Source organism: Heterodontus francisci, chromosome 37, assembly GCF_036365525.1.
Source record: "Heterodontus francisci isolate sHetFra1 chromosome 37, sHetFra1.hap1, whole genome shotgun sequence".
Taxonomy (NCBI): Eukaryota; Metazoa; Chordata; class Chondrichthyes; order Heterodontiformes; family Heterodontidae; genus Heterodontus; species Heterodontus francisci.
Genome location: NC_090407.1, coordinates 7,545,375 through 7,617,463, shown reverse-complemented (window position 1 = coordinate 7,617,463; position 72,089 = coordinate 7,545,375).

Here is a 72,089-nt window from a genome sequence, read left to right as displayed (position 1 = left end):
TTCCCCGATGATGTTTATTTTCACCAGATTCAGCATGAATTACTTTAAATCAATTTTACCATCTTCGCTGACTTGACCGCTGAGGTGGGCTTTTATCAACTTCATGGGAAAGCTATTGGAAGCAAAATCAAAACAGAAGCATAATGTTAACTTCTGGTTTTAAACTATGTCCTTAAAGCCAGTAAAAAAACATAAGACTAAAAGGCACCATGCGTAGATTTATCAAAAATGCCTTGATTGAAGTGTTTGTACACCAATATCTCACACAGTAATTTTCAGTTTGTAATTCTCTGTCAAAATGCACTGCAGTGAGTTTTTTCACTTGACAAGAATATACTTGCTCATATTTTAACAAGTATGTTCGATGAATTAGGATTATTCCTTTCATCTGTTACTGGCACTTTTAAGTTGGGCTGCAATGATTAATCATAATAGTCAGTTAAATGTCAGCAGACAGGGTTAAGGTTGTATGTGAGTAATGATTCATGCAGACAATATTTTCCAAGGGAAATTACTAAACTTAATATTTTTGCCCCACATTTTTCTATTCTATCATAATGTTGGATATTGTACTTGATGATTCTCCATCATTGCCAATGTGTTCCTCTGTGATGCACAAACGAATGCCCCTCATAATGAAAAGACAGTGCGGCATGCAGCACATCGCAAAGAGTTCACAGACTTAGGCCAAAGTTTGACGCATCTAAATCTCTGGGCTGGAATGAAACTGTCCTATTATGGACTGAGGGGACTTTCCTGCTAATCCTAATGAGCAGCTGGCATTTAAGGGTAGATTAACATAATTAAAATATAGATTCTGGCAGGTGAAGATTGCTGTGAATATTTAATGTGCTCATGTTACATTCCTGTGTATGCTCCATTTATGCAAGTTTTCTATTGTGAGTTAATTGTGTGTAAAAATGCCCTACACTGGAAAGTAATATAAGTGCATTAAAAATTTTGACGCCAGCTTCGCCAATTGGAATTCCTCCCTCCTAGTTTCAAGCTGTAAACATGACTCACAAAAACGTAACTTTGTAATTGGTTGAGGAACACCTTGTCTTGTTCAGGTTAAATTAAATTGTGCGTTGATTTTGACTACTTGTCTTTATATAGCGCCTTTAACATAATAAAACATCCCAAGCCACTTCAGAGGAGCATAATAAAGCAAAATTTGACACCTAGCCACATATTAGGGCAGGCGACCAAAAGCTTGGTTAAAGAGGTAGGTTTTAAGGAGCGTCTTAAAGAAGGAAAGTGAAGCGGAAAGATTTAGGGAGGGAATTCCAGAGCTCAGGGCCTCGGCAGCTGAAGGTGTTGCTGCCAATGGTGGAGTGATTAAAATTAGGGTTGTTCAAAAGACCAGAGTTGAGGGAGCACAGGTATCTCGGAGGGCTGTAGGGCTCAAGGAGATGAGAGAGTTAGGGAGGGTCAAGGCTACAAAGGATTTTAAAAGCAAGGTTGAGAGTTTGGATAACTATTCGGCAGTCTGCAGAAAGATCTTTTTGCTGAGCAACACAGTTGCCTTCCCTACTGAGGGAATATAAACATTTGTGGTTTGCAAACACTATTTGAATGACTGGCCTCATTCATATCTCTATATAGACACAGTCCACCACACACAACACTCTAGGAAAGCAAACAATAGTAGGAGGGTTTCATTGTGAACTGTAAGGGGAGAGTTTGTGGGAGAGCTTTTTTTTATCAGAGACAAGCTTCGATGAGTTGAGTGGCCTTTTCTTGATCTTGACTGTTCTGATGTGTGGCCAGTTGCTGTGTCTACACTCTTGAGGATATTGTTAGGTCTGCCAGCCTTCTGGAATGGTGCGTCTGTCATGTACTCTGGATGAACTTGGCCGTCGCGTTCTACCTAATCAGTTCCTAATGCCTGAAACAAACCTGTAGCTAAAGTAGTTGTGACTGTTGTCAGAGGATGCACTTCCTCCAGGTCACAACCCCAACATGACCTTCCCACTAAGCTTAAGGTTGAGAAACATTGCCCACCGATGCACCCAGGGGGATGATCCATGGGAGTAAGGCCTCACACATTTTCAGTGTCTCACCCTTCCCTCCTGCTGCTCCTTTTGATAAAATGCCTGCTGTTACAGGAGGCAGTTATAGCATTGCCCTTTCAGCAAATTGTTTTAAGTTAAAACCTGATTCCACTGAATCCTAGAGTGCAGGTTTACAATAGTAGAATATTATGCAATAGGTTTTTCTAATAGTGGAGACCTGGCAGGCTGATGTATGTCAACTGAAAGCTCCTATATAGTCTTATATAGTCTTACAGATAAGGTGATTCTATACATAATTAAGTTGTGATGGACATTTGGATCTAACAAAACACCTCAATATTTTATTTGCTTCAACTGTTATACGTCAAATACTAACAACCTGCCAGTTCATTTTCTGAGAGTTTCTGCATCGAGTGCTATTGCATCTCAAGGGATCCACTTGTTTTCAGCTTAGTGAAGAAGATTATGATGAATTGCGGATGCTGCTGGTTATCTCCATTTTATTGCCCTACTTAATCTGACCTGAATTGTCCTATTTACTTTTCAAAATGTATGTGTATTCTGCCTAAGGAACATCTGCAAGATTGATTAATTTTTCGAACACAGGCACGATGAAATAAAATGAATGAAATCCAAGTCATTTAAATATTATAATGAGGCTGTGCGCCTTCATTTGAACAATCATTCTATTTTTAACCACAGGTTACAAGGGTCTCGGGACATTTGGCAGGTGAAAGGAGGCGAGAAGGGCTGAATCCAGGAGGTAAGTGCCTTTGCCTGGACATGACTGAGGCCGACTCCACATGATTGGGGATCCTTTTGTCTTCTTGGCCCCTGTGTCATTGGGGTACAGAGTTTGACTTAATGTGCAAGAAAATTAATACTGAATTGACCTGCATACATTATTGGGCAAGATAGATTTGTCAAACAATTTATAAAGAAAGAAAAACCTTGCATTTATAAAGCGATTTTTCTATCCTTCGGACATCCCAAAGTGCTTCACATTCAATTATGTACTTTTGAAGTGTAGTGGCAACTACAGTAGATAATTTCTATTCATTGTGGAGGTTGTTATGGGTCTGGTGAACCTCCCCTCCCCCGTTCCCGACCTGACCCCAGTCCAGCAATACAGAACACATCCCTCCAAGACTGGCACGGTAGATAAGCTGGGGCCAACAGATGGAAACAGAAAAGAATGCAAAAACCAAACAATTCACACCAACGTATCACCAAATGGCAGCAATGGGCCTGCACTAAAACACTGATGCAAGATCAATTTTCAGGCTATAAAAATCGAACCAGCTATGCTAATTTCCTAGTACAGTGCAGATAAGGGAGGATCTAATTGAGGTGTTGAAGTTGCTCTACGGGGTTCATAGGGTCGATAGAGAGAAACAATTTTCCTCAGGTGCAGGAGTCCAGATCAAGGGGACCTGACCTTAAAATCAGAGCCAGGCCATTCAGGAGTGATGTCAGGAAGAACTTCATCACACAAGTGGTAGTGGAAATCTGGAACTCTCTCCCCCAAAAAGCTGTTGAGGCTGGAAGCCAATTGAACATTTCAAAACTGAAGTTGATAGATTTTTTTACAAAAGCAAATATTGCAGATGCTGGAAATCTGAAGTAAAAAGAGAAAATGCTGGAAATATTCAATAGGCTAGGCAGCATCTATGGAGAGAGAAACAGTTAATGTTTCAGGTCGATGACCTTTCATCATTGAAAATTTTTTATTAGGCCAGGCCATTACGAGTTATAGAAACGAGGCATATCCCCTAGCAAAACTGAAGTCAATGGGAATGGGGGAAACTCTCCGCTGATTGGAGTCATACCTAGCACAAAGGAAGATGACTGTGGCTGTTGGAGATCAATCATCTCAGTCCCAGAACATCACTGCAGGAGTTACTCAGGGTAGTGTCCTAGGCCCAACCATCTTCAGCTGCTTCATCAATGACCTTCCCTCCATCATAAGATCAGAAGTGGGGATGTTTGCTGATGATTGCACAATGTTCAGCACCATTCGCGACCCGTCAGATATTGAAGCAGCCCATGTCCATATGCAGCAAGAACTGGACAACATCCAGGCTTGGGCTGATAAATGGCAAGTAACATTCGTGCCACACAAGTGATAGGCAATGACCATTTCCAACAAGAGAGAATCTAACCATCTTCCCTTGACATTTAATGGCATTACCATCGCTGAATCCCCCATTATCAACATCCTGGGGGTTACCGTTGACTAGAAACTGAACCAGCCACAGAAATATTGTGGCTACAATAGCAGGTCAGAGGCTGGGAATTCTGCAGCGAGTAAATCACCTCCTGCCTCCCCAATGCCTGTCCACCATCTACAAGGCAGAAGTCAGGAGTGTGATGGAATACTCTCCACTTGCCTGGATGGGTGCAGCTCCAATGGCACTCAAGAAGCTCGACATCATCCAGGATAAAGCAGCCGGCTTGATTGGCACACCACCCACCACCTTCCACATTCACTCCCTTCAACACCGACGCACAGTGGCAGCAGTGTGTACCATATCCAAGATGCACTGCAGCAATGCACCAAGGCTCCTTCAACAGCACCTTCCAAACCCATGACCTCTACCACCTAGAAGGACAAGGGCAGCAGATGCATGGAAACACCACCACCTGCAAGTTCCCTCCAAGCCACACACCATCCTGGCTTGGAACAATATTGCCGTTCCTTCACTGTTGCTGGGTCAAAATCCTGGAACTCCCTTCCTAATAGTAATGTGGAAGTATCTACCCCACATGGACTGTAGCGGTTCAAGAAGGCAGCTCACCACTGTCTTCTCAAGGGCAATTAGGAATGGGCAATAAATGCTGGCCTGGCCAGCGATGCCCACATCCCATGAAAGAATAAAATAATGGAGTTGAAGTACAGATCAGCCATGACCTAATTGAATGGCAGAACAGGCTCGAGGGGCTGAATGGCCTACTCCTGTTCCTACGTTCCTGTGTTGATGGCCGTAGACAGTTAATTATAAGATACTGAAATGAGTTGAACTGACTGGCAATGTGACAAAAGACTGTTATAATAGCTGTGTTCATTTATTAAAGCAGTGCTCAATGTTGTGAGGACTTTGCTAGTTTCATGCACAATAACCCAGAATTTTTGTGGAATCTGATATTTCCTTTGTGACTATGTAGACCAAACAACTTACCAAGTATGGATGTATGGTTTCACACTAATTGAATGTTATCCATCACCTCATCCGAATGGAATAAGATCAAAATTCTTCCAGATGTCCTTTCTAAAGTTAATGGAGGTCATGGCAGAAGTCGGAAACAAAGTTACACACGTTACGGAGACTGTGACCTTCTCAATGTTGCATGGAGCCTCATTGGAACAACGTCTTGGGCTTTTGTTAAAAGCAGGCATAAGGCAGATATACCAGCCCTGAGCGGTGTTCAATCCTCACAACTGCTCAAGACTAGAATCCATTGGCAGTGGTTTGGTCACTGCACATGTTTGGTGGGTCAGGCTGCGTTTGCTGACAACGCAACCACTAGGTGGCGCAGTACTTGCACACGTGCAAATCGGCCTCATCCACTGAAACGTCACTGTCTGCAACGTTTTTGGGAACTGCCAGTAGTAAAGATGGTTCTGCTCAATTTATTAAAAAAACGAAAACATATGAAACCCAAATGGCCACAGTGACTGCGATCGCTGCCTGCATCCCACCCCCAACAGTACCCCGCTCTCTCCTGCCATTGCACTTCGTTTTGCTGCTGCCTCCCACGCCCATCTGCTCACCACTCACTCCCCGCTTCACCCCTAACCCCACCACCCCACCCAACCTGTGGGCCCTTGCTCCCAGCCTCGCCACTTCCTCCACTCTGCTCTGCCTCTGCTCCCCGCTCCCTTCTGCTCGCAGTCTTCCTCCCCTGCCTATCATGTCACTCTCTCTGTCCCCCACTTCTCCCATGCAGGGAAGAAAGGCGGCGATCGTGGGAGGGAGCGGGGAGCATAGGGAGAGCAGAGGGAGGAATAAAGGTGTGCAAAGGAAACCCAACCCCAATCCGAATGCCGGAGCCGGAAGCCCGACATGACCCGGCCCAAACCCAACACGTGTCGTCGGATCCCATCGGGGTTGGGTTGGGTAGCAGGCCTTTACATCAGTACATGGGTAAAGGCCTGCTACCCGACCCGACCCCGACGGGTCCCGACGACATGTGGCGGTTTTGGGCTGGGTCATGTCGGGCTTGCGGCTCTGGCATTCAGGTTCGGTCGGGTTTCCTTTGCAGACCTTTAGGGAGGAAGCAGCGAGGCCGCTAGCAAGTGGTCCAAAGCTAGGTGTGATGGGGGTGAAGCAGGGAGTGAGCGGCTGAGGGGGGGAGAAGTGACGAGGCCGGGAACGAGTGGCCAACGGGTGTTGCAGTATGTGATGACATTTTCTCACGGATGCACGAATTAGTCCTGGCAAGCCAGTTGCTGACATAGGTTGGCCCAAGTGCAGCACCTTACTGACAGCAAGGATCTGTTCTGCGCATGTGCGAAGCTGGAGCGCTCTGATGATGTCAGCATTGGATTGTGTTGTCAGGAGTCACTTTGTTCAGAATTAACCTGACACTCCAATACAATACTGAGGGCGTGCTGCATTGTTGGAAGTGCCAGTTTTTAGGTGAGAGTTAAACGGAGACCCTGTCTGCCTGTTCGGTGGGAGAGGAGTGTAAAAGATCCCTTGACACATTTGAAGAGCAGAAGAGTTGTCCCTCGTCGAGGCTTACCTCTTGAACCAGCATCAGAGAAACAGATTAACTGGTCATTTACCACATTGCTGTGTGTGGGACCTTGCTGTGTGCAACTTGGTGACCATGTCTGCATACATAACACCAGTGACCGCACTCCAAAACCCTTCATTAACTATGAAGCACTTTGGGAAGTCCTGAGAATGTGAGAGGCGCTCTGTACCTACAAATTCTTTCTTTAGTCGGAGGTGCTCGCTCGTCTACATTAGCTCCTGGCTAAACAACGTTTCAATTTAAAAATTCTTATCCTTGTTTTCAGATCCCTCCATGGCCTCGCCCCTCCCTATCTCTGTAATCTCTTCCAGCCCCACAACTATCCGAGATATCTGCATTCATTTAATTCTGGCCTCTTGAGCATCCTCAATTTTAATCGCTCCACTATTGGTGGCCATGCCTTCAGCTGCCTGGGGCCTAAACCCTGGAATTCCCTCCCTAAATCTCTCCATTCCCCCGACCCCTCTTTATCTTTTATGATGCTCCTTAAAACCCTACCTCTTTGACCAAGCTTTTGGTCACCTGCCATAATATCTCTTTAAGTGGCTCGGCGTCAAATTTTGCTTGATAACTCTCCTGTGAAGCCCTTTGGGGTGTTTTATTACATTAAAGGTGCTATATAAATACAAATTGTTGTTGTTGTAAATGCAAGTTCTTTCTCTAGTAGATGGTGACGGACAGAACCAATTGAAACATCGTAAAGTAAATGAAATAACAGTCTCTTTTAGTTTTGTTTCATTGTACTTTTGTGAGAAGAAGGTTGGAAAGGGAGGTTTAAATGGATATAAACTGATGAGCTCAGCGCATGCTGAAAAATAACCCATTGCATCTTAATCAACCAATACAATTAACAGTGACATGAAACCATTAAAGAGAATATTTAGATTTTTATTTAGAGATACAGCACTGGAATAGGCCTTTCGGCCCGCCGAGTCTGTGCTGACCATTAACCACCCATTTATACTAATCCTACACTAATCCCATATTCCTACCACATCCTCACCCATCCCTATATTCCCCTACCACCTATCTACACTAGGGGCAATTTATAATGGCCAATTTACCTATCAACCTGCAAGTCTTTTTGGCTGTGGGAGGAAACCAGAGCACCCAGAGGAAACCCACGCAGACACAGGGAGAACTTGCAAACTCCACACAGGCAGTACCCAGAATTGAACCCGGGTCCCTGGAGCTGTGAGACTGCGGTGCTAACCACTGCGCCGCTGTGCCGCCCTTTTACAAAATGGCCTCAGTTGCTAGGGACACATTATGGTACAATGTTAGAGCAATAGCCTGGAATATGCATGGACTGAGCAAAAGCACAAGAGTTCTGGATTTAAATGGAGAATAATGTAGCAACAGCTCGCATTTAACAGAGATAAGCACCCCACAGCCAAGTGCAGAAACCCAAAGAGAGCTGGCTGGCATGGTAACAGCTTGTGTTGCAATATACATATCCCAGGAGTGATTATTTTCTCAACTCATCCAAAAGCTATGAAAATGTATGGTAACCGCAAGTTAAAATTGGCGATCAACTTTATTATTAGGGTCATAGAATTTTATAGCACAGAAGGAGGCCATTTGGGACCTCAATGTGCTGGGTCTTTAAAAGAGCTATTCAATTCCCTCTACCCTGCAACAACATGTCCCAAACGCAAATTTCAGGATTTCTAGCAGGGATGTCTCTGGTAAACTCCAATCTGTGGTAAAGCAAGGCCTTGCAAAACCTACCCCATATTTTATCACAAAGATTGGGCATCTGGAGCAATTCCCTAACTGGGATGCATTACCAAACTGGCATCAGATGCCCATTCACATTAAGCTGATATCTTGTCTAAGTTACCGGGCTATGGGGAAAGAGCAGGGGAATGGCATTGGATATCTCTACAAAGAGCCAGCAAGGCCTGATGGGCTAAATGGCCTTCTTCTGTGGCCTATCAATCTATGATTCTATAACCGTTAAATATTGCAAGGAATGCACAAAGCTGTGCAAGTTGAGGAAAAAGAAGGGTTTTTACCCATTAAGGTTTTGCTCAAGCCAAGTCCAACCATAAAGAGGAGATGGGACCACACCGACAAACCCGAAAATGTTATTTCCTATTTAAATCAGAATCTGTGTACCTTTGGCTGTTCACCATGCAGTGAGGATCACAGGAGGCTCCTTTTTCTTTGTACAAACACTAGTGAACCTATGTTCTCTGAGGATGAGTCGTCCTCCCATTCATTTTAAAGTGTGATTTGGGACTAATACATAGTTCCTCAAAATATTATGGAAGAGAAAAGGGTCAAAATGAGCTTAAACAATCTTCAGGGAGGGACTAGGATGAATATTCCTCATCTCCACACCCTTTAGCTGGTTTTCAATTAATTGGCAGTGAGAAACTGGCTTTACAGCATCAAATCACCCAGAAAAGGTCAAGTAGAGAGGCCTAATATTTCCTTAAATCACAACAGCAGCCTGTAGACACAGGTTTTCTGCATGAGATTAATAACATTTGAGATTGAAAGAAAGGATTTGCATCTATATAGACCTTTTCACGTCTTCAGCACATCCTGAAGTGCTTCACAGCCAATACATTATTTGTTGAAGTAAATTTACTGTTGTTACTCAGGGATTATTTCAGAAATACAATCTAATTCTATATGAGGCAGAAAATTGGTTCAGTGCTGTATCAATAAATAAATAAATATTCCCCTGTAATATGAAAGAGGATTACTGATGAGCAGCACCTCAACAATGCATCAGATCTGGGAAAAACACAGTAACTGGGGAGGATGTTATATGATAGATTCAGCACTTTCTCTAAGATATTCTCACTGTCTCCACAAATTTTGCGATATGACAGCACAGAAACCCCCAAGAGCAACATCAACTCCTCTGCTATCTGCTAAGTTAACCCGACAGAGACTAAAGGGCTAGTTTTCCAGTCGACAGGCTTGTTACAATCATAGCAGCTTACAGCACACAGCCCAACGTGCTTGTGTTGGCTCTTCGATAGTCCCACATCTCAGCTTTTTGTCTGTAACCCTTTCAGTTCCTTATACTCGGGTACCTGTCCAATTCCCTTTTAAAATTATTTATGAGGTCAACTTTCACCACCTTTTCAGTTTTGTTGTGTTTTGGAAATGTAGGGACCTGGGAAATTGGGTGTCCAGAGAGAGTATACAATTGCTGAGGGGAAGAATAACAATCACTGAGCACCTGTAAGGCGAGGAACTGGAACCTTGCTGGACTGCTCCCTTCCCAGTTGTATAATAAGGCTTTACACATTTGTGATTTGCTTACAAACCATCTGAACTCCATTTGCCATGCACCCTGCATGCAAATTAGCAGCATTTATGCTCCAAGTTACTTCCCAATTGTAGGGCAGTCCCACCCAAACTTCTTTCCTCCAATCTCACTCGACATTACTGGTGAGCTACATATGGAAGCTGTTGAAGGGACCAAGCTTTTCAATCTTTTTTCTTTGGTTTTATTCTGCGTGGATTTTATTTCACTTTTGGATCAGAGCATCAAGGAAATGTTTATGTTGCCAGACAGTTAATTTTTCCAATATAACAGAGGAACTGACTGTAAAGAAAGTATTTACAAGACGTCAGGTGAACGGGAAGATGCTTTAGGAAAAGGAAACTTACCAAGGCATCTAACTGCAAGTTACAGAGCCCAGTGCCATTTGACAAATCAACGTGAAATGAATGTTTGTAGTTGCTTTGAAAGTGACTCAGTGGTTGCATTTTATGTTTTAACTGATGCAGGATGAAAGAAGTGTTTTCTGGCATCTTGTTCTGCCTTAGTAGAAATGCTTTGGATGAAATGTAAATAATGTAAGCCCTACCAGAGCACAATAATTTTTCCCATGGGCTTCCCCTTGATGATAGTGTGTCTCCTTCACTCTAATCTTCAGCTGCTTCTTGATGCTTTCTGAACAGCAGGAGCAGGTTAGGTAGCTGGCTGTTGGCTGCCAATGAGAGATTGTGGTGGTTCATGACATGTCCTGGCATCCGATCTTCTCATGTCTGATGCTTCAGTGATTGGCTGGTCTTAAACATTTCATGGCTCGTGTTTGGTCACTTGGCTGGATGGGTTGGATGTGATGTCGTTGCCCCAAGGAGCAGCAGCCTCATTCGTGCCTATTACAGCCATGGACCTACTCCTGGGCATTTTTTTTTTTAACAAAACCGTTGTGCTCTGTGGGACCAGACCTCTGGCCAGCTATGAAAGCAGAGATGTGCAGCAATCTCCATCAGATCCCCAGTGTGTTGAAGCTTATTGTAGATTAGAACCCAAGGCACAAGGCCTATATAGCAGCAGTTTGAGCATTCACGAGGTATTTCAGCTGAGTTCTCTTAGATGATCATTTACAACTGTGCATGTGGTTAGTAGGCATGTCCATAGTCGCTGCCAGAATGGGCATTCACAATAAGGGCAGTAAGGTCATACGAATGTGCATACTTTTCCCATTGGCTTGGTGTAGGACAATGTTGGCAGCCTTACCTTGGATTAACGTGTCAGGTCTACAGACTTTCTTTGCCTTTAGAGCCACAGTCCTCTGCATCCCTGCCCAGAGAGTCGAGACTATTTGCCAGTGGAGATGGTGCCCTAGAGTGCCAAACAGGGCAAGATTTCTGTGTCCCACTTCCTATAGCAGCTCCACCACTGTGGCAGAATGAAACCTTACCACTTGCATACTCTACCGATCCATTCTCTTGCAGCAAACCAAAAATGTACTCTCCTTTAAAAGGCAGTGTAAGCCCAGATTTGCCAGGCTTAACTGTGTGTGATTTGGGCGGTCACAACTCTCACACTGCATCAATCCCACTGCCTCCCCGCTTAGTTTTGGAAAATTGCTCCTTTCATTGTACACATTGGACAACAAATTAACATTCGTGCCCAAGATGTGCACAAGTCAAATGATAAACTGTTATGATGCGAATCCTCACATTTTGGAGAAATTCCTTTGGCTGCAGTAACAATAACAACTTGTATTTATATAGCACTTTTAAGATAATGAAATGTCCCCAGGTCCTTTCCAGGAGCATTAGAAAAATGACACTGAGCCACAGAAGGAGATATTAGGTCAGATGACCAAAGGCTAAGTTAAAGAGGTAGCTTTTAAGGAGTGTCTTAAAGGAGGAAAGCGAGATGGAGAGGCGGAGAGGTTTAGGGAGGGAATTCCAGAGATTATGGCCTAGGCAGCTGAAGGCACGGCAACCAGTGGTGGAGTGATCAAAATTGGGGATGCTCAAGAGGCCAGACTTAGAAGAACGCAGATATCTCAGAGAGCTGTGGGCTTGAGGAGTTTAGAGATGGGGAGGGGTCAGGCCACGGAGGGATCTGAAAACAAGGATGAGAATTTTAAATGAGGATGTTCCTTGACCGGGAGCCAATGTAGGTCGGGGGGGAAAAGGCTCCTTATATAAACATGGGGGGAAGCTGAAGTTGGAAGAATTTTTTCCCACACAAAGGGTAATCAAAACATTTTTGCTTTACAATAGCATCATTGAAAGGTAAATTAAAAAAAGACTTGCATTTCTCTAGTGCCTTTCACAGCCACTGGACATCTCAAAGTGCTCTACAGCCAATAGGAAGTACTTTTGAAGTGTAGTCAAGTTGTTATTTTGGAAATGCTGCAATCAATTTGCACACAGCAAGCTCCCACAAACATCAATGTGCCAACAACCAGACAATCTGATTTTCTGATGTTGATTTAAGCATAAATATTGGCCTGGACACCAGTGATTTCCCCCTCTGCTCTTCTTTGAAATAGTGCCATGGGATCTTTTTCTTTCACCTGAGGGGCTGGACTTTGTGGAGGAGGCGGGCTCCCAGCGCCAGGCTGAAAAGGTGGGGGGAGGGGCGGGGAACACCGCCTCAGCCTTTTCGTGCCCCCCTCCCTCCTGGAGCGATCCTCCATTGTTTTTCTGCCCATGTGTCCCGCGCCGGGATCCCGCATCCAAGAGCTGCTGGCCAATCACAGGGCCTGCAGCTCAGCATTATTGGCAGCGCCACCAGGAGCGGTGGTCACTACCGGTATTGCAGAGGCCTTGGACCCAGGCCCAGCACTGAAACCCTGGACCGCAGGTTAGTTGTGGGGTCGCTGCTGCCAGTCCAGAAGGCCCCAGCAAGGGGGTTGGGGGCGTGGTCATAAAGCCTAGAGGCAGTGGAGTCCTGGGAGGTGCAATATTTCCTGGCGGGGGGCCTCTATGGGCCACAGATTGCTCACGGGGGAGGGAACCCTCCCCCCAAGCCCCCAAGCCCTCATGAGGGTGGAGGCACCCCCACCCCTATCGCGGGAAAAGGTCCTTAAGTGGCCATTAATGGGCCATAAGGGCCTCAATTGGCCTCTGGGTGGGAAGGCAGCTGTCGGCCTATCCCGCCCCTGGCAAGGTCACTTGGCGACAGGGTCTTCGCCCACACTACCTGTTGTGATTCTGTGGGCCGCCTCCGACCCCACCTCAGTGGGGGCCCATGAAACCCAGCCCAAGGTTTCAGTTTAGCATCTCATCTGAAAGACAGCACCTCAGACGGTGCAGACTGGAGTGTCATCCTTGATTTTTTGTGCTCAAGCCTTGGAGTGGGACTTGCACCCAGAACCTTGTGACTTAGAGGCAAGAGGGCTCCCACCTGAGTCACAGCTTGAGTGAGTATTTGAAAAGGACGAATGTAAAAGCATATAGGAAGCGAAATGAGATTAGAGTAATTAGGTCGAGTTGAAGAGCTACGACTGCCGCAAGCCCAATGCACCAAAAGGACTCCAGCTGCACAGTAATTTCTATTGTTCTGTGGCAGTGGGCAGGTCCAGCAGTAGTCTCAGGATAATGGTGAATGCAGAATATATCGATCAGACTAAATGGTGAGGAGTGGCTGCCTCATTGTGCTCTGCAGATGCTGCATGATTTATTGGCTGGCTGCTTCAGACTTGCATTCAGCAGTGAGAAGGATGCTGAAAAGACAGGCAGACAGAATGCAGAGACGTAGCCACTGAGACCTATGGTTAACTGCAAAGAGCACATCCCAGCAAGGGCATGGCGTGCAGTGCACAGGAACAGTATTTCTGTTTGATGTGGGAGATTACTTCTTTAACGGCCGATGGTTTTTTATTTTTGGTTTACAGAATTCTGAAAATCATCCTACAGTGTCTGCCAGTTTGGCAGCGTCAGTAGTTGCTAACTATAACATGCGTTTACGTGGTAGATATTGTGTGCATAAGGTACTTTACATAATGATATCTTACAGATGTGCAGAGAGTCTTGGCAAAGCTGTACATCATTGGGTGGCATTATGTATGCTGGGGATGGAGTGCCTTGCTGACTGTGGCTCTCTACAGCAATGTACAAAAAGGGAACGTCCTTTCCCTTTAAAGGGCAGTTTCTATTTTTGGCCCTGTGATATTGCTGCACACAAGGCCCTTTCTGCTTATCCTGCAGCACATGTGGGGTTTGTAAAGATTATGGTGGACAGGTGCACTGAACTGTTTTTCGCAGCTTGTTGGCATTTTTGAAAGGATGCAACATCAGAATGTGCAGCTAAGCATGTTGTAACAATACCTCAAACTACAATACAGTCGTCAAGTCATAGAGAGATACAGCACTGAAACAGGCCCTTCAGCCCACCGAGTCTGTGCCGACCATCAACCACCCATTTATACTAATCCTACATTAATCCCATATTCCCTACCACATCCCCACCTTCCCTCAATTCTCCTACCACCTACTTACATTAGGGGCAATTTACAATGGCCAATTTACCTATCAACCTGCAAGTCTTTGGCTGCAATGTGTAAACCAAAAATAAAACACCATCGGCCGTTAAAAAAATAATCTCCCACGTCAAGCAGAAATACTGTCGAGTGCACTGCGCCCCAATTTCTCCATTATTTCTGGGTTATAATACTAGCAGGCTGCTGTATGTGCAATAATGTTTATCCAAATGCATTTCAAGCCTTAAAATGAGTGACTAACTTAAGAGATTGTGGTTTACTTGCAGTAATAAGGAAAACTGTACAGGATCTGCGGGGGAGGGGGAAATGTCTCATAGTCTCCATCAGAAAGGCACAATTTTTTTTTGGTTAACTTCATCAGTGTCTGCAGTACTGTGGGGCGGTGCCACCCTGCCCATTCCTCCCCTCTGAGGGCCTACATCCCTGCCCCATCCCTCCCCCCCCAGAACCTACACAAACATTCCTGCTAACCTGATAGCCTAATCCAAATTGGTCCGGAGGGAACTGATCTACCTCAGGAGGTCTGATTGGCACCTGAGGCTTGCTTGAATTATTCTGATGATGCCTGAGGCCCAATTTTGGACCAGCTTTAGGCTTCAACCTCTGGCACATGCTAAACAAATTTCTCCCCAACTCTCACTTTCGTCAATGGCAGGGCCAGACACTTCAGTAAACGACACAATATATAGGAAACCCAGCACACAATGACAAAGAAGGAGTCTTTTGTTGGTTTTAATCTAAGAAGTAAAAACATCAAGAATGAGCAGAGGTTTTATTTCACTTTAATCAATTATTTTGAACTCATGAATTTAAATACATCTGCCATTATATTTCAATCTCAGTAGCTGCGGCGAGAAAACTGACGTAAACCCCAGAAATTCCCAATCACCATTGACTGAGCTAAGGATGAGCAGAGCTATAATAGTCAACACTTCATGGTTTCGCTGAGGTTATTGGCGGCGAACACAGAAATCCCAGGAAATCATCCCGGTCTCCGTGCAGCAGTTCATCACTGCAATCGTAGCTCTATACTGAGAACTGGACCTCCTAAACTTCTATAGTTCACTCAAAAGCATTGACTGAGATCCTATAAAATACTGTAGGTGCTCATTTTTTTGAAGCAGCCATGGCTCAGATGGTAGCATTCTTGCCTCTGTGTTAGAGGGTTGTGGATTCAAGTCCTGCTCCAGAGACTTAAAAAACAAATCTAGGCTGACGCTCCAGTGCAGTGCTGCACTGTCAGAGATGCTGTCTTTTGGATGAGATGTTAGACTTTCAGGTGGGGATCCCATGGCACTATATGAAGATAGAGCAGGGAAGTTCTCCCTGGGGGCCAATATTTATTCCTCAATCAAGATCACAAAGACATTATCAGGTCGTTATCACATTGTTGTTTGCGGGATCTTGCTGTGCGCAAATTGGCTGCTGCGTTTCCTACATTACAACAGTGATTGCATTTCTAAAAAGTACTTCACTGGCTGTGAAGCTCTTTCAGATGTCCTGAGGCCCTGAAAGGTGCTATATAAATGCAAGTTCTTAAACAAGGCAAATAGCATGAGCATTAAATCTCTTGGCCGGCGAGCTTCATTTTTTGTCAGAAAGGAGGAGATCGAGCTTGCAGGTTGAATAACATCCTGCAGAGAAGCCTTTGGCAGATAATCAGGGGGCAGATATTGGAGGCTCCACGGATGGAAAATACTTTCAGCATTGCCAGCCAGTGCACACTCATCGAATTTAAAAAATGAGTCTACTTCATTGTGACAAGTGAAGTCTGTGAAATTTCCTAACTTGGGTAGCTCTGTTGAAATGTTTGGAGAGGCAACATTTTCCCTTATTCTCAGTGCAGCATTTCACAGTAACAAGGACGTTCCTCTACATGACTATTTAAAGATGATTTCTCATGAATCGAGTTGCTTTCAAACCGTGTGTTCGGAACATTTATGGACGTTAGTCACAGGTCTTTAGTGTGATTTGGAAGGATTGTAATACAGAAAAATACCATAGTGTCAAGATATTTATTCAGATTTCCAAAAATAGGTTTTCAAAATGATTAAAACCACATTGTGCTGAGATAAAGAGAGAGAGGAAGAGAAAGTATTCACAGCTGTTTCATTTATCTTTGGCCTATAACCATAGTATTATTGGACTTTAATGATTTTTTATGGGAGGCAGTAGGCAGACTAAATTATTCACAACCAAAGCTATCTTCATATGATTACACTCGATGTTTATAATTACTTGCGGTTTCTGATTTGGAATTAAGTGGAAACATCAACATGTCTAGACTGGTGAAAAAGAAAACAAAGTTTGGTCAATGTTTAATCTGAAACAATGTGCTTTCAGCTTACTGACAGACTGTCAAAACTGCAGCAATGGCAAGGTAGAAGCTGGCGCAGAACATACAGTGTTCTCTCCAGCTTTCACAATTCTCTTTTCATGTATTTTTAGTTGGATCAAAGTCATTGGCAAAACCCTGGAACGTTTATTTAGATATTTTAATCTTGTCGCTTTTATTTTGCTCCTGATAAAATGCTTTTGCTGCGTTTCTCCAAAGGTTCGACAATCATCCAACACTTTACTTTGCAGCTTAATACATACCCTGCCACTTACAAATGTCCACGTTTAAAATGAGCAGCCGCTTATATCAGCCAAGAAGCACAGAAACATATACAGCACAGAAGGAAATAATAACCATTGACCATTTGCATTAACATCAGGTTCAAAGTTGCAGGTTATAGTGTCGTTCAAGTGCTCCATTAATCTCGGGCTGTGCTTACATACTACTTCACATCTCATTAAGGTCCACTGGGCTCGAGAACCGACAGAAGTAAATAACTACTAATTAAAGGGACACTGAATGTAATAAAAGAGTCATATTGACACAAGATTTTATTTTAATGTTTTATAATTTCGAATGAGGATCTTTCACTAAAAAACCCTGCATGACTGCAGGGGATTTCACCCATTAAGGACTGACCAAAGTAATCAGAGAAACTCTTATCATTCTGGTGAGTACGTGCCTACAGTCCATCAGCTGTAATAAATAGACCAGATATGAAAACTATTCTGTTAATATCGACCTCTGGTAACACTGAGTTATTTGTTATGTTTCTCTCACCTATGACATTGCTGCAAGTGCTCAAAATAAGTTATATATAATATTTAATATAATATAAAATGTTTACTAAACTAATACCTGGAATGGGCGGGCTGTTTTACGAGGAAAGATTGGACATGTTAGGCTTGTATCCACTGGAATAAAAACAAGAAATGCTGGAAATACTCAGCAGGTCTGGCAGCATCTGTGGAGAGAGAAACAGAGTTAACGTTAAGGGTCACTGACCTGAAACGTTAACTCTGCTTCTCTCTCCACAGATGCTGCCAGACCTGCTGAGTATTTCCAGCATTTCTTGTTTTTATTTCAGATTTCCAGCATCCGCAGTATTTTGTTTTTTATTATTGTATCCACTGGAATTTAGAAGAGTAAAAGGTGACTTGATTGAATAATATAAGTTCTTGAGGGGTCTTGACAGGGTGGATGTGGAAAGGATGTTTCCCCTTGTGGGAGAATCTAAAACTAGGGGCCACTGTTTAAAAATAAGGGGTCGCCCACTTAAGGCAGAGATGAGGAGAAATTTTTTCTCTGAGGGTCGTGAATCTTTGGAACTCTCTTCCTCAAAAGGCAGTGGAAGCAGAGTCTTTGAATATTTTTAAGGCGGAGGTAGATACATGTATAACTGAAGCATAACATCCTTACTTTTATTTTCAATTCCTCTCGTAATAAAGGATAGCATTCCATTAGCCTTCTTTAGTATCTGCTGTATCTGCACACTAACTTTTTGTGACTCAAGCACTAGAACGCCTAGATCCCTCTGCACCTCGGAATTCTGCAGTTGTTCTCCATTTAAATAATACTCTGATTTGTTATTCTTCCTGCCAAAGTGAACAACTTCACATTTTCCCACATTATACTCCATCTGCCAGATTTTTGCCCACTCACTCAACCTATCTATATCAATCTGCAACCTCCTTATGTTCTCTTCACAACATACTTTCTACCTTTCTTTGTGTCATCTGCAAATTTAGCTACCATGCCATCACTCCCCTCATCTAAGGCATTGATATAAATTGTAAAAAGTTGAGGCCCTAGCACAGACCCCTGCGGGTCTCCGTTCATCACATCCTGTCAATCAGAAAAAGACACTTTTATGCATATTCTGTTTTCTGCCAGCCAGCCAATCTTCTATCCATTCTAATATGTTACCCCCTACACCATGAGCTCCTACTTTGCGCAGTAACCTTTTATGTGGCACCTTCTCAAATGCCTTCTGGAAATCCAAGTACAGTACATCAATGGGCTCCCCTTTATCCACAGCACATGTCACTCCTTCAAAGAACTCCAACAAATTGGTTAAACATGACTTCCCTTTCACAAAACCATGCTGACTATTTCCGATTACCTTGAGTTTTTCTAAGTGTCCAGCTACAACCTCCTTAAATGATCGATTCTAACATCTTCCCCACGACAGACGTCAAGCTCACTGGCCTATAGTTACCTGTTTTCTGCCCCCCCCCCCCCACACTTCTTGAATAGAGGGGTTATATTTGTTACTTTCTAGTCTGATGGAACCTTTTCAGAATCTAGCGAATTTTGAAAAATTAACACCAAAGCATCTACTACCTCATTAGCCACCTCTTTTAAGACCCTAGGATGAAGCCCATCAGGACCCAGGGACTTGTCAGCCCGCAGCTCCATCAGTTTGCTCAGTACCGCTTCCCTGATGATTGTAATTTCAACAAGTTCCTCTCTTCTTTCCACCTCCTAATTTATAGCTATTACTGGAATGTTTTTGTAAGTTTTTTTTAAGACTGAGATGAGGAGAAACTCCTTCACTCAATTGAATTTCCCAGAGGGTTGGGGATGCTCCATCATTGAGTATATTTAAGAACATAAGAAATAGGAGCAGGAGTAGGCCATTCAGCCCCTCGAGCCTGCTCTGCCATTCAATAAGACCATGGCTGATCTGATTGTGGCCTTAACTCCACTTTCCTGTCTGCCCCCATAACCCTTGACTCACTTGTCAATCAAAGATTTATCTAACTCAGCCTTGAATATATTCAATGACCCAGCTTCCACTGCTCACTGGGGCAGAGAACTCCAAATACTAACGACCAGCTGAGAGAAGAAATTCCTCCTCAATTCTGTCTTAAATGGGAGACTGTGAAACTTCTAGATTCCCCCATGAGGGGAAACATCCTCTCAGCATCTAGCCTGTCCAGTCCCCTCAGAGGCAGGGATTTTATGGGACCCTTGAGGCAGGGTTGGAGGTGGGGGGGCCCCAAGAATTCTTCCTGCCAAAGTGGACAATTTCACATTTTCCCATGTTATACTCCATCTTCCAAAATTTTGCCCATTCACTTTATCTATCTATATCCCTTTGCTGACTCTTTCTATCCTCACAACTTGCTTTCCTACCTATCTTTGTATCGTCAGCACATTTGGCTACGATACTGTTGTTCCCTTCATCCAAGTCATTAATATAGATCTTAAATAGTTGAGGCCCCAGCACTGATCCCTGTGGCACTCCACTAGTTACAGTTTGCCAACCTGAAAATGGCCCATTTATTCCGACTCTCTGTTTCCTGTTAGTTATGCAGTCCTTTATCCATGCTATTATATCACCCCAACACCATGAGCTGTTATCTTGTATAGGAGCCTTTTATGTGACACCTTATCAAATGCCTTTTGGAAATCCAAATACACTACATCTACTGGTTCCCCTTTATCCACTCTGCTTGTTACATCCTCAAAGAACTTGAATAAATTTGTCAAACATGATTTCCCTTTCACAAAAACATGTTGACTCTGCTTGATTGCATTATGATTTTTTAAATGTCCTGCTGCTACATAGAATAAATGGATTCTAGCATTTTCCCAATGACAGATGTTAGGCTAACTGGCCTATAGCTTCCTGCTTTCTGTCTCCCTCCTTTCTTGAACAGAGGTGTTACATTTCCGGTTTTCCAATCTGCTGGGACATTTTCAGAATCTAGGGAATTTAGGAAGATTACAACCAATGCATCCACTATCTCTGCAGCCACTTCCTTTAAGATTCTCAGATGCCGTCCATCAGGGCCAGGGGACTTGTCAGCGTTTTGTCCCATTAGTATTCCCATTACTTTTTCTCGAGTGATACTGATGGTTTTAAGTTCCTCCCTTGTGTCTCATGATTTTCTACTGTTCTCTGGATGGTTTTTGTGTCTTCTATTGTGAACACGGATACAAAATACTTGTTCAAAGTCTCTGCCATTTCCTTGTTTCCCATTATATATTCCCCAGTCTCACCCTCTAAGGGACCAATGCTCACTTTAGCTGCTCTTTTTCTTTTTACATATTTGTAGAAGCTTTTACCATCTGTTTTTATATTTCTTGCTCGCTTTCCCTCATACTCCAATTTTTCCCTTTTTTTTTAGTCACCCTTTGCTGGTTTCTAAAATTTTCCCAATCCACCCAAACTGATTCTACATCTTGATCTTCTGAACCAAGATCATTTCTCACGATTGTACTGATCTCATTCTTTATTAACAGAGCTATCCCACCTCCTTTTCCTCTCTTCCTGTCATTCCGAAATGTCAAATACCCTTGAATATTCAGGTCCCAGCCTTGGTCACCTTGCAACCATGTCTCTCTAATAGCTATAATATCATACTCATTTATTTCTATTTGTGCTATCAATTCATCCATCTTGTTATGAATGCTGCATGCAGTTAGATAAAGAGCCTTTAATTCTGTCTTACCATTTTTCCTTGCTCTTCAGGCTGAGATCAACAGATTTTTGCTCTGAGAATCAAAGGATATGGGGAGTGGGCGGGAAAGTGGAGTTGAGGCAGAAGATCAGCCATGAATGTATTGAATAGCGGAGCAGGCTTGGGGGGCTGTATGGTCTGCTCCTGCTCCTATTTCTTATGTTCTTATATTTCTAAATTGAGAACATACGTTTTAACTTCAAGAAAGCACTTTAATCCCTTAAATGAAATGGATTAAGCCACATGTTCAATCTTTGCTGCAGTGTAAATTTTAACTGATTTTCTCTGGCAATCTTTAAAACTGTAATTGAAATGATTTTTAGCTTTATTAACTCTACACCATTATACTGGTCATTGTATACAGCAAGCAATTCTCGTTCACGCACTTGCATTGGCTATGAGCGGTGGGGATGGTACAAGGAGCACCCACAGATTAAAGTGATGCCAATCTGCACAGCTCAATGAACTACTCCCACCAGTAATTCCTCTTTGAATTTAATTCCTGTCCTTGAATCCTTTATTGAGATTCTAAATTTGGTATGAAAAGGCATTATGTACAATTATAATGCTTTATGATCGCATGTTGTGCTAACCAGTCACAACAAACCAGAAAGAGCAAAGGAAGCCCTTGCATTTACACATGGCTTAACATTGTGGATCACGCTGCACCCATTTTTATGGTTTGCTGCCCGCCATGTTGGTTAGGGCTCCTCCATAGGTGTCCTGGGTGCACCTGAAACGGACATTAGGCCCACTGCATTTCCAAGTAGCCAGCTTAATGCCAGTTTCAGGCCCACTTTTCAAAATTGGACTTGTGATGGGCAAACTCCAATTGGCATTTCTGGGTCTTGAGCAGCCTTATCAGTGCACCTTAAAAAGGCCAAAAGCTTGGAATTCATTTTATATTTTTCTGGCGTCAGAAGGAAAATCCTTGCTTCTCCTGGCTTTGCAAAATAACGGCAGGCCGCTACTGGCCCACCCTCATCACCCACTTCCCTCCCGATCACCTCCCTGCACCCCCCCCCACCAAAACTTATCTCTGAGCCTTGGTGCAAGGTGACATTCCTAAGGACCCGATAGGCTTCTTTGGGTGCCTGGATCTTGCCTGATTTATTTTGATAAGGTCCAAGGATGAACTTACTTCTGTCCCATCGCTCTGCACTGCCGACAGAATTGCAGCTGTCCTGGGGAAACAAAGTGATCCAGTGGATCTTTCACCATGACCTTTCACCTCGGGGAGTGGGGGCTGTGTTTGAATCCTGCCCACTCTGTTGGGATGTTTGCTGGAAATGTTTGGTGCAAAAATGACTTGGAGTGGTCTCAATTCCATTGATAATGGGTTGTACTCGCAAAAACTAACATTAATTCTGCACTAATTAGCTGTGAATTATCAGTCCTGCTCAGAGAAACCACAGAATGGTTCTTGAGGGGACAGAAGCTGTCAGACTGATACAGTGAAGGGTGCTCATATGAAGATAGTGCTCATGCACATTGCTAGGCTAGAGCAGATGGAGTTTTATTCCACAATTATCTGCGCTACACCTGACCTGGGAGTCCTTTAATTCTAACAGTGGATGCTTGAGTAAGAAAGTATTCCATTTCCCAGTGCTAACATCCTTTATGTGCATAAAACAAAAATAAATCACCAAAAGAAATAATTTCCTTAATCTGAGTTTGGCCAAAATTTACGTCAGTTTCCCGCTGACAGCAACTTATACTGAAATTTCCTGAGTCTCATTAGCACACGCTGGGGCATAAAACCCTACGTTAAACAAGTGGAAATCAGCGTAAGCAGTTGAGGTTCGGGAAAAACACAGACCTGAAACGTTAACTCTGTTTCTCTCCCCACTGATGCTGCCAGACCTGCTGAGTGTTTCCAGTCTCTCATATCCATTGAAAGACTTACATTTATATAGCGCCTTTCATGCCCTCAGATTGTCCCAAGGTGCTTTATAACCAATGAAGTACTTTTGAAGTGTCGTCACTGTTGTAATGTAGGAGATGTTAGTGAACAAAGCTGATTTCATGATACATGCCAACATTATTTTCGAGGCAGAATGTTGATGGAGTGAGGCATTGATGATGGCAAGTTTCTGTTCAGGGTTATATTTCAATATTGAAACTTTAGGACCAAACAATTTGAAAAAGAAAAATTTGGTTTACTTGGCCACTGGAAAAGTATTGTTGTAAGATGCAAGTTCGCTTTCTTTGCATGACTAACTCCACAGAAAGTGTCACTTCTTTGTGCTCAAGAAGATATTGGGTGGCATCACCATTGTTAGAGGCTTCATCTGATGCTGCCATCTTTCGATGAATACTCCTACATTTTTGAGAAGCAAAACCAAGAACTAAGAATTTCCAAGACCACAATCTCCAGAGAATTTTGACAAGCCCATGACAGCATGCTCTGGTCGCTTTGGTAGCAGGAAGACCTGAGTGTTCTACAACACTTCAATTATGTTTGAGTTACTCTGAGGGTCTGTCTAATCTGCTGCATATAGTTAAGGGAATATCCAAAATAAAGTGACCTCTGTCTACAATGACAACTGGGTTACGTCAATTCCATAATACAGGAAACAGAACCATGGCTGCACTTTCCCAAAGTAATTATGGTTTGCGTGAAGATATGTGTTGGGTGAAGAGCAAGTGCAAGATGCATTGCAGCGACTCGCCAAAGCTCCTTCAACAGCACCTTCCAAACCCGTGACCTCGACCACCCAGAAGGACAAGGGCAGAAAATACATGGGAACACCACCACCTGCAAGTTCCCCTCCAAGCCACACACCATCCTGATTTGGAACTATATCACCATTCCTTCACCGTCACTAGGTCGAAATCCTGGAACTCCCTTCCTAACAGCACTGTGGGTGTACCTGCACCACATGGACTGCAGTGGTTCAAGAAGGCAGCTCACCATCACCTTCTCAAGGGCAATTAGGGATGGGCAATAAATGCTGGTCTTGCCAGCAATGCCCACATCCCATGAATGAATTTTTAAAAATGGCAGGATTAATTGCAGAGGCAACAGTGACCCGGAATGCACAAGTTTGAATACATCTGCAAGGGGCCATCTTTGTAATTATTGTGGATTTGTATGGATGTTTCTGATCTGTGTAATTGGATACCTAATGAATTGAACGAGCAAGTGCAATCAGGACATCACACCTCAGCTGCAGAAAGTGGGATCTTGTATATGAGCTGTGAATTCAGTTCCAGAATACGCCCACAGAGTGTAAACTTCCCACTCCTGCAGAGTTGGGTTTGAAGGCGGGCCTGGGAGGAAATTCACAAAACTTGGCGTCGGGTCAGCAGGTCAATGTGTTCCCGCCTCCGGACATTCGTCCTGGAGGCGCGTCATCGCCGGCAGAAGCTAATTAAGTGTCCCTTTGTGGCTGATTGGGAGCCGCTGTGGCTGCCAGCCATCCTGTGGAGGGGTTTCCCCTGGCAGCTGTGGCCACCCGTTGGAGGCGCCCTCACAGTTCCCAGCCTGCAGCGGCAGCACTCACTGCTGCTGCTGGGGCGGCCGTCCTTCCACGGCTGCTGGCCCTCTGGCTGGGCCTACAGTCTCAGGAACCCACCTGCTCTCTTAATTGGACAGCGGACCCAGAGACACCCTCTTAATTGGCTGCCTCCGGGGAAGATCTCCTAGGCGAGTACCCTTTACAGCCAGTGTGGGGTCCAGCCTGGAAATGGTATTGACCCGTGTTTATTTTTTAAAGGGCACAAAATTCCGACCATCAAGAGCTGCCAAGGAAGCAAACCTCATTTAAGCTTCTCTTATATCAGAAATACCACTGTTCGTACATAAACAAGCACACATATATGTCATCAACCTAAACAACCAGATTACTATTACAGTTGAAAGCTACGGTTTCGCACTATTAAGATGCTTGTCATGCAGCCCCCACCTGCCAAAAATGAGGCATATTAGTTTTGTCATATAAACATTGATTTTAAACTGGGAAGAGGAGAAGGCCTGTTACAGGGGCTGCCAGACACTTAGCTGAAAAAAACATTTGCATACTAACAGACAGTGCTTGTGGAGACAAAAGGACCAATCCCTGACACATGCAACCCACAATGGATTTGATCACCAGACATTGAAGTGGCAAGGAAGAGCATTCCAGAGACTGCTAAGGTGATACAATCCACAAATGCCAGGACTGGTTAAACCAGCTAGTCACATGAGTAACTGGCTGGCCCAGGGTTTTTTATGAACTAGCCACAGAGGTTTTGAACTCAAAGACTGTTTGCTCCCGGAGTGAGAAGATCTCTCCTGTCTGCTCCCATCTCTTTCGCACAAGCCACTGGATCCACTGAGGACACATGAACTTCAAGAGAGAAAAGTCTCCTACATCGAACAACGTCTAAGATGAATACTGGGCCCCAATGAAAAGCAAGTCATACCTACAATCAAGGACTCTATAGTGAGCCTTGTTTGTCCTCCCAAAATGCATCACCTCACACTTCTCAGGATTAAATTCCATTTTCCACTGCTCCGCCCATCTTACCGGCCCATCTATATCGTCCTGCAATCTAAGGCTTTCCTCCTCACCATTTATGACACCACCAATTTTCGTGTCATAAGAACAAAAAGAACAAAGAACAGTACAGCACAGGAACAGGCCATTCGGCCCTCCAAGCCTGCGCCAATCTTGATGCCTGCCTAAACTAACACCTTCTGCACTTCCGGGACCTATATCCCTCTATTCCCATCCTATTCATGTATTTGTCAAGATGTCTCTTAAACGTCGCTATCGTATCTGCTTCCACCACCTCCCCCGGCAGCAAGTTCCAGGCACTCACCACCCTCTGTGTAAAGAACTTGCCTCGCACATCCCTTCTAAACTTTGCCCCTCTCACCTTAAAACTGTGTCCCCTAGTAACTGACTCTTCCACCCTGGGAAAAAGCTTCTGACTATCCACTCTGTCCATGCCACTCATAACTTTGTAAAGTAACCAAACAGTAACCAAAACTATCTTCAGATATTGCCTCAAACTTTTCCACTCTATTTCTTCTCTTTTCTGTCTCTGTTTCCATGTATGTATCGCGTATGCATGCCTAGCATGGGCACAACATGTATCCGTAGGAGTTAACTGAATTAGAGTGGTAAGTTTAATAAAGTTCAATGTTTTTTCTTTAAACCTAAGAAAACCTGTTTGGCTGGTTTCTTTGCCTTACAATTGGAAAGCAGTGAACAAGGATTCACTAAGGAGGAACTAAAAAAAATGGTGTGTTTAAAATTAAACCCTGTTACAGTAAGACCAGGTGAAGGCTGAGAGGGAACCCTAGACCCCTTTGTCACCTGGTCGTAACAATGCTACATAGAAGGATTACCATAAGAACAACTCCGGGCATCTTAGTAGTTGCAGTGTCAGAATATGAGAATCCACATGAGGTCCTGACCAAATCCTAGTCTCAGCCCAACTTTGTCAGACTCGTCATGTTACCATGAAGGTGGGAGGAGCAGGAGGCAGAGAGAGGAAGAGATGGTTGGAAACTGGGTTACTTTTCTCCCTGCTGTAGCACGCCTGGTAGAATGAGTGAGCAATATTACTGAGCTTTCTGATAGAAACGTACAATGGCTGCTACAGCATTCCTGGTTATATGACAGTCTTGCATATTCTGGAATTTTGGACCCCTCAGAAAAGATTCTCCATTTTCCTTCAAATCTGTCATGTCTGTTTTGGACCAGGCTATTTAATTTGAACTGTGAGCACAGAACTCGAGGACGGGGGCTCAAAACATAACAAGCCTCAAGTGAGGCTTGAGGTTAGAACAAAGTTTTTCCCTGAGTAATTGATATATGGAGCAGCTTCCAACAAAAGCAGCTGGCATTCTGTAAGTTAACTCCTTCAAAAAAAAAAGAGCTAGAAACATCTGGTTGGGAATAGGATTCGCAGATGCAGGGATAAGTGTTACAAATTGACCTTGCTCCAGCTACTCCTTCCTAATGCACAGCATTAAAACCCACTTCAGTAGGCAAGCTGTCACTCCCTATGAACTAAAACATGGCCTTATGCACTGGTGCTTGCCCTCAAAAACTGTTATAAATGTTGAATGCATTGTGAAATTCTTTCCACTGCTATCAGTCATGCAGGGCTGTGCACCCAGATATGCTCACTTGAACAGAAGGAAACTGACAAATTCCACCCTCAAACTCACCAAGAAGTAAAACCAACAGAAGCAAGATTAAATCAAAGCTGATGAGTACAGTGAAAGAAGATTCAGTTCTTCTTCCGCACTTTAAAACAGATTGAAAAAGAGTAAAAACTCCTGAGTCTTTAGTAATGTTCAGAAGCAATGTGTTTGACTCTTAAAATGCCCTTTGAAATGGCCTAGCAAGCCAATCAGTTGTCAAAGGCAATTAGGGATGGGCAACAAATGCTGGCCTTGCCAGCAAAGCCCACATCCCACAAACGAATAAAAAAATGGATCATATATGAGTAGGAGGAGGTGCTGCAGAGGCAGGGAGCAGTTGGGCAGTGTTACTGGTGGGCACGGGAGCAGGGTTGATAAGGGCACTGGGCAGGGGATCCTCTTTTTGTTAAATTAGGGCTTCCTCTTCAGTGTCCACTCCAAACATGACATGTGGAGTTGGAGCACTGTTTTGGTCTATTTGCATTCTGAGGCGATCCCCATTGAAATTTATTTTGGGGCTTTAATGAGCCTTGCACACAGTTTGTGCGTAGGCTCTCAGTTTCCTTTGCTTACCATGGCATTATTGGTTTCTTGGTGTTTCAGAACACAGCTGTGACTTCCACTCACAAGCAGGGAGACCAAGAGAGCCCAGTAACTACAGATGAATCTCCCTGATGTCCATAGCTCTTTAGCTGGTTCCTCAAGTTCTTTTGTGGTACATGTAACAAAGAGGCACAATCCAAAAGAACATGGCTGGATTTTGTTCGTGTGAGGAATGTATTGAGCTGGTTCTGGCTTTGTGTGATCACAGCACATTCATTGTCATCCTCGGGGAAGATCTAGCTCTTTCCACTGACATTCTTGTGGCCTTTGCCCTTGTGCCTCACGAAGAAGCTGAAAGCTATGGCAAGATGTGGCTAAATCTTGATTTGTTCCCAGTAACACTCAGTTAGATTTGGCCGCCTTAGACATTCCCTCTCAATTGCGATGTTGAAAAGATAAAAGCAGTGAGTAAAACTTTTGAAAAGAATGCAAGGCACAGCGAAGATTAGAAACAGGGGTGGGGGAAATTCTTGAGTTATTTGGTTCTTTAAGACGTAGTTAAAACCCTACAAAATTTCAATTTCCTCCAATATAACCCTTAATCTTCATAATCCTTTAGCAATTTGCTGACCATGACACAGATTGAGTGAACAGCAGATTATTCACGTCTCCAGATGAGTTTTCCGAGGGCTTGTCTTATTTAAGTGAAACAATGACCTAACATTGTTCACACCACCCTCTGATTGTGGCAACTTGAAACCCAGTACCGTGTAAGATTCAACTTCCAATTAACTTTACCAGGGAAAGTGTACGCACACATTGCTGCATGGATGTCTGAGGGAACCGTAATCGAGAGTACTGCAGATTCTCTTTATTATTCTGTACTTGGGAGCTGTGGGGAGGCAATTTCAAACAGCTTATCTGGAAGTGAATGAGACACTAAGCGGATGTTATATCAGAGATTGTGTCTAGCTGTGGTGTTATAATGAGGCCGCTGTATATTCCAAACAAAACACAAGCCAAAAATGTACTGTTCCAAATAACTGACTGTACATTTAATCAATGACCAGACCTGCACACAGAATCAAGCAGAATTTACACTTTTATTATGATATTATAGTGGCCCTCCCTATAACAAGATAAACTTTGGGGTTCCACTACAGTCAATGGAATGAAATATCAGGCAGCCAATCCAATACCGTCTGTTTATCGCCACCGCCTGAGATGAATTTCTAGCCAAGTATGTTTATTGGGTTCAGCCTCTACTCCTTAAATGTTGCCTCTCAAATACACATACGTATGTCAAACACACAGCTAACACTGCACTCCCCTGACGGCAATCACCTCCAAACCCCCTCTCATCACTTACCTTAGTGCTGGGAGCTGTTCCCTCAGCACCTGCTGGGCGAAATCCCAGTCCTGCACCCGCCATTCCCACCAGCTTTCGACAGAAGTCCTTCCTGGAAGATGGCAATGAGCCTCACACAGGCACCATATTGGGCACTGACCCCCTCCCCCTCACCCGAGACCCTACGTGCCAGGAGTAAATGTCCAGGCTTAAGTGTTGGTACAAAACTTAAAACACTTCACACCATCACTAAACATGTAGTATAAATGCATTGTTAATCTGTAGGAAGGGGATTATGACCCTTGGGAAGGTAGGGATGGGAACACCAATGATTATTTTGTGTATCAATTTGAATTATGTGGATCCCATTGAGGTTGTTGCTGTTTTGCACTTCCAGTCATTGTGTTGGCTTTAATTTTCTTAATTTCCACTTAAGAGCTGCATGGAGTGTTGCAGCAATAATAGGCACTACTGAGAGGACAGACATGTGTTGACACTTGTGATTTTGCAAACTAGGAATTACTGATCTCAATGGGCAGCTGGTGGTAAAGGCAGTGAGCTTCCACATACACAAGTAAGGAACATCAAAACAACAGTGACCCAGGCCCTGATCTTCTACTAACACTGGCTGTAATGTGTTATAGGCCAAAGTCTGAGAACAGCTTCTCCTCCCACCTCTTCTTTGGCCTCCTTGTCTCAAGAGACAATGGGTAAGCGCCTAGAGGAGGTCAGTAGTTCGTGGAGCAGTGCCTGGAGTGCCTATAAAGGCCAATAAAGTGACAGACTCTTCCACAGGCACTGCAGATAAAATTGGTTGTCGGGGCTGTTACACAGTTGGCTCTCTCTTTGCGCTTCTGTCTTTTTTCCTGCTAATTGCTAAGTCTCTTTGACTCGCCACTCTTTAGCCCCGCCCTTATAGCTGTCCGCCAGCTCTGGCGATCACTGGCAACTGACTCCCACGACTTGTGATCAATGTTACAGGACTTCATGTCACGTTTGCAGACGTCTTTAAAGCAGAGACATGGACGGCCGGTGGGTCTGATACCAGTGACGAGCTCGCTGTACAATGTGTCCTTGGGGATCCTGCCATCTTCCATGCGGCTCACATGGCCAAGCCATCTCAAGCGCTGCTGACTCAGTAGTGTGTATGAGCTGGGGATGTTGGCCGCCTCGAGGACTTCTGTGTTGGAGATGCGGTCCTGCCACCTGATGCCAAAGATTCTCCGGAGGCACCGAAGATGGAATGAATTGAGACGTCGCTCTTGGCTGACATACATTGTCCAGGCCTCGCTGCTGTAGAACAAGGTACTGAGGACACAGGCTTGATACACTTGGACTTTTGTGTTCCGTGTCAGTGCGCCATTTTCCCACACTCTCTTGGCCAGTCTGGACATAGCAGTGGAAGCCTTTCCCATGCGCTTGTTGATTTCTGCATCTAGAGACAGGTTACTGGTGATAGTTGAGCCGAGGTAGGTGAACTCTTGAACCACTTCCAGAGCGTGGTCGCCGATATTGATGGATGGAGCATTTCTGACGTCCTGTCCCATGATGTTTGTTTTCTTGAGGCTGATGGTTAGGCCAAATTCGTTACAGGCAGCCGCAAACCTGTCGATGAGACTCTGCAGACACTCTTCAGTGTGAGATGTTAATGCAGCATTGTCAGCAAAGAGGAGTTCCCTGATGAGGACTTTCCGTACTTTGGTCTTCGCTCTTAGGCGGGCAAGGTTGAACAACCTGCCACTTGATCTTGTGTGGAGGAAAATTCCTTCTTCTGAAGACTTGAACGTGTGTGAGAGCAGCAGGGAGAAGAAAATCCCAAACAGTGTAGGTGCGAGAACACATCCCTGTTTCACGCCACTCAGGATAGGAAAGGGGTCTGATGAGGCGCCGCTATGCTGAATTGTGCCTTTCATATTGTCATGGAATGAGGTGATGATACTTAGTAGCTTTGGTGGACATCCGATCTTTTCTAGTAGTCTGAAGAGACCACATCTGCTGATGAGGTCAAAGGCTTTGGTGAGATCAATGAAAGCAACGTAGAGGGGCATCTGTTGTTCGCGGCATTTCTCCTGTAGCTGACGAAGGGAGAACAGCTTGTCAATGGTGGATCTCTCTGCTCGAAAGCCACACTGTGCCTCAGGGTAGACACGCTCAGCCAGCTTCTGGAGCCTGTTTAAAGCGACTCAAGCGAAGACTTTCCTCACTATGCTGAGCAGGGAGATTCCACGGTAGTTGTTGCAGTCATCGCGGTCACCTTTGTTTTTATAGAGGGTGATGATATTGGCATCGCGCATGTCCTGTGGTACTGCTCCCTCGTCCCTGCACGATTTCTAGTACATTTTGCTGCATTCACTACATCTGCTGAAGTCACTGAAATCCTCTCCGGTTTTGATTGCGTGAGTTACTGTCTTGTGAGTAGGTGACAAACTATGAACTTTAACACCTTTTCGCTCTTATGTGTTGCCCAGTTTCACAAATACTGGAAAGGCATGCAAGTTAACAAGAAACGCAGAAGGTTATGAATGTTAAAACAAGAGATGCTATGGTGCTCTGTGAAGCCAGAAAATTATCGATTCATTGAGATTTCCTGTCAGCCCCTCCTTTGAAAAACCTTCTCAAAACTCATCTTATTGATCTGACCTTCAGTCACCTTTCTCCATTGCCTTAGCTTCCATTTGCTTTGTGTTATCTGTATAAAGTGCCATGGGGAGTTTTGAATGTTAAGAGTGCTCTATCCAACCAAATTTGTTGTTAATATTTCCCCTGGGGAATCTAGAACACGGGTTTACAGTCTCAGAAAAAGGGTTTGGCCATTTAGGACTGGGATGAGGAGAAATTTCTTCACTCAAAGGGTTGTGAATCTTTGGAATTCTCTTCCTCAATGAGCTGTGGAAGCTCAGTCATTGAGTATATTCAAGACAGCGGTTGATAGATCTTGGGTACTAAGGGAATTGAGGGATATGGGGATAGTGCAGGAAGGTGGAGTTGAGGTAGAAGATCAGCCATGATCGTGTTGAATAGCGGAGCAGGCTCGAAGGGCCAAATGGCCTAATACAGCTCCTGTTATGTTATAAAGAATTTTAAACATTTTATAACTGCGCAATTGTGTACAGTGCTCCATTCCATTGCCTCATTGTACTGTGCAGGTTATTGGGTTCTTTGCAATATATGGATTGAAAGAGCACTGTGAAATCTTACGAACACATTAATTTGGAGTTCTTGTAACCACCACTTCAATAATAACTCAAACCAATTTAAAATAAATATGCTGACACTTAGCTACGATACAGACAGAGGTCTTAAATTAACGCACTAATGCACATCATAACTTCAACCCAACACTCTCTGACTATTAAATAGCAGCATCAGGGTTTTATTTTCTGAAGTATTTTGCTGTCATACACCAATTTGTCTCTGATGAATCAGTTATTCGTTCTTTCGCTCACTTCATAACGGTGTAAAATTACTTTGCTTCAATAGAAGATAAAAGGAGAATACATCCTTACAGCAAAGGTAATTTTAAATCATGTTTATTGCATACTCTGAGAGTCTAGCCTAAAAATAGCATTTGGGAGGTCTAGACTGCGTTGAGTTTTAATAATCTTTCAGAAGGATATTTTGGGTTGAGCTGCACAGGTGATGTTCTGAACTTACATTTCTCCTGCCAGGGAAGGCAGCTGTGGCCTCCAGAGCCCTCTGAGCTAGAAGGAACATCAAAGCACAACATGTGAAGAGAAGACGAACTGTTTCCTTTGGGCTAGGCTTTGCAGCAATGCAATCATTTCTTCTGCAGCCTAGCCCAGACATGACTGTATCCACGCTGTCTGGTATTTTTGGAAAGCAAGATCTAGAACTGTCAATTTTGCCAAACATTGGCACGGAGGAGCTTTTAATCTGATTCAGAGCTTTTAGTGCTTATACTACCAAAATTTTCTGCTTTTTTTGATGGTGTATTCCCTTTTGTATTCTGCCTCTCTCATTTCAAGCTACCTCCAGTCAGCAAAGTGGTTTTCTAGCATATCTCTACGGAGCTTTGGTGGCAGTTTTTGTTTAATTGTTTCTTTAGTTGAGTTAGTTGCCAAGGGAAGCATCTGCTTTTAGCTTCTGATTGAATATTATTGACCACAAGTTAATTGCTAGCTGATTTCATGAACACAGTTTGCAGGGTTGAATTTCCAAATTTTGGACTGAAACTGAGTCCAGGTTGCCTTCTGAACAGGAAAATATGTGAATAAATAGGGAATTGAAGAGATGCCTCCAGCTCTAGATGAAGTTATGTGATGTTTGTCCATCTGGTTGTCTTCCTGTAAGAGGAAGGAAGACTTTTTTTTCTCAATCATGGTTCAATACTTACCCAAAGTAGCCATTCCTCATCTGTGAGACTAGACAGCAAGTGCTGGCAGACAATTTGACTGCAGGCTCATCGAAGCTGAGTCCAACCCTGTCGTCAAGCAACACTCAACCACTTGCACTTCCAGCAGAAGGAACCGCAGCTGATCTTCTCCTCTGTAAGTGTAATGCTGCAATCACCTCATTCGAGAGAGACTGGTGACCATAAAGGTCTCAGCTACTTAAAGGGCATTTTGCTTTTTAACTGTAACTAAAGTTGAACACTAGTATGTGTTTTAAAAATAATTCTTTTCTGTGTTCAGTGTCGCAGTGAATTCGATTGCTGTATGGTGGATATTGCCTATTGATGTAAATACACTTTGTCACATTTACAGCCCCCCAATTTTGAGCATCATCACCACCAGATCTCTCCTTCCCCACCAACTCGATCTCATTTAAACATAAATGCCTGGGGAAGGGAATTGTTAAATAATTTTATTTAACATTAGCACTAGGCCATTTAAATTCCATTGTCCACTATTGGAGGTTGGGAAGGTCTCCAAGTTCTCTCCGAGCTACCTTCAGAACAAACACTCAAAATAAATATAAGCAATTGCCAAAAATAAGGGAACAAGAGATTTTTTTTAAAACTCCAGCCAGGTCCCAGTATACATAGTTATACATCCTGCACAAGATAGGAGAAGATTACGTTACTTTACAATTTTTTAAAGCCATAACATTTTCTGCCTGCATGATATCCTGCCTGCAGTTTACAATTGCAGAAAAATATATGTTCACTACTATCTCACTATGTTGGTCCCTCACCCCCGGTACTCATCTTTTAAATTGTTCTCAGGATGTCAGCCACACTGGGCTGGCCACGTTTGCTACCCCTCCCTAGTTGTTTTATATGTAGTAGACGCCACAGGTTGGAAGGTGCTGTCAAAGAAGCCTTGGCGAGTTGCTGCAGTGCTTCTTGTAGATGGTGCACACTGCTGCCACTGTGTGCCACAGGTGGAGGGAGTGCATGTTGAAGGTGGTAGATGGGGTGCCAAACAAATGGGCTGCTTTGTCCTAGATGGATGTCGAGCTTCTTGAATGTTGTTGGAGCTGCACCCATCCAGGCAAGTGGAGAGTATTCCATCACCAGGGATAGGCACCAACATGTTGCACCACAGACATTCGACAAAATTATTGACTCACCCACGGACATGGGAGTAATTAATCTGTATAAAATGGGTAGACAACCTAATGCCATAAAACACAGTCCAATTTAAAACACATTGCTCCCTTTAAATATAGTAACTATGCATACAAAAATCAAGGGAGAGCAGCACAACTATATTGGCTAGCTAGCAAGCAAAACAGTATGCAATGCCAATGTGAATTATTAGCTACACCATGTGCTAATGTTGCGTTAGCATGTAGCCAGGCAGCTAAACCATTACGCGATAAAAAAACAGGACTGTGAGAAGTAACTTTATGTCATTCAACCAGTAAAATTGCAAATAATTTTCCACACTGGAAAAAGAGATTTGCTAGCTGTGCTAGTTAGCTAGCAAGCGAATAATAATAAATTGATATGTAGGTCAGAAATAGCAGTGGGCTAATACTGAGCCCTGGGGCAACCCATTAACGACTTCCACACCACACTCTAGAACCAACCCCAATATTAACCAACACCTGTTATTTGCTATCCTCCATTTTTTTTTATCCAGACCCAAGTTTTGCCTGGAATCCTCAGTTTTGAGCTTTCAGTTTAATTCATAACCTTTTGTGTGGAATTTAAAGTACACAACATCAGAACATTTACAATAGTCAGTGAGAATTGTCACATTCAAAGCATTTTAGTACTGCGAGGTGAACCAAATTCAAAGTCTGACATTGACATCCCTAATGAGTGGGCATTAAAAGGCAGCGATTCATCCTAGATGGATTGAAATCGACCTGCAGTGTTTAAAAGCAGAGAAAGAGATAGAAATGTAAACACTAACAATGAAGTGAGCTCATTTGTTTAATTAAGGCAGTGGGACCTTACCTGGTACATCCATGCAGTGCAAATTTATATTTATGGCCACCATGACAATTAGGCCTTCAAGGGCTACAAAGGCTCTTGATAATCAGCTTGAGAGACGTCACTAGTCAACACCAGTACCACACAACGGGCTGATGGAATATTGGGCAACCGGTTTTACATCAGAATCAATTTTATTAATGGAAAATCATCCACTGTGTATAATAGACTCCCAATTCACTATTAACCCATTTTGTGCCACTGGCATTGACCAATTTCACGCATAATCCTTTTCTTTGGCCTTGATTTCTTTGTAATTCACACTCTGCTCCATAATGATACTTGCTGCTTCATGTTCCAGGACCTAGCCCAATGCCCCAATAATCCTAATCCTTTCTAATTACTTTTGGTCCTCTTAATTCTAAATGTCTTGCTCCAAACTGATCCCTGTCCATCACACTCCTGCCTTGCAAATGGTAGAATGGCTTTGGGGAATCAGGACATGGGTCACTCATCGCAGAGTGCCCAGCCTCTGACCTGTTCTTGTAGCCACAGTATTTATGCATTGTTTCTCATCCATGTCACAGCCAGTCTCCTACTCTCAGATCGTGATATTCAGATGTGGGGGAACACAGACTCTGACAGCATCAACCTTAAATCCTTGTAGACAACTTTTGAGACCTGCTAAAGAATTCCATCTTAGCCGATGGGATAACAAGGTGAAGGCAGAAAGTGAGCACCATTCCCAGAAAATCCAGGCATTCCTAGATAGTATGGAGAAAGCAGGAAGTGCACCATTTCCAGGATAGCATAGAAAATGCACTCCATGAGTATCATTTCCATTAGCACGAGGGAAGACAAAACTATTGAAAGTATCAACTTGCTGAGCTGGAAATCTTAGCGTGGACAAGTTAATCAAAATGTGTCACAGAACAGGCGACTGAGTCACTAGATCACTGGAAGCCTTGAGGGAGTAAGGACATGCCTCTGTTTATAGTTACCAGATAAGAAGAATTGCTGCAAAGATAAGGATAAAGTATAGTGCACAGATATTTTCCCCTCAGACTTCCATAGGAACATGACGCTCTTTGAAACTTAAGTCCTATATCTTTACCATTTCCATGGAGCCTATGGTTGGCCTGTACAAAGATCACACAAACTATAATTGCTGGCTATGCCTGCTGGATAAATAGAGTATCTAGTGGGCTGCTAACCTGGTTTCTGTCTATATCACGTGTATAAACAGAATGCACTAACCGCAATAGTTTAAACTTTGAGTGTGCCACACATTCCACACCTGAAAACGGGGATGTACCTCATTGCTCTGTCACAGAAGACAATGTAGGTCCTTGAAAACATGGTTCTCATGGGTGCTGTCTGTTGCTGTTCGCACTTTGGTTAAAGGAAGTGGTCTTACACATATGAAGTATTTGGTCTTTGGGGATTTAGATATGATCAACGTTGATCTCCGGCAGCCTCCTGCTGCACAAGAAACCAAGTCAAATTCTTGGTAAACATCTGGGGTGCAATGTGAAAATCAACAATTTCCACTAGTACGATTAAGCCATTCGTGAGCTGCAGGCATGTTGTTAGCTGGACGAGTCCATGTTCTCACCTTACCGTGTTATTTCTAGTCAATCTCATTAGTGCTGAATAGCGACACACAAGTTGAGAAACGGCAGTTTATTTGGCACAGCTTCTCGAGCCAATCATACTGAATCTGCTAAAGGGATGGCTGTCACCTTACAAAAACAGGCAGAAACTTTGCAGTGGTAATTGGCACGTCGCCCACCACTCATTATTTATTTTTAACTGTTCAGAGCTATTATTTAGAAAGTCACAACAGACTCCGTGATCACTGCTGTGTTTAGTAATGCCAAATTCTGCAGGATTTTTGTCATCCTTTATCTTAAATATAATTGTGAAGTTGACACATCACATTCCGCTTAAAACATATGTGTTGGACTGCATCAAAATAAAAGATTCTTTGAAACGAACCTTGGAGAAATGGTAACCGCAGAAGTTCCTTATACTTGAGGAAAATTCTGCAAAGGAACATCGTCTGCACCACAGTTTCTGTCATCCTTGGCTCAGTTGGGAGCACTCTTCCTCTGAGTCAGAAGATTGTGGGTTCTGTTGTGTTATTGGCTCTTAACACGGAAGCACCAAACACTATAACAATGACTAGTAAACGAAATAAAGGATTCTTTATTGAAGAATAGCAGGATTCTAGAAGAGCTCTTCAATGCATGTGTTACCTGCTGACTAACACTGTTCCAACTACTGTATCACATGTTAACTTGCATCACTTCCTGTGATGTTGCATACTATATTATTTACATATTCAGTAGTATGTTAATCAGTATTAAAGCAATTAAAGCAATATCATAACAGGTTCAAGTCCCACGCCAGGACTTGAGCACAAAAATCAAGGCTGACACTTCATTGCAGTACTGAGAGAGTTCTGCACTGTTGGATGTGCCATTTTTTGGGTGAGACGTTAAACCAAGGACCCGTCTGCCCTCTCCAGTGGACGCAAAATATCCCATGGCACTATTTTGAAGAAGAGCAGGAGGGGTTATCCCCGGTGTCCTGGCCAATATTTATACCTCAATCAACATCACAAAAACAGATTATGTGGTCATTACCACATTGCTCTTTGTGGAAGTTTGCAGTGCACAAATTAGATGCCATGTTTCCAACATTACAACAGTGAATGTAATTCAAAAGTAATTATTCGGCTGTTTAGTGCTTTGAGACGTCCATTGGTCATGAAAGGCACTATATAAATGCAAGTCTTTCTTATCTTTTTTTCCGTGCTTTTCTTAAGCTGGTAGTAAATCTCCCATGCTATTTCTCATGGGTAGTCTGGAGTCTTGGGGCACAGTTCTGATGTTTACTTGCGAGCCTGGCCTATGCTCCGAAGGACACTGCTTTTAATCAGCAAATCCAGGAGGTTGTAGCTAATGAGGAGATTTGTTCATGTAAATTTCAGGCTCCAAGTCAATGAATGGCTTCTTTTCTCTTCTGTTTGAGATAGTTTTCTATCCGTATCACCTTGAAATATAACCTTAGGAGTGTGATATATGTGCAGTAGATGCAATACACTGTTTATCTTTTGGATATTTTGCCCTTATTCAGCAATGTTTCTCTTCCCCGGACTGTGATGAGTGGGATCGGATCCGACCTGCCCACCCCCGCCACGATTTAATGTGAAGCCTCTCCCGGTTCTCCCAGCTCCGCCATAAAGTCAGTAAGAAAATGGATTTACCTTTCTGATGCCGACCTCCAACGATGATTAATTCGACTGATACGAGCCTATAGGAACTGGGCGCAGGGTGCATGTTGCGGTCAACTGCAATTGAATTTTGCAATGGGGGCCTGAAATAAGATTAATTATTCAAAAGGCCTACCGCCTGTTCATGGCACATGTCCCAGGCGCCTCCAGAGGATTTCTAATCAATATGGTGGGTGGAGTATTTCTAGTGTGGAATGAGAATGCCACACTGGACTCTTAGGCACCTGTTTCAAGCCTTTAAAAAGGGTGCAGTGTGATGCAGTTTCCAGGCTGTAGTCTCTAATATCTACAAAATGATTTTGTGTTTCACATCCTGATTTAATTTGTAAATAAGCATATTAGTTATTGTCTGTCATTTCCAAAGTGACTGCGGCAATATAGCATAAGCCTCTGTTGAACGCAGTCTGCACATAACTACAAATAGGGTCACCATTAACACTCCAGGTCAGGCAACTCCACTGGAACAGATCACTAGAAAGCTGGACCTTCTGGATTATAGGGGTCAGGGTCCTCTCAGGGCCTATAGCCACTGCAGTGCAACTGTTGTGAAAGACAAACCGTTCAATAAAAGCCAAAACAGCAATGTACAGGAAAAAGACAAATTCTAGGCTAAAGAAATCAGATGAGCCAAATTGCATTATTCCTCACCAATTTTTTTCTTAAGAGCAGTGAAAATTGAGCTCTGTACCCATCCATTAGTGCACTTCTGGACACCCATAATCACGTCTTTGACATTGTGGCCTGGTTTTTTTCCCCCAGGATAGACTGGTCTGAGGAAGAAATCACTCACAGTCTGTTTAGGAAAAGCGCTCAAGGAAATCGATAAAGGGAGAGAATGTATAAAACACTAGCAAGGCCACAGCTGGAGTGCTGTGTGCAGTTCTGGTCACTGCACGATTGGAAAGATGTGATTGCACTAGCGAGGATACAAAGGAGATTTACGAGGATGTTTCCTGGACGGAGAATTTTAGTCATGGATAGGCTAGGGTTGTTTTCTTTGGTACACAGTGGGCTGAGGAGAGACCTAATTGAAATGTATAAAATTATGAGGGGTCTAGATAGAGTGGATAGGAAGGCTCTATTCCCCATGGTTGAGGGGGGCATACGTTTAGGGAAAGAGGTCGGGGGTTTAGAGGGGATAAGAGGGGAAATCTTTTCACCCAGAGGGTGGTGTGGATCTTGAAATGACTGGCCTGAAAGGCTGGTAAAGGCAGAAAACCATATAACATTTAACAAGTATTTGGATTTGCACTTGAAGTACTGTAACCTACAAGGCTACAAACCAATAGCTGGAAAGTGGGATTAGACTGGATGGCTACTTTTGGCCAGCGTGGGCACGATGGGCCGAATGGCCTCCTTCCATGCAGTAAATCTCTATGATTCTGGGATTTTTCTTCCATGATTAAAATCCCAGATAGTGAGCTGCAGTGAGGCATGCAAACCCTTTCTGAAACGGGGGCCTGAGAGTTATGGAACAGCTGGAGTGAGTGGATGGCAGCTCTTACTGTGTATCTGGGGAGACACTTTTCATAGCTGACTCCCTTTATTTTGCTCACTAATCCAAAGTTAATAAAAGTTGGCCTTGGTTTACATTCATTTGAAACTTGGCTTACAACTAAGAAATTAGTTGTTTCAAGAATTTGGTCATAAACACACAAATGCACTTTCCACAGCAATGCTTTTCCAACAAATTGAATTGTGGCTTTGAAATTCTGGTGGCGTTGAAAGGGGATAGATGGCTGTATCGCTCACAGTAAGGCATCACAACATGGGATGGAATGTGGGTCCACCAGGTTTACATCCCCTCTAATAACCAAAGGGAAATTCTATGTGATGGACATAGGTGGGGGTAGCTTGAGGAGCGGCTGAGTCCTCTGTCTGTGACCCCACACCAAAGTACTCCTTTATGCAGGGTATGTGTGTGCATTCCTGGAAATTTCCCCCTGTACACCAGCAATACACCCGAAGGGCCCTCGGTTTCTCAGAGCTGATGTACATCCCATGCTGGCCTTTCCCAGGCTTTTATATTGAATGGTGATCTTTCTCTTCAGGGGAAAAGTTAGCATTTTCACATCAGCCCTTTAAGAGACTCAGACTGTCCCCAACCATCAGAAGGTACTGCAATGCCACTTTAATTATCCATCTGCCCACACCAATCAAGAAGAGACCCCCACAGCCTCACAATTTGGAAGTGGGTCCATATCCTTGGCTACAGATGGAGAGGAGCTGTTAATTGTGAATCAATTGTTTAATTATATGCAGGTGGAGGGTGTTAATTGGGGTCTTGGTTGAGCACTTATAAGCAGATACTTACTGAGACTGGTGGAGGGTTTGAGTGAGGAGATACATGTTTATTACTTTGCATAATAAATGTGAAACTGAGTAAAGAAAGGCTCCAGCATTATCCTTCCATTGCAAGATTTCAGGAATTTAACACGATCTGTCGGAATCTCAACCTCACTTTGTTTTTAAAGTGAATCCCTGCTTTCAAAATTCTGGACCTCATTGAAAAAAAGTGGAAAAAAATTCAGAATCCTCATTAGTATGTAGCCTCGAACAGTACAGTCCAAACAAGTAAAGTAATATTTCTCTCTGTTATTTTAACAGAGGCATTAACCTGTTTGTTTATAATGGGTTAGTCCCACTGCTAAAATAGCAGAATTTGATATGCATGTAGCAGCATTTGTACAATAACATCAGAGACTCCATTTCTATACTAATGACCAGTTTTACAAAGAGGAAAAGATTATGGAGCGCCTCGAAACTCATTCCTTTCTCACAAGTCAATCCAGCCTACCTGCTTTCTCCTCAAAGCTAATATCTACCTCAATCTGCAGCATTTACCTATAAATTCACATGTACTTTTTCAATAACATTAAAAGATGGAAGCAATATGTCTCATGGAAGAGTATTCTTCTAATTGCAGCATCTCCACTTCAACAACCTTCCCTGATAATTTATAACTCGGAGCTTTGCAGGAAAGCATTCCACCTAACTTACCTCCTGATTCCCATTTTAAACAGGAAACAATTGTCTGAAAAGCCATTGTGACCTGGTTTTGACCAGTGTTACTGGAGCAGACCCAATGAGCAGAATGCACCGTCTGGTCCTTTTAAACCTTTGTACTTTCCCCTCTGGTGGCCAACTGGACCCAATGGGCAGGTGACCTGCACCTGTGCCCGTGTTAATGAAAGAAAGAAAAACTTGCATTCATATAGCACCTTTTGCAACCTCAGGTCACCCCAAAGTGCTTTGCAGCCAATGACATTCTTTTATGGAGTGTGGTCACTGTTGTACCTTCTCAAGGGTAATTAGCGATGGGCAATAAATGCTGGCCTGGCCAATGACACCCACATCCCATGAACAAATAAAAAAAAACCTGATGGTGTTTTCTCATTCAAGGTACATGCCATAACAAATTCCACAGACCCTATATCACAACTTGCATCTTCTGTTCTTCTGACTCTGGTCTCCTGACAATCACTCACTCTCTTCTATTGTAGAGCCCTCAGTATTCTTGGCCTTGCACTCAGGCCAACCCCTCCCAAAATCTTTGACCATGCAACCTCCCTGCCGTCTTTAGGAGCTTACACAAGACTTTGATCCCCAATTCTTCCACTATTGGTTGGCACCCATTTCTCCTCAGATGCTAAAGGTTCTATGCAAATGCAATTAATTGTTGCCTTTGGCATTCTTCTTGTTTCTGTTGTTCTTATTGCTGTTGCTATTGTTCTGTTCTGTTGCAGTTGTTATTTAATTCAATGTAATTCTCGCTATTACTTCTGTTGTAATGTGGCAACTTCCTTGCCACCCAGATTTCTATTAGATTACAAAGATAGATCATTTTAGAATTTTTTTTTTGGGTGATCAGCCAGGAATAGATCTGTCAGAGGAGCTGTTGACAGGCTCCACATAATTAGTCCCTTTGTTAAGATCTGCTTACAGTGCAATGATTTCAATGATTTCCATAAACCAGCTGTTGGGCTAACGAAGACGTGACAATGCACATTGAGTCTCAATGGGGCAATTTCTCAGTTTCTAACAAAGCTGTATTCTTCAAAAACCATCCTGAGCTCCCAAGCTGTCGCAAAACACGACACGATGTTGCAATGAGTTTCAAGGAGGAATTAATATACACTTTGAAAATTCAAAATATCAGTCTGCAGGGCTTAGGTTTAAAGCAACCTTCTGAATGTCAATCGTATCATTCTGCTCCCATTAATATATACTTACTGCTGAGAGAAATCTTTCATTAAGGAAATCTCTTCTCCAACAATAGACAAAACACTGGAAACATAGCCAATTAGTGTGAATAGACAAAACAGATAGAAAGTCAAGAGGGAAATAATTGTGTTTTAATACAGAATCTCCCTGTAGTTGATAAGAGAAACTGGAAGTGCTGTTGTTCACACGATTGAGCAGATCATCCTGGGTTATAACATGATTAATATCTGTATGTTATAAATGTGGAGCATTAATTTCACATCAGGAAATGTCAGAGAAAGCACAGCTGTTGCAGTAAGACATCAATAATGGAAATTGCAGTGTTGCAGGTCGGATTGCCAAATGGGATATATTCCTGGAAGTTCAATCACCAGACTTTTAATCACATGACATTGTCCATGTTTGCGACATGAAGAGTGCACACTTGGGGGTGGCAGTGAGAGTCAGTGCCAGGGGGACTGTACCCCAGTTAGAGTCAGTGCCAGGGGGACTGTACCCCAGTGAGAGTCAGTGCCAGGGGGACTGTACCCCAGTGAGAGTCAGTGCCAGGGGGACTGTACCCCAGTGAGAGTCAGTGCAAGGGGGACTGTACCCCAGTTAGAGTCAGTGCCAAGGGGACTGTACCCCAGTGAGAGTCAGTGCCAGGGGGACTGTATCCCAGTGAGAGTCAGTGCCAGGGGGACTGTAACCCAGTTAGAGTCAGTGCCAGGGGGACTGTACCCCAGTGAGAGTCAGTGCCAGGGGGACTGTACCCCAGTGAGAGTCAGTGCCAGGGGGACTGTACCCCAGTTAGAGTCAGTGCCAAGGGGACTGTACCCCAGTGAGAGTCAGTGCCAGGGGGACTGTATCCCAGTGAGAGTCAGTGCCAGGGGGACTGTACCCCAGTGAGAGTCAGTGCCAGGGGTATTGTATCCCAATGAGAGTCAGTGCAAGGGGTACTGTATCCCAGTGAGAGTCAGTGCAAGGGGTACTGTACCCCAGTGAGAGTCAGTGCCAGGGGTACTGTACCCCAGTGAGAGTCAGTGCCAGGGGTACTGTACCCCAGTGAGAGTCAGTGCCAGGGGTACTGTACCGCAGTGAGAGTCAGTGCCAGGGGTACTGTATCCCAGTGAGAGTCAGTGCCCGTGGTACTGTACCCCAGTGAGAGTCAGTGCCAGGGGTATTGTCTCCCAATGAGAGTCAGCGCCAGGTGTCTTGTCTCCCAATGAGAGTCAGTGCCCGGGGTACTGTACCCCAGTGAGAGTCAGTGCCAGGGGTATTGTCTCCCAATGAGAGTCAGCGCCAGGTGTCTTGTCTCCCAATGAGAATCAGTGCAAGGGATACTGTATCCCAGTGAGAGTCAGTACAGGGATACTGAATCCCAATGAGAGTCAGTGCAAGGGATACTGTATCCCAGTGAGAGTCAGTGCCAGGGGTGCTGTACCCCAGTGAGAGTTTGTGCCAGGGGTATTGTATCCCAATGAGAGTCAGTGCAAGGGATACTGTATCCCAGTGAGAGTCAGTGCAAGGGTTATTGTATCCCAATGAGAGTCAGTGCAAGGGGTACTGTATCCCAGATAGAGTCAGTGCCAGGGGTATTGTATCCCAGTGAGAGTCAGTGCCAGGGGTATTGTATCCCTATGAGAGTCAGTGCAAGGGATAATGTATCCCAGTGAGAGACAGTGCCAGGTGTATTGTATCCCAATGAGAGTCAGTGCAAGGGGTACTGTATCCCAGTGGGAGTCAGTACAGGGATACTGAATCCCAATGAGAGTCAGTGCAAGGGATACTGTATCCCAGTGAGAGTCAGTGCCAGGGGTACTGTACCCCAGTGAGAGTCAGTGCCAGGGGTATTGTATCCCAATGAGAGTCAGTGCAAGGGGTACTGTATCCCAGTGAGAGTCAGTGCCAGGGGTACTGTACCCCAGTGAGAGTCAGTGCCAGGGGTATTGTATCCCAATGAGAGTCAGTGCAAGGGATACTGTATCCCAGTGAGAGTCAGTGCCAGGGGTATTGTATCCCAATGAGAGTCAGTGCAAGGATACTGTATACCAGTGAGAGTCAGTGCAAGGGATACTGTATCCCAGTGAGAGTCAGTGCCCGGGGTATTGTATCCCAGTGGGAGTCAGTGCAAGGGAACTGTATCCCAGTGAGAGTCAGTACATCCATAGCTAGCACTCCCTTCTAGAGAAAGATTAATTTCAGATTGCCAGCAGTAGCTTTCAGGTAAGTTCTGAGATGTAGAGGGGAGGTGTGAAGGTGGTGGGGGTTGTGGGGGTGGGGATGCAGCGGTGGGGGGGTGGCATGGCAAGGGTTGGGGGGAGCAGGACAGGGGTGGGCTTGGATCAGGCAACAGACAGGGGAGGAGGACAATTTTCAGAACTGTGGAGTTGGGAGTGGGGGAACACCTGACTCTCATGGCAATGGTAACACAGTAACGGTGACTCTTTATAAATTAAAAACTTCCCTGCAGTTGGCAGTAACGTGAGGGGCCATTGAAGAACCACGAGGAGACTTGGACTGAACCCTGTCCTGCTCATCGGGAACTAATTTAGCAATGGGGACCTTCACGGGTGTTAGGCCATTTACTAACATACTTCACGGTCCTAATGCCTATTTTGAGGACCCCTCCAAAATGGTTCACTTGGTATCCATTTAATGTCCAAGAAACAATTTCTACCCCTGTAGGTCTGGCTGACAATAAGTCAGGATCCAACAACCTTCCAAACACAATCCAGGCTTTGAATAATCACCAAAAGTCCATGACTTGCAGCCAACAGGAAAGACACGAGACAGGAGGGTCCAATACGTGAGATGTGTGGGATTTAAATTATATTTATAACCAAAATCTGCCACAGAGAGATAAGCTATATCATTTTTTTATAATTGTGAGTTAATTTGAAAGAAAGTTTTCATTGCAGATTTAATTTGATTTCATTTGATTCAATGAAAAGGCAAAGCATAGCTTGCAGGAAATCATTTTCATGTCTGAAAGAGTTCCATACCAGATTGTTTTATTGACAAATTGAAGTCACTCATTTTTTTTTTAAAGAAGGAGATCCTTTGTTGAATTTATGAGCCCTGCTTTGCAGAGTGGTTTGAGGTTGGGTGAGATTGTTGTGAACTTTGTCCCTGTGGCTGCTGGAGCTGGTTAATTGAGTATTGGAGCAATAGTTGTAGCATGAAAGTTCAGAGTATAACAATTCTTTGTACATTTGATGCCAGGCACCGGGAAAAGAGGGGAAGCTCCTCTGTTTATGGACAGGATATGTCTAATCTCTGCCATGTCAATGTAACCTGAATTCCCTTTGTGTCCAATCACGTGCACATTTTGGCTGTTGCTCCAGATCCAAGCCAATTACTTCTATCTCCTTTGTTTATTCTCTTGGTTCCCTTTGGACCCTTCTCTCTCATCCCCTCCCCTTCCTGTCACCCAGTCATTTCCGCCTTTCATTTCTCCTTTCTTGGGTAAACATAGAAACATAGAAAATAGAAGCAAAGTAGGCCGTTCGGCCCTACGAGCCTGCACCGCCATTCAATACGATCATGGCTAATTGTCCAAACTCAGTACCCTGTTCCTGCTTTCTCCCCGTATCCCTTGATTCCTTTAGCCCGAACAACTATATCTAACACTTTCTTGAATATATTTAATGATTTGGCTTTCTGTGGTAGAGAATTCCACAGGTTCACCACTCTCTGGGTGAAGAAATCCCTCCTCATCTCAGTCCTAAATGGTTTACCCTGTATCCTTAGATTGTGACCCCTCGTCCTGGACTTCCCCGCCATCGGGAACATCCTTCCTGCATCTAGTCTGTCCAGTCCTGTTAGAATTTTGTAGGTTTCTATGTGATCCCCTCTCATTCTTCTAAATTCTAGCAAATACAAGCCTAATTGACCCAATCTCTCTTCATACATCAGTCCTGCCATCCCAGGAATCAGTCTGGTGAACCTTCGCTGCACTACCTCCATAGCAAGAACATCCTTCCTCAGATAAGGAGACCAAAACTGTACACAATACTCCAGATGTGGTCTCACCAAGGCCTTGTATAATTGCAGCAAGACATCCTTGCTCCTGTACTCGAATCCTCTCGCTATGAAGGCCAACATACCATTTGCCTTCTTCACTGCCTGCTGCATCTGCATGCTGACTTTCAGCGACTGGTCCACAAGGACACCCAGGTCTCGCTGCACCTCCCCCTTTCCCAATCCATCGCCGTTCAAATAATAATCTGCCTTTCTGTTTTTGCCACCAAAGTAGATAACCTCACATTTATCTACATTATACTGCATCTGCCATGTATTTGCCCACTCACTCAACCTGTCTAAATCACACTGGAGCTTCTCTGCATCCTCCTCACAGCTCACACTCCCACCCAGCTTTGTGTCAGCTGCAAACTTTCATATATTATATTTAATTCCCTCATCATATTAATATATATTGTGAATAGCTGGGGTCCTAGCACTGATCCCTGTAGTACCCCACTAGTTACTGCCTGCCACTCGGAAAAAGACCCGTTTATTCCTACTCTTTGTTTCCTGTCTGCCAACCAGTTCTCTATCCATGTCAGTACCTTACCCCCAATCCCATGTGCTTTAATTTTGCACGCTAATCTCTTATGTGGGATCTTATCGAAAGCCTTCTGAAAGTCCAAATACATCACATCCACTGGTTCTCCCTTATCTATTATACTCGTTACATCCTCAAAAAATTCCAGTAGATTTGTCAAGCATGATTTCCCTTTCGTAAATCCATGTTGACTTTGTCCGATCCTGTCATTGTTTTCCAAGTGCTCTGCTATTACATCTTTTATAATGGACTCTAGCATTTTCCCCAAGACTGATGTCAGGCTAACAGGTCTATAATTTCCTGTTTTCTCTCTGCCTCCTTTTTTAAATAGTGGGGTTACATTAGCTACCCTCCAATCCACTGGAACTGTTCCAGAGTCTATAGAATTTTGAAAAATGACCAGCAATTCATTTACTATTTCAAGGGCCACTTCCTTAAGTACTCTGGGATGTAGATTATCAGGTCCTGGGGATTTATCGTCCTTCGATCCCATCAATTTCTCTAACTCCATTTCCCAACTAATACTGATTTCATACAGTTCCTCCTTCTCACTAGACCCTATCTTCCCCAACATTTCTGGGAGGTAATTTGTGTCCTCCTTTGTGAAGACAGAACCAAGTATGTATTTAATTGGTCTGCCATTTCTTTATTCTCCATTATAAATTCCCCCGTTTCTGACTGTAAGGGATCCACATTTGTCTTCACTAATCTTTTTCTCTTCACATATCTATAGAAGCTTTTACAGTCAGTTTTTATGTTCTCTGCAAGCTTACTTTCATACTCTATTTTCCCCTTCTTAATCAATCCCTTTGTCCTCCTTTGCTGAATTTTAAACTGCTCCCAATCCTCAGATTTGCTGCTTGTTCTGGCCATTTTATATTTCTCCTCCTTGGATCTAATACTATTCCTAATTTCTTTTGTAAGCCACAGTTGAGCCACCCTTCCTGTTTTATTTTTGCGCCAGACAGGAATGAACAATTGTTGTAATTCATCCATGCGCTCTTTAAATGCTAGCCATTGCCTATCCACTGTCAACCCTTTAAGTAACGTTCCCCAATCTATGCTAGCCAACTCGCGCCTCATACCTTCATACTTTCCTTTATTTAGATTCAGGACACTAGTCTCGGAATCAACTCTCTCACTCTCCATCTTAATGAAGAATTCTATCATGTTACGTCCCTCACACACACACATCCCCCCACTAATCCCTAGCCCAACCCATAAGTATTCTGATGAAAGGTCACTGACCTGAAACGTTAACTCTGCTTCTCTCTCCACAGATGCTGCCTGACCTGCTGAGTATTTCCAGCACTTTCTGTTTTTATTCCATAAGTATTCCTCTCTTAGTCACTGTTCCAATATTGACTCCCCCTTGAATGAGCCCCCAGCTGCCCTCTGAGCTCCTCATGGAATTCTTCATCACTGCCTTCCAATGAGCAACAATTCCAACTGCCTCATCCTCCTCTTTCGTCAACCTTCCCATCCAGTACATGCTCTGGGGCCTTAACCTCAGCAACCTGCTCATCTCACCTTCTTGGACTCTGCCAGTGGATCGATCATTGCTACCCTCTCTGTACTTGCCTCCAGAGTGGCCCCTTCACTTGCGGCCGTGCCATTCACAACCCTAGCTGCACAGACATCCTCATTTTCTCAGCTGAGAAGAAATTGTATGTTTTTCTGGTGAAACATTGGTTTCCATTAGGGTTTCTGGCTCTCTAGTGCTTCCTTCCATCAGCCGGCTTAGATTTGAGGCTAAAAACATAACTCTGCTGATCACAGGTCTCCATCATTACCAAAGAAAGAAAGTATTTGCATTTATATAGAAGTTTAATGATCTCAGGATGTACCAGAGTGTTTTACAGCCAATCAAATACTATTGAAATGTAATGTATTGTTGTAATGTGGGAAAAAAGGTGAAGAACACATAATAAAGACATTCCCCCTGCATGAAACTAGTGGAATCATCTGTTGATTTACAGTGAGACTCCTTAGCTCTCCTAACCCCAGCGTACCATCGAGTTCCGATGAATTCATGGTGTTGCTGGAAAGGAACTTCATGATGTGGCAAAGTAGCTGAGCCCAGGTTGCCTTTAAGTAACATTTCGAAAGCATGAAAACTTCCCAATGTCAGAATGCTTCAAACCTCTCAACCATCTTATAAAGAATAGCTAGCCATTTATATTAAATTTTCTTCATTCATCGCTTAAATGTGACCATATTTTACTTAAAATATGAACAGAAAACATGTTGGGAGCTTGTTAGATGTGATATTTGTCCAAGGAAAAAAGGAATTATTAGTTACTCAGTCAGATCCATTCAGCATATACGAGTCAAATCCAACAACTTCCTCATATGTTGGTTAGTTCCGCTGATTTAATGCTGGAGTTAAGCCCAGAAGGTCATGTGTTCAAAAACCTCTCAGCCCTTATATTCTTCCAAGGTGAATAAAATAAGTGTCATGTCTGAGGATGTGGGCAGGAAACTGGCAATCCCATACTTAATGGAGACCAATCCCTCTCCTTTGTATGCCATCCATTTATCTCCAGTTCTGTTCATCCAGAGCAGTATGGTGCAACCAGCTAGGACTGCATTATCAGTCTGGGTATGTTCCTTGGCTAATTGTCATATCAAACTGATTGGATAAGGGTTTTTTCTCATGAGACGAGCCAGAACGCATCAATAATGATGTCATTTCTGAGTTATCTACTCAGCCTCACTTATCACATTGCTGACCGTGAGATATCATTGCAATATCAGAAACCTTATCTGACTTTGTTTCTTTGAATTAGAAAGGATGTGACACACAGCAAAGGTGAGCTGGAGTAGGTAATATTCAGGTTCAATACAACGCTACCATGACCTTGGGGCATGTGTGTTAATGATGCTGGGAATTAAGGTATAGGTAAAGCACCTTACACGAATGAAAATTGCTATATTCCATCGTATTGGTTTGTTCATGGGCTAACAGGGACCAATAACACGCCGGTATGGTAAAAAGGGATGCACGTTCAGGGAGAGAATCAACTGAGAAAAATTAATTAATTAGAATAAGGCACAATGTAAAGAGTTGTGAATATGGACATCAAGGAAAGACAATTTGTAAAAAGTTGAAGAAATATATTCTCCTGAATCTGAATCAGTCCATAATTTCGGATAATGTCAACAAGAAGTTATATTTATGTAGCGCCTTTATCATAAGAAAACATCCGAAGGCACTTTACAGGAATGTTATAAAACAAAGTATGACACTGAGTCACATGAGATGTCAGATGACCAAAAGCTTGGTGAAAGAGGTAGGTTTTAAAAAGTGTCTTAAAGGAGGAGAGAGAGGTAGAGAGGCGGAGAGGTTTAGGGAGGGATTTCCAGAGCTTAGGGCCCAGGCAACTGAAGGCACAGCCACCAATGATGGAGCGATTAAAATCGGGGATGCTCAAGAGGCCACAATTAGAGGGCACAGATATCTCAGAGCTTTGTGGGGCTGGAGAAGATTACAGGAAAAATTGAAGAAAGCGATTGACAATGCCAATAGCTATTATTTGATGTGTACCAGCTACAAGATGCACTGCACAAATGCACCAAGACTCCTCAGACAGCACCTTCCAAACCCGCGACCTCTACCACCAAGAAGGGCAAGGGCAGCAGATGCAAGGGAACACCACCACTTGCAAGTTCCCTTGCAAGCCTCACATCATCCTGACTTGGAACTATTTCACCATTCCTTCACTGTCACTGGGTTAAAATCCTGGAACTCCCTCCCTAACAGCACTGTGGGTGTACCTACCCCAATGCACTGCAGCGGTTCAATAAGGAAGCTCACCGCCACCTTCTCAAGGGTAATTAGGGATGGGCAACAAATGCTGACCTTGCCAACCATGCCCACATACCATGAATGAATTTTCTGAAAATTTACTTTCGATTTCCTTGCAAGTCACTTTAACTCACTTGGTATCTCTCTTGCCTTCGCGCCTCTGAAGGTTATAGATTCAAATCCTAGTTAAGGACTTCAGCAAATAACTCTGATTGTACTGAAGGTGTGCTGCACTGTCACAGGCACTATTCTTGAGTGAAAGTGGTAAACAGAGGCCCCTTGTTTGGCTGTTCCAACAATCCATGTGGATGTTGCAAATTTCTCAGTGCTAGTTAATGAGTAGAGATCTCAAGTGGTGTCCTGGGGAACATTACACACTTAATCAAAAACATTAATTTGTTATTCAATCTCATTATTGTTTGTAGGATCTCACAACCAGCTTGAAGTGGGTTATGAGACTGGCTTTCTTCCTTGGATAAGTGTCATATCCAATATATTATGGAGGATGTTGTACAAAATGGCTGCCACATTTGCTAATGTAACAGCAATCAATGGTTTAAAAAGTACATCTTTGTACAAAGTGCATTGAGATGTCTGTGAGAGATGTGATCAGATATTAATCCAACACAACCCTTTCCTTCTTTCACAATTGCAAGGATATTGTATTTGAACAATGAGGGAGAATCTGATTATAGGAACGAGTGAGGTGGGGCAGTGATTATCCATAGGGACAGTGAGTGGGAGCAGTGCTTATCTATAGGGACAGTGAGGGGGAGCGGTGATTATCTATAGGGACAGTGAGGGGGAGCAGTGATTATCTATAGGAAACAGTGAGGGGGAGCAGTGATTATCTATAGGGACAGTGAGGGGGAGCGGTGATTATCTATAGGGACAGTGAGTGGGAGCAGTGATTATCTATAGGGACAGTGAGGGGGAGCAGTGATTATCTATAGGGAACAGTGAGGGGGAGCAGTGATTATCTATAGGGAGCAGTGAGGGGGAGCGGTGATTATCTATAGGGAACAGTGAGGGGGAGCAGTGATTATCTATAGGGACAGTGAGGGGGAGCGGTGATTATCTATAGGGACAGTGAGTGGGAGCAGTGATTATCTATAGGGACAGTGAGGGGGAGCAGTGATTATCGATAGGGACAGTGAGTGGGAGCAGTGATTATCTATAGGGACAGTGAGGGAGAGCAGTGATTATCTATAGGGAACAGTGAGGGGGAGCAGTGATTATCTATAGGGAGCAGTGAGGGGGAGCGGTGATTATCTATAGGGAACAGTGAGGGGAGCAGTGATTATCTATAGGGAACAGTGAGGGGGAGCAGTGATTATCTATAGGGACAGTGAGTGGGAGCAGTGCTTATCTATAGGGACAGTGAGGGGGAGCGGTGATTATCTATAGGGACAGTGAGTGGGAGCAGTGATTATCTATAGGGACAGTGAGGGGGAGCAGTGATTATCGATAGGGACAGTGAGTGGGAGCAGTGATTATCTATAGGGACAGTGAGGGAGAGCAGTGATTATCTATAGGGAACAGTGAGGGGGAGCAGTGATTATCTATAGGGAGCAGTGAGGGGGAGCGGTGATTATCTATAGGGAACAGTGAGGGGAGCAGTGATTATCTATAGGGAACAGTGAGGGGGAGCAGTGATTATCTATAGGGTGCAGTGAGGGGGAGCAGTGATTATATATAGGTGCAGTGAGGGGGAGCAGTGATTATCTATAGGGAGCAGTGAGGGGGAGCATTAGTTATCTATAGGGAACAGTGAGGGGGATTGGTGATTATCTGTAGGGAGCAGTGAGGGGGAGCAGTGATTATCAATAGGGACGAGTGAGGGGGAGCAGTGATTATCTATAGGGTGCAGTGAGGGGGAGCAGTGATTATCTATAGGGAGCAGTCAGTGGGAGCACTGATTATCTATAGGGAACAGTGAGGGGGATTGGTGATTATCTGCAGGGAGCAGTGAGGGGGAGCAGTGATTATCCATAGGGACAGTGAAGGGGAGCAGTGATTATCCATAGGGACAGTGAGGGGGAGCAGTGATTATCTATAGGGTGCAGTGAGGGGAGCAGTGATTATCTATAGGGAGCAGTGAGGGGGAGCAGTGATTATCCATAGGGACAGTGAGGGGGAGCAGTGATTATCTATAGGGACGAGTGAGGGGGAGCAGTGATTATCTATAGGGTGCAGTGAGGGGGAGCAGTGATTATCTATAGGGAGCAGTCAGTGGGAGCATTGATTATCTATAGGGAACAGTGAGGGGGATTGGTGATTATCTGTAGGGAGCAGTGAGGGGAGCAGTGATTATCCATAGGGACAGTGAGGGGGAGCAGTGATTATCCATAGGGACAGTGAGGGGGAGCAGTGATTATCTATAGGGACAGTGAGGGGGAGCAGTGATTATCTAAAGGGAACAGTGAGGGGGAGCAGTGATTATCTATAGGGACAGTGAGGGGGAGCAGATTATCTATAGGGACGAGTGAGGGGGAGTGGTGATTATCTATAGGGACAGTGAAGGGGAGCAGTGATTATCTATCGGGACAAGTGAGGGGGAGCCGTGATTATCTATAGGGACAGTGAGGGGGAGCTGTGATTATCTATAGTGAGGGGGAGCAGTGATTATCTATAGGGAACAGTGAGGGGGAGCTGTGATTATCTAAAGGGAGCAGTGAAAGGGAGCAGTGATTATCTATAGGGAGCAGTGAGGGGGAGTGGTGAGTATCTATAGGGAGCAGTGAGGGGGAGCAGTGATTATCTATAGGGACAGTGAGGGGGAGCAGTGATTATCTATAGGGAACAGTGAGGGGGAGCAGTGATTATCTATAGGGAACAGTGAGGGGGAGCAGTGATTATCTATAGGGACAGTGAGGGGGAGCAGATTATCTATAGGGACGAGTGAGGGGGAGTGGTGATTATCTATAGGGACAGTGAAGGGGAGCAGTGATTATCTATCGGGACAAGTGAGGGGGAGCAGTGATTATCTATAGGGACAGTGAGAGGGAGCAGTGATTATCTATAGGGACAGTGAAACGGAGCATTGATTATCTATAGGGAACAGTGAGGGGGAGCTGTGATTATCTATAGTGAGGGGGAGCAGTGATTATCTATAGGGAACAGTGAGGGGGAGCTGTGATTATCTAAAGGGAGCAGTGAAAGGGAGCAGTGATTATCTATAGGGAGCAGTGAGGGGGAGCGGTGAGTATCTATAGGGAGCAGTGAGGGGGAGCAGTGATTATCTATAGGGAGCAGTGAAAGGGAGCAGTGATTATCTAAAGGGAGCAGTGATTATCTATAGGGAACAGTGAGGGGGAGCAATGATTATTTATAGGGAGCAGTGAGGGGGAGCAGTAATTATCAAGGGGGAGATATTGGAATATTGTGTGCAGTTCTGGTCCCCGTGACTGAGGAAGGATATACTTGCCAATAGATGGAGTGTAGTGGAGGTTCACCAGACTGTTTCCTGGGATGATGGGATTGTCCTATGAGGAGAGATTGGGTAGACTGAGCCTGTATTCTCTGGAGTTTAGAAGAATGAGAGGTGATCTCATAGAAACGTACAAAATTCTTAAAGGGATAGACAGGGTACGTGCAGAAAGGATGTTTCCCCTGGCTGGGGAGTCGAGAACAAAGAGACACAATCTCAGAATAAAGGGCAAGCCATTTAGGACTGAGAGGAGGAGGAACCTCTTCACACAGAGGGTGGTGAATCTTTGGATTTCTCTGCCCCAGGGGGCTGTGGCGGCTCAGTCATTGAGTATGTTCAAGACAGAGATCGATAGATTTCTTGTTGCTAATGACATCAAGGGATATGGGGATAGTGCGGGAATACGGCATTGAGCTAGATGATCAGCCATGATCTAGAATGGCGGAGCAGGCTCGAAGGGCTGAATGGCCTCCTCCTGCTCCTTATGTTCCTATGTTCCGTCCTATTGGTTTTCAATATGAGCAGTGAGGGGGAGCATTAACTATCAACAGATTGCAATGATTATTTATAGGGAGCAGTGATTATCTATAGGGACCAGTGAGAGTGCCCATTGATTGTCTATAGAATGCAGTGATTATCTATAGGGAGCAGTGATTATCTATAGGGACCAGTGAGAGTGCCCATTGATCGTCTATAGGAAGGAGTGATTATCTATAGGGAGCAGTGAAGGTGCCCATTGATTGTCTATAGGAAGGAGTGATTATCTATAGGGACCAGTGAGAATGCCCATTGATTGTCTATAGGAAGGAGTGATTATCTATAGGGAGCAGTGATTATCTATAGGGACCAGTGAGAGTGCCCATTGATTGTCTATAGGAAGTAGTGATTATCTATAGGGAGCAGTGATTATCTATAGGGACCAGTGAGAGTGCCCATTGATTGTCTATAGAATGCAGTGATTATCTATAGGGAGCAGTGATTATCTATAGGGACCAGTGAGAGTGCCCATTGATTGTCTATAGAATGCAGTGATTATCTATAGGGAGCAGTGATTATCTATAGGGACCAGTGAGAGTGCCCATTGATTGTGTATAGGAAGCAGTGATTATCTTTAGGGTGGAGTGAGGTGAGAGCATTGACTATAGGAAGCAGTGATTATCTATAGGGACCAGTGAGAATGCCCATTGATTGTCTATAGGAAGTAGTGATTATCTATTGGGAGTAGTAAGGTGGGAGAACTATTGGAAGTTCCTTTCAAGTGACAATATGAATCAGATCCGTGTTTGTAAGCAGCTCTCTCGAGCGCTTTTATGATGCTCTGATGGGGAGGTGACTCTCGTAGTGAGTATAGTTTGTTGGTGAGCTAGGAGGATGTGTCAACCAGCAGTCAGGTCTTTAGCCTCACCCAAACTCAGACTTGCTGGCCAGCTACACCAGAGGAGTCGGAAATGCTTCCTATGGATGAATTTTGTTCTCTAGTTGGAGGCGGGTTCATTGGCATGGGGAGCTGGAGAAATGCCGCCGAGCTGTCTGCCACGGAACCCGGCGCCGTAACGCTGTTTGCCAATTTTGCCGGAGGCGGGGACGTACTGTGGCGGCACTGACGCCCCAATGCATCGTCATTTAAATGTTATAAATACTGCTTTAAATAAACTTGAATCTCATTCCCCATGATCCAACAAAGCGTTCTCAATTCTGTGCGTGGTGTGCGACACTCACGTGCCTTCAGTTTCTCGACTTTCAAAAGCTGGCACTACCGAGGTGAGAGCCCTCGGTGCCGCGAAAGGGAAACTAACCTCACTGGAGTTTTTTTTAGGGGAAGTGGGCTTTGAAGCAGCCATTGCCGCTATGCTGAATCTGCAAGGGGCTTGCTTGTGAATGGAGGGGAGGGGCCACCCTTGTTCTGACATCTGATATCGTCAGAATGATGCCTGGGGGGCTGTTTGCTGAGTGACAAATTTATTGCAAACCACAGAGCTGTTCATTTAATAAGCTGCGACTCAATGCTCGGAGAGACTAAATGCAGGGCCAAGATGGTGCCAGCACCTACTCCAATATCAAGTGACGCTGTGAATGGCATCTCCATTGCCGCCCCCGCCAAGTGAGTGGGGGGGGGGGGGGGGGGGGAACGGTCGCCTCCATTGTGCAAAATGGCCGACCGCCGCGTAAGCGTTGACGTTACAGGCGGGACTGCCTGCCATTTTGCACACCCACCACCACTCCCGCCGGTGGGATCAGAAAACCCAGCCTGATGCACGGGATTATAAGACATCCCTGGCCCAACAGTAAATGAGATACTTGTAAGATATAAATGAAAATCTATTGTGCTGGTAGATAGCACTTCTCTGATTTTGAATGACATCCCCCCCATGTCATTTCAGTGGCACCTGTTAGATACAGTCGACATCATTCAGAAAAAAACATGCTACTTAACCCAAATAATTGCTGAATATTGCACTTCTTTTGTTGCAGTGGTGTGTGAAAGCATTGCTGATTTTGGCTGCAATGATGGAGATAAGAATATGTTCAGCATGACACAAAGCAGCAATCAGTCTGCCTGCAGATCTGTGCATCTGTTTAGTGTTGCAGGGCCCTCTATCGGACAAACATGATATCACTGAGAGTCCTCTGGACAGTTTGAGATTTGCAGTTTTTGAATATATAGCAGAGTTTTACTTGGAGCCTGTGCACCTGATGACTGCCTTTGTCCCTGCCGACACGGAGATGTCCGGCCAGCACCCTGGCAGCAGCAGACACGCGGTCTGGATCTCCAGGGAGCTTACACTGCGGAGCGTGTTGTAAAGGGCCAGGCGGGAAGCCTCACCCACCATTCGCTAGAAAATATCTTCACAAAGGAATTCATGATGTGCGTGGCCTCGGTGGTGATGCTGACATCAGGGTGAACCAGCTCCATCATAAGACCATAAGATCTTCTACCTTACTCCACTTTCCCACCCTATCCCCATATCCCTTGATTCCCTCAGTGCTCAGGAGTTATCGATCACTTTGCAGATGCACATGGAGTGACTCTCCCTCCTTGACTTTCTCCACCTCTTAGGTGGAGGTTTCCTTCTGCCCCTCTTGGGAGCTGCTTTCTTCTCCTCGGGCATTTTCAGTTGAGAGTTAGCAGTGTGGTTCCAGTAGCAAGCACCCATACTAATATCTCCCATGGACACCCATTTGCAATGGTTTCTGGGGATAAACCAAAATTTAATTTCAGTTTACTGTTGAATCTCCACTGCGGTGCACAAAGGATTTAAACATAATTGTTTTGTCATTTAATCATCTCTTAACCTGTGCTCCAACCCACGCAATCTTTACACGCACTGTAATATTTGTGTTTGGCAAGGAAACAATGTGTATAAGATGCTGGGCCTATCTGACCTGTGCTCTGTAATGCAATTAAGGGTTAACCTGACAAGCTTGTGCTTCCATGCTGGAGTTTTGCACTTGCAACTTTGGTTGAGTTCCTGAATTCCTGTTCTCAAGAGTGAGGATCCACAGTGAGGGTGTGATTCCCTTCAGCGTCAGCGGGACTCACTGAAGTCACTCTCACCTCTAAAACAGTAGGCTGTGGGTTCAAAGCCTGACTTGAGAATCTAATCTAGACTGATATTTCAGTGCAGTACTGAGGGAGTGCTGTATTCTCAGAGGGGCTGCCCCTTTGAGTGAATTGTTAGCTTGAGGCCATGCCTATCACTTTGGACGGATGTTAAAACCACATTGGGTGTTTCAAAGGAGAGCTAAGTGGTGTTACATTTATCCTTCAACCAATGTCACCAAAGAGAGATTAGTTGTTTATTTGCTTTGTTGCTGTTTGTGGGATCTTGCCATGTAAAAACAAAAATGATTGCTGTGTTTAATCACGTGACAGTGGCAAACTGCTTCAAAATAATATGCTGTTTGCAAAGTTCTTTGGCATGTTTCTGAGAGATTTGTTGAAGTGCTGTACAATGGAATCTGTTTTGATGCATTTATATTCCAGAACTGGATCTCGTTGCTGTGGGACATCCTCCTGTTTACATTGTAGTACAGTTTCGACAGCAGTCAGCGCAGAACAGAACACAGCTGCCATTGTTTGGAAGTTGCGATTTGCAGCCAAACTGCTGGCAGCCATTCCTTCACCAGTGGCTCGGGAAAGTCAATCCACATTAGTGAGACATCAGTGTTTGGAATGGATGGACTGACTTGTTCAATTGCTGGGGCTGCTCTCTTCCACCCCGATTCTGTTTAAGTTGCTGTAAGGGAGGGGCGGTCACTGGAGGCGCTTGTGCAAAACTATCCGTACTGACAGAGCATCCCACCTCCCCAGGCACAGGTCCCATCTTGGAAGGTCCTGAGGTTGTGAAAGGTGCTATACAAATGCAAGTCTTTCTTTCTTTACACCGTGTTAGCAGTGAAGTGACAAAGTAAATTTTGTGTCACTGTGTTCAGTGTGTAACAGAGCAACCAAAATACAGGGTTCATCCTACGCATACCCATTGCACTTCAGTGGCATTAAAACCAAAGTGAAGTATTGCTCCATCTAGCTGGGAGAGAGGAAGAAACTACCCCTTGTCCAGGTTCAGGGTGTGCTTGCTGAACTGTGATGTTGGACAGCCTCATGCATCTAGACTGGACTGGGCTGTGCTGGCTGGAATCGGCTTCGTTGCTTGAAGTACGATGTATTGCGTTGCACTGTGTATCCCAATCTCAAATGAACAAAGGTTTGGAATTTGGCCTGGGGTTTGATTGCTTTATGTTGCATTCGATGTCATTAAATAAGGTGATACGGGAGCAATGAGAAAAATGCAGTAAGTATTTCAAGCAATTTAGATGCAGTGAGAACTAATTCTGAGTAAGTCTGTGGTTGATGCAGGTTCATATCCAATTGCTTTCTTTGTCTGGGGATTTGGTGGTGTTCTGGTTTTGGTACTACTCCAGTAACCCCGAAGTCATGAGTTCAAATCTCACCAGCATGAGACAAGTAACTTGTGAGCTAGTACCAGAAAAATAACCATAAGAAATATATGCTGAGACTGTGAAGTAAATATCAGCGCTGCCTGGGTCCTAAGCTGTAGAATTCTGTTCCTAAATCTTTTATCCTTTAAGACACTCCTTAAAACTATTTCTTTGACCAAGTTTTTGGTCATCTGACTTGGTCTCATTATCTTGTTTTGTAATGTCCCTTTGAAGCACCTTAACATTTTATTACCTTTTCTTTGGGCCTCCTTATCTCGAGAGACAATGGGTAAGCGCCTGGAGGTGGTCAGTGGTTTGTGGAGCAGCACCTGGAGTGGCTATAAAGGCCAATTCTAGAGTGACAGGCTCTTCCACAGGTGCTGCAGAGAAATTTGTTTGTCGTGGCTGTTGCACAGTTGGCTCTCCCCTTGCGCCTCTGTCTTTATTCCTGCCAACCTTATTACTTTAAAGGTGCTATATAAATACACATTGGTGTTGTTTGCCAAAGCTTTTATCAAAGAGCTGGATTTTAAGGAGGGGCTTAAAAGATGGTCAGGGAAGTGATGAGGTGAAGGGACTTACAGAACACAGAGGTGAAAGGAAGGGAAGGAGATTTGGGAAAGGAAACTTGCCGGCCTTACCCATGATTCCAGTCCCCCAACCTGTGACTGACACTTGTCAATGGCCCCCACATCCCAAGAACAAATAAATCTGCCTATATTTTTTTTTAAATACACTTGCAATAATAGTTAATAAAATGTATTTTGGGCAATCACATGTCCAAAGTTGTTGTGCTCCTAAAAGATGACGTTAACGTAATTGGCTTGCTTATAAAATCAGCATGATCTGTAACATCAGATAACTTTATTAGTGATTAAGGTAACAGGATTTAAAGTTAGAAGCTTCTATCACTTCCTGAAGGTCTTGCCGGGGTACAGTTAGGGTTGCCAACGCTCCAGGTTTGTCCTTTGAGTCTCGAGCTATTAACAATTAATCTCTTGAACATTGCTGCAAGGAACCTGTAGGAAATACAACAGCCAATTTGCAAATCGTACAAATGCCACAATCAGCAATGTGACGACTGGATAATTTGTTTTTTTAGTGATGTTGGTTGAGAGATAAATAGTGGTCAGGGCACTGAGGAGAACTCTCCTACAATTCTTTGAAATAGTGCCGGGGATCTTTTACATCCAACTGAGAGGGCCTCAGTTTAATCTCTCAACTGAAAGACAGCACCTCCAACTGTGTAGATTGCCCTCACTGTTGCACTGGACATGGATTATTTACACAAGTCCCTGGTATGGAATTTGAATCCATGATCTTCTGACTCCAAGGCTAGCATCCTTCCATTGCACCATGGCTGACACTGTTGTAGTGTTGCTGATGAGAGAGTGGGTGGCCAAGACATATGGTGGCAGCAGGTATAGGAAACTGCCGCTTTAATAAATAGAAATGAAGGCAACTTTCTTTGTGCTGGTAAAAAGCAAGTAAGACAAGGTCCTGTGCTGAGAGAAGGGGGCATTAAGCAGTTCTACAAGCTGAAGGAGCTTTTTCCCCGCCCCCCCCCCCCCCTTCTAGATGCTTTATCCAAGTTGTTGAGACAGAGAAAGTTGAAATATCTCAGCACATCTGTTCTTGTGCTTGTAACCAATCAGTCCCCTCAAGCAACAGCTTGACATGCTGAAACAATCAAGTATTTGTGTCGTACTTTGCACATATGTAATAACTTCCATTGGGAAAACAGCTTCTTGCTGCAGGGTATGTTTAAGATAAAGATTATGGCATTATCTTATTAGTACTCAGTGTTTGCAGTGTGGCCCAAATGTGTGGGCAATCTATAGACAATGGCAAACATTTTAACTGGTTCCATTGCTCTGTTCACCAAACAAGACCAATAACATTCATCCACCTGATTTATTGTTCTATTTTATGCTAATGTTATTTATATTGTATTGTCAATGTGCAACACGAGTGGATGCTGAATACCGTTCAACCATATTGTGCTGCAGGGCCTAATTGTCCTTGAGGATTTCCAATGAGTGAAAGATTTCTTTGCAAGAGAAATGAACTTGCAACCGATTCTAATAAATTGTGAATATCAAACTGTCACACCAGTTGTAAGAGATTTACGAGCCTGATCATAGCAGTCAGGGTGGAGGATCCAGGAGTTCAGAGAGAAGATTGTGGAGGTCAGAGTGATCATGGTGGTCGGGGAGGGGAGATCTGGATCATGGGGCAAGGAAGACTGATCATGAAAAGGGAAGCAGGTTAGCTTGAGGGGGAAGCACCCCCTGCTCCACTTGCCCCACATGCAGTGCTGGAAAGACATTTACCTGCTGGATCCGGTCATTCTCACCTCCCTTCAGCTGTTGGGTTTCCCAAGTGCTGGGAAGCCTGGCCCACAGCAATTAAAAGTAAAAATCAGGTAAAATTTGGTGCATGCAGCCACATTAACATGTTTAAATGACTGACTCAACTCTCAGGAGCAGGTTAGTCGCCTGCACCCCAACCTGCCTCCATTAAGATCATAAGAAATAGGAGCACGAGTAGGCCATTCAGCCCCTCGAGCCTGCTCCGCCATTAAAAAGATCATGGCTGATCTGATTGTGGCCTTAACTCCGCTTTCCTTCCAGTTAAAAGTGGACATGGGTACACTGGAGGTGGGTTGAGGTCGGTTTCAAATCTTTCAAATTTTAACTTTCCCTCTGTCTCCCACCCATCCTGGGATGGGGGTTAAAATTCACCCCCCCCCCCCCACCCCCCCACCACCCCCGTGTTTTGAAGCTGCTCGCTGCCATGATTTTGCTGGTAGATCATTAATTGCACGGAAAATGAGCATTTCTTACTTTTATTATAGGTGAATTTTGGACCCTGTCATCACTTAATTCCCAGTCCAATGGTAATTGAAAGATTGCCAATAGCGACTCGATTTACCTAATACTGCCTTCAGTTCAGCAGTTCAGGTGTTATGTACATCAGTCTGGATTCTCTTCTTTTTACTCTCCTTCTGAAGGATCTCTGCTGATGTCCATAAAATAAAAACAAGAAATGCTGGAAATACTCAGCAGATCTGTCGGCACCTGTGGAGAGAGAGGAGAGTTAACGTTTCAGGTCAGTGACCCTTCATCAGAACTGGCAAATATTAGAAATGTAATAGGTTTTAAACAAGTAAAGTGGGGGCGGGGCATAGAAAGCAATGAAGGTGAACAAGGTAAAAGAGACAAACGAAAATCCCATCGGAGAGAAGAGCAGAACTTCTTCAAGGTAGGCATTCCTGGAAGAGAAGTGACAGTGAATTAAACACTAAAATAAAAGTTAAATACTGCAGATTCCACACACTCCAACATCCTTCAGTATTCCCATTATATACGTGTGATCCTTGGTCGCAAGTGGAAGTCAGATCACAGGGACATCACATTCAGGCCTGAACTGCATTTACTTCCACCAGGGAATGCTTGATAGAACTCTGGAACCAAAATAGATCAAGTTTGCATCTGATGTTTCCCTCCACATGAGCCACATATTTTAACCCTCCTCTCCTGCTTGCATCATTTGCCTTTTAATATGTCCCTTTTAGAGCAACTATCTCATTCCTTTTTTGAAAGTATTAATGACAACGTCAACAGACAATTCCAACACTAACCATTTATTGTGTGATCATCTTAAATTTTTGCCTCCTTGTTGCCATCTGACTGATCGATCAGAGTCATCTGTCACTCCACCTCCTTTTGCATCCTTCTGTTGTCTATCTGGTTCCTTTCAATTTTGTCAACTCCAGCGAACAAAGCCCTAATTTCACAAGTCTCTCTTCAGAATGTGACCCCATGCTACTGATTCTACACTACTTCTTTTTCATTGGATTTCAATCCTTTCTACAATGGGGTGAGGCAATTCTGCCCAGCAGCTTTGAAGAGTCTGTCCACAACTTTTGAAAAGTGTTAGATAACTTCTGTAGTTGCAAAGAAAGGAATAATATGGAAAGCAATTACATAAAATAGTATAGCATAGCAGCTTATTTAATTAGTGGAAAATGTATTATTTTCTATTACAGAGAGGAGATTGCTAAGTCCAGTAACTACTGTAAAGATACTACTACAGTCTACTTGTTCTGTCCCTGTTTAATGAATGTGTTTAGCGGTTAAAATCTAAGACAAGGTCTACTGTAGTGTTATTCTGCTGCCTTACCAAGATAACAACAATTTGCTTTCATATGAGCACCCTTAACATAATAAAACATCCCAAGGTGCTTCACAGGAGCATTATAAAACAAACTGTGACACTGAGCCACATAATGAGATGTTGGGACAGGTGAGTGAAAGCTTGGTCAAAGAGCTAGGTTTTAAGGAGAAGAGTTAGAGAAGCGGAGAGGTTTAGGGAGGGAATTCCAGAGTTCAGGGCCCAGGCAGCTGAAGGCATGACTGCCAATGGTGGAGCAATTAAAATTGGTGATGCTGAAGAGGCCAGAATTGGAGGAGCGCAGAGGTCTTCGAGGTGGTTCTGGAGGAGATTACAGAGATACAGAGGGCGGCACAGTGGCGCAGTGGTTAGCACTGCAGCCTCACAGCTCCAGGGACCCGGGTTCAATTCTGGGTACTGCCTGTACGGAGTTTGCAAGTTCTCCCTGTGTCCGTGTGGGTTTTCACCGGGTGCTCCGGTTTCCTCCCACATCCAAAGACTTGCAGGTGATAGGTAAATTGGCTGTTGTAAATTGCCCCTAGTGTAGGGAGGGAATATGGGATTACTGTAGGGTTAGTATAAATGGGTGGTTGTTGGTCGGCACAGACTCGGTGGGCCGAAGGGCCTGTTTCAGTGCTGTATTTCTAAATAAATAAAAGATAGGGAGAGGGGAGGCCATGGGGGAATTTGGAGGAGAATCCCAGAACAGAACTTGAGATATAGCTGAAATAAGTTAAAAAAAAGGATTCTCTGTTTGTTACCCAGGCATGCTATAAATTTTACATAGGCATCAATGGAGGTTAGGGGTAATTTTAGCTTTGAGTGATGGTGCAGAACGTGCGATATCGATTCACTCGGCTGTTCTCCATCTCTCCCGAGTTTTAGTTCCTTTCACTTTTTCACTTTGTGTAACAGGCAGCGAAATCAATATTGTTGTACACTATCATCTGTGATCAAAAATACCCGGACTCTGGGGCATGGGGGGAACTAGAGCTTATCTACAAGAGAAGTCGGAAGTATGGAAACTAAAAATATCTAGGGTGCAAACACGGTAAAAGAAGCCCAAAAGCGTAACAGTGGTGGTCTCTCTCATTTGTCTACAGATTGCATCCTCAATTCCCTTTCCACGCTTGGGCAGCCTATAATATACTCGATCAGGAGGCCAAATGAGAACCTTGGCTGATTTTTTTCCCTTCTAAACCTAGGCCAACTGTAATGGCTCCATCTCCAGTTGAGATCATCAAATTCAGTACAGAGCAAGAATAAAACTTCAGAGCTTGTTTCTCTGCATGGCCCCCTGGATAAAGTCACTGAGCCACCAGGGAACCTCTGCCTACTCCATAAGAAGTGAAATATTTAACTCTCATCTCACAACAAAAAGAAAATCCACCCAGTGTTATCCCCTATGCACAAAGTATTGCCAGAATGTCATACTGAATCATAAAGTAAATGTATACTTAAATCATGGGATACAATTAGCAGCAGGATAGGTTTGGTAAGAGGCCGTATTAAATCAACAGGATGTGGTTTACAGCATTGAAAGCGAATGTGGAAAATATTACATTGGTGAGAATTGCAGAACAGTATCACCAAGATCATAGCGTGTGAAAGAATACAGTCATACAGTAGATCAATCAGTGAGTGACTCACAAATGGCATCAGCAATAAGAACATTTTACCTTATCACTGACATCGCAGGTAGCAGTTGGATTCAAATGTCCCATATGCAATGCCACAAACAAACCCTCCCACTCGTCCCTCTCTCAAAGAGTTGACATTTAAACAGCTGCCTACCTGTAATGTTCTCATGAAAAGCATTCAGTGGATTGATTGATTCTGGAATTCAAGAACAAGGGCGTTTTTTTTTTGATAAACTGTTCAAAACTCTACAAAGGCAAGACCTCATGTTATATCCAAGGATTCTGAGGGAAACCAAGGGAGGATAGCAAAAACTATAATTTTCCAGAGAAAACCCAGCCCTATCCCCTTGATGCTCAACAGCGTTCAACAACGAGTACCTCACTATCAATATCCCCCATTGACCAGAAGCTGAACTGGATGGGCTCTCTCAACTACAACAGCAGGTAGAGGCTGGGCACTCACCTGGACGGGTCACCACAGCAACATTTCAGAAACTTGGCGCCATCCAAGATTAAGTTGTTCACTTGACGTGTTGCCCTTTCGCTGGATTCATTATCCACCTTCTCCATCATCAGCGCACTGTGGCTGCTGCAGTATGTTTGATCTACAGAACACACTGCAACAACTCAGCAAGTTTACTTCAATAGCAATTCCCTCACATGTGACCTCTAACACAAAGAAAGACAACAGCAGCAATGTCATCGGAACACCACCACCTTCGCATTCCCCCCCATGCTATCCTGACTTGGACATGTAATGCCATTCTTTCATGATCACAGGATCAGAATCCTGGAATTTCCTACTTAATATCATCACAAGGACTGCAGCAATTCAGAGAAAGCCAACCGCTTTCACTTCTGTGTAACAAGGAATGGGCAAAAAATGCAACCTTGCCTTTATCCCAAGAATATTTTTCTCATAAGTAAAAATAGAGAAAAGTGATGCACCTTTAATGGTAAGATGTTAAATGGATTGGGGGAGCAGGAGGACCTTGGTGTACAGATAAATGTGTCATTAAAAGTGACAGTGCAAGTAGATAAGATCATTAAAGAGATAAATGGAATCCTTGAAGCAGTGAATACAAAAGTGAGGAGATCTTGCTGAACTTGCACAGGACTTTAATGAGGCCACACTGGAGGCAACCCATTATAGGAAGGAAATGAAAGCAATGGAAAAGGTGCAGCCCAAATTATTAAGGAATTACCAGGAATTAGGGGCGATGATTCTAAGTTTAGACTCGAGAAGGTAGAGTTTCTTTCACTGTAGCAGAGAAGGTTACTGTGTATCCTCATGGGGTCTTGAAGATTACAAAGGATTATTACATAGTAACAACAACAAGAAATGCTGGAATCACTCAGCAGGTCTGGCAGCATCTGTAGAAAGAGAAGCAGAGTTAACGTTTCGGGTCAGTGACCCGAAACGTTAACTCTGCTTCTCTTTCCACAGATGCTGCCAGACCTGCTGAGTGATTCCAGCATTTCTTGTTTTTGTTTCAGATTTCCAGCATCCGCAGTATTTTGCTTTTATTACGTAGTAACAGATTGTCTCCACTGGTTAACAAGATGGTAAAAATTTAAAATAATCAAAATGAAATTAAAAGGCAGGTTGGAAGAAATCTCTTTCTACAGATGATGGTTAGAATGTGGAATTCTCTGCCACAAACTATTGTCCACATATTCTTTGAAAAGGAAATTGACACTTGCTTGAAAAAGTGGATTGTTAAAGGGTATAGGGAGTGTGCAAGAGGTAGGATTATAGGTGGATTGTTTGGAGAAAGATGCTGATAGAGACTTGATGGGCACCCTCTGTGCTGCAGCTGTCTATGATTCTAGTCTGGTACAAACTGGTATGTCTGATGTTACTGTGCCATAGAGACAGGAATGGAAAATGGTACAAACAAAAACAAGGTAAAGAGACAATATAGCAGCACAACAGGTTTAAACATTATCAAGAAAAGGCTAAACAAAATACATTATTAAATGCATTATTTATCCGAAGGCCACGGTGAGTGAATACACCAGCCAGCGTGATGTTGAGCTGGACAAACACAAAGGTCCCAGCTCTAGAGTCTGCACTGATTTAGCTAATCTCAGTTGAGCAGTGGTAGTGATGATACAGTTGGCCTCAGTTCCAGGATTCATTTGCTTGGTTGTTAATGTGTCAGCTGTGACTCAGTTGGTAGCACTCTTGCCTCTTAGTTTGAAGGCTGTGGGTTCAAGTCATACTCCAAGAGCTGAGCCTAAAAAACAATCTAAGCTGAAACACCAGTCAGAGGTGCCTTCCTGTGGATGAAATGTCAAACTGAGGTGCTGTCCATCCACTCGGGTAGGCATGAAAGATCTGATGCCACCATTTTGAAGAAGAGCAGGGGAATTATCACCGGTGTCCTGGCCAATATTTATCCTTCAATCAACATCATTGAAATCAGATTATCTGGTCATTATCTCATTACTGTTTGTGGGAGCTTGCAGTGCGCAAATTGGTTGCCAAGTTTCCCACATCGCAATAGCGACTACACTTCAAAACTACTTCATTGGCTGTAAAGCGTTTTGGGACATCCTGAGGTCATGAAAAGCGCTATATAAATGCAAGTCTGTCTTTCTTTCTAATGCACATGTGTCAATATCATTTGAGGATTGAAGCTGGCTTAACTTAATATCCCATTCTTATCTTTCCATCTTCATCATCAACTCGCCTGCTAACATCCATTGAATTGTCCCTGATGAGTGGCCATTGCAATAGGTATCAAAGGTCATCACTTAGGGAAACTACACCCCAGCCCAGTTCACCACCTTCAGAAGATATGGGGAGGTCAGTGGTAAGAAATACCCAGGAAGGGGTTAAATGTTATTACTATGGGGTTTAGCTAACATCATAAACCATCCAAGGTTTGGTCTCCTGGCTTATGATGTCATTTGAATCCCTCAATTGATTTCATTGCCTTGTAACTCCCTGCAAGACAATTATTATTGTTCCTGTTGCCTTTGGTTCTTGTCAGACCATGTGTTGATACCCAGTGTGGCGCTTGGAATATTCCAAAGAGCTGTACAAACATTCATCTTGGTATTTGAAGCTTTAGCTTGTATCTGTCATATCTTAATGCCTGCAAAGTCGATCTTTTCAGGGAAACTGTAGTGCAGAAAGCAAATTAATTTCATGTGCCTGGAGCTCAGAACTGCAGGCTGAACAAAAATGCTGTAATTGGATGCGCAATGGGAATTATTCTTGGAAGCAACTGGAATCAAATCCAAGGAATGTGCAAAAAAGGTAAAAATTCTCAATTGTCTGGAACAAACTTGCTAGGTTTCCATGGAGACAGTTGCCACAGGAGTAAAAACAAACGGTATTAGCTTCCAAAATAGTGACCCTCCTGATTTCCATCCATTGGCAGTAGATGTACAAGAGCTAGATTTCCTTGTGTTATATGGGTACAGTTATGGTTTTGGCAAAGATATCTGGAGTAACATTATAAAGAATTACATGACAAGAGTTTAGTGCATGCATAGTTACCAGGACTTTGAATATTTTCCAGGGACACTGTGGTGTGCAAAAACACATTCTTTACTCCCAGACATCACACAGCAAAAAACAAAAAACTGCCATAGGAGATCCAGTTATGTTCAGATCTGGTTCCTTTGGATATTTCCAGGTACTGATAAACATGCCGAACTGCATTTATATATAATGCCCCAAGATGGTGTTAAAGGATCACAAACTACCCAAGGTTTTCATATTCTGTTTTCTTTTTTTTTATTTCCAAAATATACTTTATTTATAAAAATCTGTAAAGATTACATTGCCAAACAGTTTCAAAACAGCACCAAAAAATACAAACATTGCAAGGGAGATCAGTTTCCTTCAATACTGTCATGAGTTTCTTCCCAACCCTTCCGTTTCACAATTGTCATGTCAATTACAGTTTTACATTTACAGCAATTGAGAATATTAACGATACAGTTCGAGGGGTTTCCCATGGATCCAGCCCCTCAGTTCAGCTTGGTGGGGGGACCTTACACTGTGGTCTTTCCCCATTGAGCTTTTGCTGCGGCTGCCCCAAGCTTTAGTGCGTCCCTCAGCACGTAGTCCTGGACCTTGGAATGTGCCAGTCTGCAACATTCGGTGGTGGACAACTCTTTGCGCTGGAAGACCAGCAAGTTTCAGGCAGACCAAAGGGCGTCTTTCACCGAATTGATAGTCCTCCAGCAGCAGTTGATGTTTGTCTCGGTGTACGTCCCTGGGAACAGCCCGTAGAGCACAGACTCCTGTGTTACAGAGCTGCTTGGGATGAACCTCGACAAAAACCACTGCAACTCTTTCCACATGTTTTCACATTTTGCTTCATTTAAGATAATGAAGTGCATGGCCACCTTCTACAAGTAGCTGCAGGTCACACCAGGAGTTTTCAACACACCTCAGAGTCATAGCGACACCGCTAATTCTGCTTATGAACTGCGTCAGGTATAATGTCTTTATTGCTTTTGTTCAACATCATTACAATAATTAAAGTGAGTGCATTGACTGTCACCATAAACTAGATGCCCCTGATTTGGACCCCATGTTTTTAGTCTTCCAATATTTTTCTGAATTATCTATGCCCCTTTATCTTCCAGTAAGAAAGAAAGAGAGAGATGGAGATCTAAGCATTTAGTGTCTCTGTAACTGGTGGTAGCAGCATTGATTTCAGCAAATAGACTGTGTGGCCACCATCAAACCCTTGAACTGTACGTAACCACGGGGAAGTAGTGTGTGCGGCTAAAAGTGGTAAACAAGTATCCACAGCAGGGAAGCAGGAAGTGTTGAAGCAGCAATGTGGTGTAACGGTACTGCTAAAGAGGAAGTAAATGTATTAAAACCTGCAAGGTTTGATGAAGGCATGGCTAAACGATAGCTAAGTTTGTAACAGACGTGCCATGTGGGCTGGTAGCTTGGAGACCGGGGGTCAGCAGAGTGAGGTAATGCCTTGTTATCAGACAAAGGGTTGGAGAACGGAGAACTAGCTATGCAATGTGGTTGAAACTTGAGGGATGAGGCTACCAAAAATAAGCCGTTGAAAGCTTGACCGATTATGGCTGACGTAGTGCACCCGCGTTGTTAGCAACAGCTGACCAACCAATCACTGTACATTGGATAGTCGGGTCTGGCCCATCCCAAGCTGACCACGCAGGCAGCATGCACGAAACAGGGTATAAGAAAGCGTGTTCAGAAGTGCTGGCTAGCTAGCTCAGGACTAAGTAGTCTGATCAACTACTTGGAGAATCGGAAGGGAAGGACTGATCTGTTCCCACTCTCGGATGAACCTAAGTAACCAAGCTTACATGGACGTGTGAGTATAATCTCTGTTGAAGATAAGATTTTGAACGTGCCATGTGTGAACAATAATTTGGTACTCTTGAGTCGTTGATACCCAGGGTAAACCTCCAGACCAGTAGTAGGGATAGCCTACAGTAACAATATTAGATATGATACGTTGAGACTGTTGGGCTACAGCAACAGAAGAAGTTATGGAAAGAATCGGCCGATTCAGAGCATCAGCTTATTACCTTGTATGACATCGGCACTTCTCAATGTTAATTTCCTTTGGAAACACTAGCCATAGATGATATCTCCATCAACATTTGACTCATTTTAAAGCTATTTTACGTGTTTTATACCTCACAGCAAGTTAACAGTCTCAGTCGCATTCCCTCTCAATCTCTTTCTCCATTGAAATTGAGTACTGTGACCATCTGTATAAAGTAAGTTCTACAATCATTGTTATTTCTTCACTGAACTCCCCAGTACATTAATATCCCTTGATCAAATAGCATGCTCAAAACTGAGGACAACATCTAAATGTGGGCTTGCTAAAGAAATAGTGAAGGAGGAAAGTAATCTATTTTTATTTACAATCAAATGTCCTTAAGATGTATCCCAGTACTTGATTAATCTTGTTAATAACAGCTTCGCATTGACTGAAGAGTCTCTGTAAATCCTCAATAATTACAACCACATCTTTTTCCTTTTCCAGTTTTCCTGATTAATGGTCATTCATCCTGTATACATTTGCTGCTCCAGCATACATTAGGTTTATCCACAGGATAGGTGGAACAGGTGGTGTTAAAGCATTCTGAAGGCACTGTCTAGTGGCAGAGAATTACAGAGTGTTTGTCCATTACAGAGCTCATATTGTCATTCATTCCACAATGAACAATCAGAATTGAATGATGATTCCTTACTTAAATTTCACAAGATATATAGGTATATTCCCAGATTGTAGTTTTTCTCATCCACAAATCGAAGGGCTGTGCCAATGTTGCTCTACAAATTCTAGAACATGTGAGAGCTGGATTTAACCTCTGATTCTCA